Source organism: Cydia fagiglandana, chromosome 21, assembly GCF_963556715.1.
Source record: "Cydia fagiglandana chromosome 21, ilCydFagi1.1, whole genome shotgun sequence".
In the NCBI taxonomy this organism is placed as follows: domain Eukaryota; kingdom Metazoa; phylum Arthropoda; class Insecta; order Lepidoptera; family Tortricidae; genus Cydia; species Cydia fagiglandana.
This window is the reverse complement of record NC_085952.1, coordinates 11873892-11945980: the sequence shown is the minus strand read 5'-3', so window position 1 is coordinate 11945980 and position 72089 is coordinate 11873892. Positions and strand designations below refer to the sequence as shown.

The window sequence follows — 72089 nt, the reverse complement described above, 5'->3', positions numbered from 1 at the left end:
CACAATAGTTTACACTCTCGGATGGGGCTCGTAGAGTTACTGGAAGTGACATGACAGTTGACCGAACAAGTACTTTATAAAGTTGTTGTTGTTGTTGTTGTTGTTGTTGTTGTTGTTATTGTTGTTGTTGTTGTTGTTGTTGTTGTTTTTGTTGTTATTGTTGTTGTTGTTGTTGTTGTTGTTGTTGTTGTTGTTGTTGTTGTTGTCGTTGTTCTATAGAACATGACTTTTTTTATTTGTTAGGTATGATAGTTTTCTTTTTGTATACCGGACAATTCTATAAGATTTACAAAGTCTTATTATGTTTATAAGATATAATATTTAAGTAAAGAAAAAAAGGCAAAACGGAAAAAGGAGAAAGGCAAGTCCAAAAGCGGACCCTGGCAAAGTTAAAATTAAGGCCAGGATAATGCAAGAAGAAGATGTAAAATATTGAAGAAGACGAACATTTTGAGTAGGTACAAAAAAGTGTTTAATTTCCTTTTTCATTTCGTTAACAGTTTTCATATACCTACTTTGTAGCCGATGGTTTCGTAATACATAATTACCTATACTTTTAAATTGTTCCATTCTGCAAAGACAAAAGTGTCGACACATTTCCAAGTTACTTAAGTGTTTATAGTCTGGTACCTACACTGATTTAGCCCTTGGGCCCGATTCGGATTTTGAAATAGACATCTATTAGATATCTTTTAGACATCGCCAAGATACGATAACGATATGTTTAAGATCTAACCTGTCAAATTTGACATTTGCGCGATTCTGGAGATACTCTTGAACGATTTCCACAGGATATGACTTAGAGATCCAATTCACATCTAATAGATATATTACTCTATCTACCGTAAAAGTGACATTGGTTGCCTGAATTGCGCTGCAAAAGAGAACTAGTTGATATCTAAACTATAACGTATCTAGAATGGATCTAGTACGTGTCGTCTCTTGTGAATATCTTGAAGTTCGAATACGGCACTAGTCCGTTCTGTAATAATTCAAAAACAGTTACCAACTTTTAAATAATTCGTAACTGTTTAAATACTATAATATCTATAATACTCTTACAACAAATTTTGTTGTAAAAGTATTATAGTTTACGGGGACCGTAGTAATTTTAGTAGGCATGGAACTTTTCTTCGATATAGCGTTATATAAATTTACACAGAAATAACAAAGAGGATTGAGGTTAGGTACTTTATGCGGTATACTAATGAATCAGTTTCAAGAATTTCAAGTACCTACTAGTAATAGCAGTATTATGTACTTACTTCATACCTCTGCACTTCATTATAGTGCGACATAAAATAGTAGAAATTAAATAAAATGGAACTAAAACTTTCCATACTAAATTGTTGCCATGTTAGCATTTTACGTCAAAAACATTATCAATGACAGTTAGGCAGGAAGTGGCGTCCTCAATAATTTTCTACAATTTCTTGTCGGACTATAAGTAGGTAAAACACTGATTTAAACTTTCACGATTTTCAGTCTTCTCCGAGACCACGGGGACAACGCCGTCCTCGAAACGTCGGAGGTAAATCTTAAAACTTAAATACGCGATTAAGTCCCGTTGCGCAGTTTGATAATATAAGTAGGTACCTAATGAGCAAGTTCCATTCTATGGAACTTCCATTCTATGGAACTTGCTCACTATGTAAACAAACCGCCATATTGTAACTGCCAATAATGATGAATTTACTAGGGACTTTTGTTTAATTAGGTACCTAGTTTAGCAAGTTCCGTAGAATGACACTTTATGTACTTGCTTTAAAACCTCATCCTTTTTCTGCGAAGTTCTTTATGTTACTTCACAGCTATGAATGAATGTAACCCCTTGCCACATCCAGTGCGCTATTCAATGACGTATTGATAATTTTCGTCGCTGTTTTTACTTCTATTTGCAACCAGTGAGAGTGGAGTCATAGTACTTGCGACAGAAAGTTCCGAGCATTGTAGGGACGTCGGAACAGGTGTTATGATTAATATCGGGCGATAGAGGTCAGATACTAATGAGCTCTTACGTTTTTTTATTGTGGTTTTAATGATAATCCAATGCGGGACCGACATTCAATCAATCAATCAATCAATAATTTATTTCGTCATCATAGGTGTAAATACATTAGTACAGGTGATAGGGTGTTTTTTCAATGCAGCAGCTATGATGTACCTTACGGCTTACGATATTTAAAATATAACTAAGTAATACAATTATTTACAGTTAAAATATAAGTTACAAACTGGGAAAAAATAAGTTTAAAATTATAAATGCCATTTGTAATTGACATTTGTAAGTTTGTATTCGTAAGTTTGTCTATCTGACCTGACTGGAGTTTTCCTCTCATCTAATCGAAGGTTAGCTGGAAGAGATTCCTTATAGGGATAAGTTCGCCTTTGTACTTCCATTAGTGTAATTTATTTTTGTAAACCTGTGTTGTGTACAATAAAGTGATTACTACTACTACTACTACTACATTTGCGACCGCGTTTGTTACAGCTGAAATAGGGGGCTATGTCGGCAGCAATTTCGGAGACACTCCTGACTTCGGGTAAACTCGGCTAATCATTTGAATTCTGTCAACCCTACAGCCGAAAGGGATAGTCCCATACGTTAGAAAGGGATAGCATGGTTTGTCCTTGAATCGCTGTCAAACTTCGGTTTTGTAGGAAGTGTGCTTTCTGTACGATAGTACTATTGTATTGTAGTTAAACTCAACTCAATTAAAATCTAAATAATAATAGAAAACTTCTGTTTGTAAACTTTATTATTAATGAGTGGAATAAACAATTTTTTTTTATTATGTATTCTGTGCTTCTGGATGATTGTGCCACGTTGCGCCTTTTTGGAACTAAGCGTTGTTATGGGTTTGCCCTTACAAAAGAAGGCAAAGGCCTTTTGAAGAAAAATAGAAGTAACTGTATGAATCAATGCCTTAAATTACCTATTTAGTTTTTTTATTTTAATTTATTCAAAGATCTATGACAAGAAAAGAAAATTATTTACATAACATAAATATCCAGTTTTGGTTCTTATTTTCCCATTTGTGTCTGAAGTTACCGATTATAGTAAATGATATTTCAATCCCAAAAAAAGTTTTAACGTACCTACAGTGTGCAGCGAAATTGCATGAAAAACAAATTGTAAATGAATTCATGATAAAGTTACCATGCACTTTTAATGGCTCCTCTACACGATGGGCCAACGCCGGCCACTCCAAGGGACGCAGCCATGCGGTAGAATGAGATAGCAATATCACTTGCTCCCTCTAACGCATAAATGCGTCCCTTGGAGTGGCCGGCGTTGGCCCATCGTGTAGAGGAGCCCTATGGGTGATGGTATGGTACACAAAATAAAATGAGTTTGCACGGGACAGCCCATCGAGTGCCTCATTTCATTTATTTTGCTATCAATTAACTCTTTTTAGGGTTCCGTACCCAAAGGGTAAAACGGGACCCTATTACTAAGACTTCGCTGTCCGTCCGTCCGTCTGTCACCAGGCTGTATCTCACGAACCGTAATAGCTAGACAGTTGAAATTTTCACAGATTATGTATTTCTGTTGCCGCTATAACAACAAATACTAAAAACAGAATAAAATAAAGATTTAAATGGGGCTCCCATACAACAAACGTGATTTTTGACCAAAGTTAAGCAACGTCGGGCGGGGTCAGTACTTGGATGGGTGACCGTTTTTCTTTGCTTTTTTTTTTGCATTGTGGTGCGGAACCCTTCGTGCGCGAGTCCGACTCGCACTTGCCCGGTTTTTAATTCAAGACACCACTACACACTTTCATTGGCAACTCCTTATCTTAAAATAATAGTGTCAGCCGTATTAGTTGGTCTTGCTTGGTCTACCTCACTTGATATTATCGGACCAACAGTGTGTTGAGATATTTGAACAGGATAGCATGGTTTCACTTTTGTGTTCATCGGTGCAATATTATAAATTAAAAAAATATTGAGGTTCGGTCATGAAACTTAATTTCGTGCTATGTCACATTGCCACTATTGTGGGGACTCATACTAAGGCCCCCCCCACATCTAGCGTCTTTCGAGCGTCGGCGTCTACAACTCTATGGCCGCTGCTCGACGCAACGTCGACGCAACTGCGCAGCGACGTCATTTTCCATAGCGCTGACCAGACGCCGACGCTCGAAAGACGCTAGATGTGGGGGGGCCCTTATAGTATGAGGTCTATAGCGAATTCCATATTGATTGACACTGTGACAAACTAAGAAATTAAATTCTTTGACTGTACGATCAGACGATACAGTCATAAAGATCGACATGTTAAATTTGATCCACTTCCCGGTTTCCGATTAAGCTGAAATTTTGCATACATACGTAAGTCGGGTGACAATGCAATATTATGGTGTCATCGAGCTGATCTGATGATGGAGACCGGAGGTGGCCATAGGAACTCTGTGATAAAACAACGAAACCTAATTGTGTTTGGGGTTTTTAGAATTGTCTCGATGAGTATTAGTTGCCTGTGAAAAAAAAATACAGTCGGCGATAGAAGTTTGTACCAAAAATGAAATTTTTGCCAAAAACTTATTTTTATTGGCCTTTAAGAGTGTCCCACTGCTGGGCAAAAGCCTCCTCTCTGTCATTTGATACTATCCCATGCACACTCCCGCCATTTATCTTATTACAATAGGTATAGGTACCTATATGCCTAGGTCGTCCCACTATCTCCGTTTTGGTCTGTCTTTGCCCCAAGATCTAGATTACTAGTCTGTAGTTCATTTAGCTAACGCAGCTTAGGCAGTCGTGCCATTTACGTAAATAGCAATGAATATTCTGAATCTAAATCTAGTCCCTAACTAAGCAAAGCTTGTAGTATGAGTATTACCATACTTAAATAGATACATTCTTAAATATAATTATAGTACCTATCTATTGGATGCTCACACAACATCCGTAGCTCGTATAACATATTCTTGATTCCCACAAATATTAATGATATCCCTTGTGCATTAATAGTTAGTTATAGTGTTAATTTATATTCATTTTGACATTTAAATATTTTATAAATGTACCTATTTACTACCTTTATGATTTAAGTTAAGTTATTGCTTGTTTTAAATGTACCTATACTATAACACTTTAAACTCTCGCGTTTTGTACACATATTTAATTACACAAACGGGTCTACCGCGATATAATTGCATTGTTTTTACCTTTAATTCCGATGTTTCAACCTATACTACTTTTCAAGTAGGTACTTATTATAAAACAAAATTAAATTCTGATTCAGTATCCCCTAATGTCTCATAACATTAGAACACTTTTTTGCTGTATTACGAGTGTACAAAGTATTCGAAAAACATTAGGCACTATTTCTGTCCTCAGTCACGTTTATGTTTACGCAAAATAGGCTTCTTTTTGCACTCTCACGTAACCGCAAGCCCTTAAATACATCTAATTTTTAGGGTTCCGTACCCAAAGGGTAAAACGGGACCCTATTACTAAGACTTCGCTGTCCGTCCGTCCGTCTGTCCGTCTGTCTGTCACCAGGCTGTATCTCACGAGCCGTGATAGCTAGACAGTTGAAATTTTCACAGATGATGTATTTCTGTTGCCGCTATAACAACAAATACTGAAAACAGAATAAAATAAAGATTTAAATGGGGCTCCCATACAACAAACGTGATTTTTGACCAAAGTTAAGTAACGTCGGGAGGGGTCAGTACTTGGATGGGTGACCGTTTTTTATTCTGCTTTTTTTTGCATTATAGTACGGAACCCTTCGTGCGCGAGTCCGACTCGCACTTGCCCGGTTTTTTACGACCCTGCCACAAATGTCCATACAACGTGACCCAACGACGCTAGCAATCATCGTTCCCCAAATCTTAGTTACCATTGCTTGCCATTGCAAAAGCGCTCTTACTACGTTTTAATAAAGTCTATCTCCTGTATCCTTTTGAGATTAGTCGTTATATTGCCATTTCCTTGGCCATTTCCCAAGTGCTTGAGGACATGAGGTCAACACGACGTCCAGATTGTCATTTGTTACTGTCAGAATTACGCGCTCGGATAAACATGCTTACGTAAGTTACGTATCAAAGGACATGGTATTTTTTAGGGAATTAAGAGGAAAAGGGACGATAAATTCTTCGAATTTAAACTATTGTGAGACATACTAACATTGAATAATTTTACGGTTTAGACTCACTTGTTACTCGCACTGTTAGTGCTTGAGAAAGGAGACCTAGGCTCTGCGAAATATGTCGCGCCAGTGACTAAAAACAAGTATGTCTAAACCGTAAAATTATTCAAAATCAATTCTTCATGACAAACGTAGTCCTTATTTTTCTCCCTGGATATTGGCATTATGGAATAGTACATTATGATTTTATGATAAAAGAGCGAAAAGTAGGAAATTCGCAACGAGTGCCGATAAATCAAAACACGACCGAAAGGAGTTTTAAATCGAAACGAGCTGCGAATTACCTTTTCGCACGTATGTAATATTGTACAATGTTTCACAGTACAGAAGACATAATAATAATGTACATTATGTACCCACTATCCCAACACGACCTGTAACTTCTCGTTATTAATAAAATATTTGTATTTGTACATAATATGCCTCTTTACATTTTCGACATAGGTCATAACCTCGTGCCGCCCAATGTACTTTAGAATGTACATTCCGATTCAATGGAATGTCAACCTTAATTATATAAAAAATAGGTAGCATTTCATTTGTCTCGTAAAATTTTCGAACAAATGAAATTCAACCTAATTGAAAATAAAACAAGATTCTAAATTCCTTGGCTATAATTTTGTATGGTGGGCGGCAAGAGGATAGTGCTAGTTACCGCACTAGGGCGGTAAAGTAGCACCATATGAACTGTAAAATATTCAAAACAAAAAAAGGAAAAAAAATATTAAACACAAATAACACATTAAAAACACAAAAATATTAAAAACAAATAAAATATTAAAACAAATAAAATATTTAAAACAAATAAAATATTTAAAACAAATAAAATATTTAAATATTTTTACAATATTTTCTATGGATAGCACCACGTGATCACCGATCAGCGGTCATATTATGAAATTACAGTTGCCTCCAGAAACTCGCGAACTAAATTGACATGAGTTTGACAAATAAAATGATACCAGGAATAGCAAAGAAAAAATAGTCAGGGGTATATGTCGATAAATATTATCGATAAGTAAGATGCACTTACTACCCATGTGATAATTAATTATAAAGGGGTCACAAACGATTTCGACTTGTATGAATGTGACGAGAAAAGTAGTTGATTCGATTGTAAGATTGTGACGTTACCAATCAAATCAGGAGGTGCGGATGTGAAACTGACAAATTTCAATGTTAAGACGAAACAAGAGCTGATTTTAGGTAAATATACACATCTCGCTAACGGAAGCGGCTCCTATAACTAGTGCGATAAGGACAAGGCGAAAAATCCATCTTAAAAATCTCTAAAATCGAGGTTTAGTACTCGACTGTTTCCTCCTCCAAAACTTAACCAATCGTAACCAAATTTGGAAATCTAAATGATTATGAAATTATCTGTGCCGGACCGTTTTGCTTTTTTGGCTAATTGATATCCGTTTTGAATACTACGTCTCTCATTGCGGCATAGTCAAAGAGTCCATTTTTGAAAGGCTCTAGCGCCTTAAAAAACAACAATATCAAAAAAGCAAAACGGTCCGACAAATCATTGCTCTAGCATCAAAACCCACGGAGGAAACAGTCGAGTACGTTTGTATGGAGATATGACCACTCCTGTTGGCTCTTAATATGCAGGTTTGGGGGCAAGTTGTTTATATCAAGAGCTCGCGGTTGTCGCCATAAATCTAAAATTGGTGATTTAATTTTATACAATGTGACCGGTAGATGAGATTGATCGATAATTAAAGTTAGACCAAGAAAAGTCTGCAGCGATTTTGATAGCCCACGCAGTGCAACTGTTATTTAATACGTCATAATTTCATAGAATTTTGACGTTTAAAATAATACTTACACTGCGTGGGCTATTAAAATCGCTGCAGACTTTTTTGGTCTAACTGTATATAAATTCTGACCTAATCTTATTTTCCCTTCTGGGTCGGCCTTATTTGTATTTTGAGCCAAAATCACTGTTTCTATGTTATCATCCTACAACTTGTTACTCTATCTGTAAGTTTTCCTAACAAATAAAATAAAATAAATATAATAAAATATTTATTTAGTTACCTACAATATGTTTATCCAATATTTCTGTATTTATTACTATAAAATTGCACAATTTTCTAAATAACAAGTAACAGTTGTAAAATAATTTAAATTACTTAAAGATACATTTTAACTGACCGCGCAACAGTAGCCCCGCTACTCCCGCTAGCGGTGAATTCTCGCGATATTCTCTAATACAAACTTTTTTGAAAATATCGATACGAACAGCACTGGCCAAACTGTGGTATCATTTGTGCATATTGACCTGTCAATTTAGTTCGCGAGTTTCTGGAGGCAACATTAATGTCGGACGCGTCTGTCCGGGCACGGCCCGGTCTAGCGTGAGTCATCCTTTAATAATTAATCATCGAATAAGGTAAAAAATTAGAGTGAAACTTCAAAGGAGACAGCTCATAAAAAGAATCTTAATTAGATATTAACGAGCGTTGGTCTTTAGTCATAAAGTTTGTGACTGAAAGAATCTTAACTAATTAGTCAGCTGAATGTCGTCTTAAATGATAAATTCTGAGTAAATGTGTTTCCACTTAAAATCTTTCTTCTAATAAGACATTTTCTGTTACCTCTAAAGTAGACCAGGTGCTGTGCACAGACTTTGTTAATTGTGCAAGTGTTAGTATAAAAGTAAAATATCTGCGGTAATATCGTTTGTGACGTCTAAGACGGTGTGGATGGAGCTGGAAACTACCAATTTTAAAAAGTTTTGCTAACTTTAGGTTAGCTGCAAGAGATCCGTCATAGGAGGCATAAGTTCGCCTTTGTACCTACTTTCAATTACTTCATCATCATCATCATTTCAGCCTATTTACGTCCCACTGCTGAGCACAGGCCTCCTCTCATGCGCGAGAGGGCTTGGGCTATAGTCCCCACGCTAGCCCAATGCGGATTGGGGACTTCACATACACCTATGAATTTCTTCGCAGATGTATGCAGGTTTCCTCACGATGTTTTCCTTCACCGAAAAGCTAGTGGTAAATATCAAATGATATTTCGTACATAAGTTCCGAAAAAATCATTGGTACGAGCCAGGATTTGAACCCGCGACCTCCGGATTGAAAGTCAGACGTCATATCCAATTAATATATAGGTACTTAATAAATACCAATTACATAATTTTGTTTAGCTTGATTCCTAAAGATTTTTTAAAATTCTTAAGGCATGCTTTCAATTAAGGATCACTCACGCTAGACCGGGCCGGGGCCTGGCCGAAGCTTCCGGCGCTTCGTTTTCTATGGGAAGCACATGATGACCGATCAGTCGTCATAGAAAATGACATGTCGGACGCTTCGGCCCGGGCACGACCCAGCGTGAGTCCTCCTTTATATTTATTGGATTTCTCTCACCCAACCGAAGCGGAATATATGGCCAGATCGGTTGCTTAAAGTTTAATGCAGCAAGATTGAGAGATGTTCGCTAAGACCCTTGAAAAAATCAAGATTTATTTTATTTGCATCGCGGTCGAACTATGTATATCTATGGGTGTGGCCTGTAATACGAGCAAAAAATTTAACTGTAGGCTGTATTCCTCATACTGACTAACATTTGTTCAGCAACTTTAACTTTAAAAATAACTTGTGGTTTGATTTTTAATACACTTTAAAGTTTATTCTAAGACGCAATGTATTGCGAATTTTGTTATCATTAAGGCGTGACAAGCAACGTCTATCACAATGATATGGCGTGGCGATGGCGTCCATTGAACATAATATTTATTTTGTATGAAAAATAGAGAGTCTAAATACTTCATAATTTTTAAAAGTTGTTGAACAAAAGTGTCACCGTTTGAGGAGTACAATCTATGTTTTAATTATTTGCTCATGTTACAGGCCACACCCGGTATAGTTTTGTCTGATGTTAGGAGGTTTCGGTCATACATAATAAAGCGTTAAATTCGAGTGTTACTTACTTAAATTTAATTAATATTAATGCGTAGGTATGTCAAGAGAACTGAATTTTCATTTCTTGTGCGCACTGGGACCCCTATAAGACCGCTATAAGTTATAATTATTTAGACCCCCTGTAATCTTGTTTATTTAGGTTTACGCATTTAATTTAATTATATTTCATACTAGAAACGTTATTGCAGTACATGAATAGGTATTTTACGATTGCTTTCCCAAAATTATTATTTTACTATCTCCATAAATTTTGATCTTGGCTAGACGTTCCTAAGCTTGAGACCAAATGAGCTTAAGTAGGATTTCGTGATTACACGATTACAGCTCGTATTATAATGAATTTACGGTATGAAATTGCTTGAATGATTCCGAGTGTAGCTTATCCCGGAGGATTAATATTGTACAACATTAATTCATATGATCATTTTACTATCATTGGTGAAATATATGGACTAGCTCTCTAGAGCAATGTTGTGACGTAACGTAGCTTTTAGATCGTCCTCGATTCTTGTAGTGGTGTTTCTTGCTTACAAGAAACCCGATGTAGCCAAGCTAAAAATCGATTTTTATTATTACACACTTTTATTTAGCTTCACTGCATATAATACAGGGTGTCCCAAGACTATGGGACATCAAGGGAAAGTACCTTAAATTCATGGTCTTCCTTTTATTTCTGACACTATGTTATTTAGCAAAAAATAATCCTTATGATGAATCCTTTCGATCGGTATGATAAAACTACAGGATGATTTTATTTCTCGTGTAACGGATTCGATTCCCGTTTCAACCATGTAATTATTTAAAAATCTATGAATGCAGTTAAAATTGTTTTTTAAATTAAAATAATGTCTTCTTTCAGCAAAATATCCTATCTACGATATTTAAGGTACTTTCCCTTGATGTCCCATAGTCTTGAGACGTCCTGTACCTGTGTATACCTATGTACCTACCTATATCTCTTTGTATGGTGCTTCAAATCTTGTTACTTACATGTGAACTACTTTGGGGTGTCTCTTTGAGCTGAAATATTGCATACTTCCTTATTTCCAATGACAACGCAATAATATGCTAACATAGAGCTGATCTGATGATGCCGTCGGATGGTATCCAAAAGAACTCTTCCATGGGAAATCATAAACACATTGAGTTTAGGCTCATTTGAAAGGTCCCGAGTGTACTTGATAGACATGCAAGAGAAAGTACAGTCAACAATAAAAGTGTGTTTCTTAAAATATTTTGACGATCACTTGTTTCCCTTACAATTCTCATAAATTCGCCGTCGTAATTACACCTATGGGTGATCGGTGATCACGTGATGCTTTCTATAGATAACGAAGCCTTCTACGTACCGTTCTAAAGTGTATCTGAAAATAAAAATAAAACTTTAATTAACCTACTTATAAGTTCTCCAACTACTTACTTTAATGGGGACCACAGATTACCAGTTCGCCGGACGTTATCAGCCTGTCGGAACTGTCACCTTTCGACTAACTGACAGGCTGATAGAGTCGGACCAAGAAAAGTCTGCAGCGGATTTGATAGCCCACGCAGTGCAAATGTTATTAATACGTCATAATTTCATAGAAGATTGACATTTAGAATAACACTTTTACTGCGTGGGCTATCAAATCCGCTGCAGACTTTTCTTGGCCTGACTCTATCGTCCGGAGAACTGCCGGCCTAGCCAAGGTTACAAACGCTATCGCTTCGACAAGGAAAAGCATTATGTCTCTCTATCACTCTTCCATATTAGCGCGACAGTGACAGTTGCGTTTCGATCGCTACGGAGCGTAAGCGATTGGCATCTTGGCTACGCGGCCTGGTAATCTGTGGGCCCCTTTAATATCGATCATTCGTATAAAAATGATCAAGTATACCGTCACAACTTAACAGCGAAACGTAAACAGCAGAATACTTTCGATTTCTATTAAAAAAAGAACGGAATCGATACTCCGACTCGTTGTCGACTTTTTGCTGAAAAAAGTTAAGAAAATATTCGGGCTTTCTATACAGTCGTCAACATTTAAATGCGGTTGAAAAGTACTTAATACCCTGATTTTAAGGTTGAAAGTTAAACAAATTATATTTATAGTTCCAGCCGCTACATGTGCTGACTTTGTTACACTTTCACTACAATTACGTAGAGCTTGACAGACATATAGCGGTCTCTTTTTAACTTACGTAGGTTAATCATGTTTATGTTTTTTTTTTGCGAAATAAATAGTTCGTTTGTAGCTGCAGGCGTTCGGGTTGGTACTTACAGTAGATTTTATAACAAAACTGTACAACTGTGAATGCCACACCTTTAAAAGATATTTCATATGACAGAAAAAAGATAATAAGGTTTACTCGGGTAGTTCCGAATGTCGAAAACCCGACAGTTTACCCGGATAATTCTGAAAAGAGACTTTTATTATGATGGAATTAAGGGTGATTATTATCTGAATTTCGGAATTATCCGACATTCGGTATTACCCGAATACACCTTACATACTTTGATTGAAAAAAAACCCTACGATATTCTTTGTCTGTGTAATAAAGTTTAAATAGGTACGTTAGTAAAATGTGTGTATGTGTCATAGATCGAGTACATATTATAACTACGCATGAACATCATATACTTTAAGCTACTTAAGTAGTGCGTGGTAAACAGGTCCTTTAAGGAGATTAAGGACATTAAGTTTTCCTTTTAAGTATCTAATTAAGATCTTGTATTTAATGTAAAATGTAGTATCTATTAAGCATACTTTTAGATAGTAAATGACATAATAAAATCTACAAAATTAAAAGGCACCAGACTACTTACAAATCACATCTAGATAAAATTACCACCTTTTCAAATTGGTCAACGAAAATTCATATCGAGAAATAGACCGTCAAATATGTAGCACTCCTTATAATAAAGTCTAAGAATAAAACGTGCCTCGGAAATCAAGAAAAAGTCATTCTCGAATAGATGGCGCACACACCTTTAGTTTGGCCTATTCTCGGCTAGATGGCGTTGACGACACCGTTTGATATTTAACAATTTTAACACATATCAGTGAAAGAACATGGGTCAGTATGGAACAATAAAAATTAAAAATCATCTATCCGTTAACATATTATTTTGATTAATTTATACATTTTCAATTTTATTTTAAGTTTTATTCGTGTGTCGATAGATGACAGTAAATGTACCGTGACTACAAAATTTACTTTGGCAATAGCCCTCTATACTGTCTATTCTCTTTGTATGTAGTAATGTATCAATTCTGATCTCTCTAACAACGACAGATATCGACATTTTACAAGTCATTATTGTGTCTTCAGATTTTCTATTGCTTTCTAAAGGTGGCATTCGGATTCAGACTGTACCTGCATTATTGATGCAGTACCTATTGCAGCGTGACAATACCAAAGAGTATATATAGCGACCGTGCACGTTGGAGGGTCTGCCATCTTGTGGCCTGAATCGGAAATACAATTATGTGCACATGTACATTGCCAAAACAAGTGCTTTCACCTACCGTTCTCGTCGGTACGTTTCCTTGTGCATAGTTAGTAGGTTCTGCCATCTTGTGAGGTACATCGGAAGCATAAGCGACACATTTAAGTACTAGGTAGGTATAGTAAAATAAACTCATAATAAACACGTATAAAATTTATATCAAAGAAATTAATATATATATGGATAAATTATTTTATTATTTTTATATCATTTTGACCTATGTTCATTCATTTAAATCAAACATGTATTTTATACATTATAGCACACACAGTAATACTGGAATTTATTGATTATTTACTGGGACAGTCGTGCTTAAAAAGAGGAACTGCATATAAACACGCAGTGTGGAAGAAGTTGGTACGGCAAACGATTTCCTGGACCAAAGAATATAATATGTAGAAGCGATGTCGCTTATTTTCGTAGGCAATTTCGGTCCGTGTGGCATCATGGGGTAGGGACATATATACATAGTATATACAAGTAGTTTTAGACGCGTCACCGAGCGACCGGGTGTAAATAAATATATTAAATAAATATTTTTGGGACATCTTACACAGATCGACCTAGCATCAAACTAAGCATAGTTTGTACTAAGGGTACTAGGCGATGATATAAACATACTTATATAGATAAATTTTTGGGCTAGGTTGATCTATGTAAGATATCCCCAGATAATATAATATTATTATTTATATTGCCATTTCTGTTCGCTAAAAAGATACTTAATGTAAAAGGTTTTACTCTCTGAATATATTATGTTCTTTGTGAACAGCGACAGCGCGTGACGCATACGCTTAATTGCAACCCTGACTTTGCGCGAGCGCAGTTTCCGTTACCTTACGGAAACGGCCACCGCGAATCAAGAAACGCACACTGTTTGTGTAACGGGTTCCGTAGTTACCATTAAACAACGGGTTGCACTCCGGGAGTGCCGGCAGGAGTGAAAACTCAATGACGCATAATTATAATTGAGGTTAACGCAATCTAGCGTTATTTCGTCGCATTACTTGAAACCCCTAAGCACATCACTGTTAGTACTCGAGTTATATTAGTACCAGTTAAAATAAAACTCACTAGATGTCATTTAAATCAATAAAGAAAAACTCATTGTAACAGTTATTCAATCAGGTGACGTGTCCGTGTTACGGTCACTTGACACCCATTACGTACGAGTTTGACATTTATTCCCCATCACAAAAAGTGCACAGCGCCGCTAAAGAAGTTTTCACTTCTTTGTCTGCAAAGTCGGTTTACGGCTCGGAGTAATTAACAACGGAGACGCCATGTCTAAAATTTTCGGTACAAAATAGTCTGCCGTTTTTTGCGGGGGAGGGGCACATCAAATGTATAGGTACGTCATGTCAGATAAACGTCAGTCCATACATATGGTTGACATGTGGTTGACCATTGGTCGCCTATTTTCGACAGAGGGGAACGCCTGTTAATGGCGGCTCCATTGTTAATTACTCCGAGGTTTACGGACGATAATTTTGCGTGATAACGTCATAAGAGAACATTTACCGTTACATTACGTAACGTTACCATGGAGATTTGTCGACAACGTTACCATGGAGATATGTCCAACGTGACACTTTTTCGTGCATGCTGCCGGTGTTCATCGATTTATACTTATATGGCACCGTAAAATTGTAAACACTCGTTTGTTTATAATATCGCTAGTTAAATTATAAACTGACGGTAGGGAGATTATAATCTAACCTAACCTAACCTACGTTAGATTATAAACTCGCGGGTTCACAATCTTACGGTGTCATATATAAGACATTATCACGTCAAAAAAAAAGCGTTAATTGACCCAGATGTTAGTCAACTAGGAGTATCTAATACATTTTGCATGGATTTTGTTAAAATATGGCTTGAGTATTAATTAACCAAGATTTATATGAAATTTGGCAAATTATTGGTCAAGAATATAGAGTAGAAAAAAATATTAGGTTTTTACTAAGGTTAAGGTTTTTTGCCAAAGTTTTAACTAAGGATCTTTCTTGCTAAAACTACTTCCTAATATAAAATGACCAGTGTAAGCTTCAGTTAGCTAGCCCTAAGCAACCAAAGATCAGGCTGCAGTTGAAAAACTAATAAAGATAAAGTTAAGCTGATAATTTTCTAATAGATGAGGTTTGTCTACCTATTTATCATTATCATTTTTTTAATCGATTCCGATGAAGTCGAAAGATGGTTATAGCGACTTTTGTTCTTTTCGCGACGAAAACGATTTAACTCTATAGAATAGTGATCGCGAAAAATAGAAAGAAAAGTAGCCCGTCGATGGTTCTTGACGGATATCGAGCTATTAAAGGGATAACAAATGCCAATTGATGCTAAGAGTAAACTCAGCCTGTAATTTAAATAAGAACTATGAATCTAGTTTTACGGGAATAATCCTAAGGTACCTATATTTATGTCTTTTAAAAATCGTGTAAATTTGAATTCCTATTTAAACTAATTGTAAATAAGAAGAAATTGTACTTACCTTAACACACTTACGCTATTAATGGAAAATTACATGAATAAAGTTCATAAAAAAATACATTTGTTACGGTGATCAAAAAGCATGGGTTTTGTATAATGCAGAAACAATTGCAGTAAAGAAAATGAAAATATGACTCTTAAATTTGGTCAGGGTCCTTATTACACAGACAAGAGGTTACACTTTTATTTCTTAAATATACTATAGAGGATAATACCATATAAGTTATATGGTATTATCCTCTACGGTTGAAGATGTTACATCGCCATGACAGATCTTGCGTCCAGATAAAACTAAACCAGTAATATCTCTTAAATTAATGATGATGATAATTACCACACTACCCATTACCTACCCATTTAACCTTTTTACCAAAAACCTTTGGCTATAGTGAAAATAGGTACTTACAAGTATCTTTCAGCTCAAGTTAAAAAGGGTATATGGGGGTGTTCAGAAATAATGGTACCATTTACTTTTTTTTAAACCGTCAACTTTTGGGATATTTAGACTCAGAATCACGAGTACTATATTGAATGAGACAAAGAAAAAAAGTGTCCTCAGTTTTTCAGTTTTCAGTTTTGTAACGGTCCATACAAAATGTATGTGAAAATGCGTTACAAAACTGGCATTTGTTTTGGGACACACTTTCTTTCTTTTTAAATCGATAGTTCTCGTGATTCTGATAATCCAAAAGTTGCAGGATTTCGAAAAAAAGTAAATGGTACAATTTTAAGTGAAAATGCCCATTTATAAGCTCCACATAACACTTGCACTCTTCTTCATCCGAGCAGCGCGACAGTTATAAGACTTTCCACTAGGGCCGCATAGCATTTAAGAGAAAAGTGGACGTCCGTTTATCCATAAAGGAATATATTTTTACACAATTTGATGTATAAATATACACTAGAGCTTTTTCTCTTCGTTCGATTTTATTAGATTTCTTAAATCATTATTCAAAAATATGTTCACATATAAAATATTTTGTTTCATATTGGTGAGCAATAAAGAATATTTGTATTGTATTGTATTGTATGTTTGAATGCAGTTCTTTATTTAAGTATGTATTTATCTATATACGTATCGTATGTATATCGTCGCCTCATACCCATAGTACAAGCTTTGCTTAGTTTGGGGCTAGGTCGATTTGTGTAAGATTGTCCCCAAATATTTATTTATTTATTTATTATTTATTTTTATGTTTTTGTATTTTATTTGTTATTTATTAAAGATTGTTTTAGTTTTATTATGTGAAATTTCGACTTTATACCTGTTGATAACGTCGAAATTGCCCCTTTGCACCTTATAAAAGTAAATTTAGAAACCAATTCTCGCTTCCCTTATAATTTATAAGCAGTAAATAAATAAATAATGAATGTCAAATAGTATACATTAAATTGTGTAAAAATATTGTCCTTTATATCAAAATCCATTAGATTCCGTCTAAGCTAACTTAGTACCGATTTGAATAGATCCAAGTTAGAAAGTGTCATAACTCATAATAAAATGTCACATTTCCACTGAAATTTGACATTGCATATACCATGTAGAGTTATTTTGGTCTGACTCTTAAATTTGTATGAAGAAGGGTTCGACCACTTTCTTCTCAAGGAACCCTAATACTAGTAAAATCCGCGTAATACTTTCGACTCAGTGGACTGTATGGAGTTATTCATAAACGTTACTGGCCTGGGGGCTGATTTTTGAATTTCGACCACTCGATTTTGTGTATATCGTTAAATAATCGTCGTTTTCGTTAAAGTGCTCGAGTGGAGACCACGGACTAGCATGCTGCGCAGCGTAGGACGTCCACCCACAAGATGGACATACGACCTTGTTAAGGTCGCCGGAAGACGCTGGATGCGGGTCGATTCCAAGTCTTCCAACCGGCACGTATGGAGATCCAAGGGGGAGGCCTATCTTCTGCAGTGGACGTCTTATGGCTGAGATGATGATGATGTTAAATAATATCTCCACTACTAGGCATTTAAATTCTACTAATAGAATTTAAATCGAGTGGTCAATACCATTCCAAATTTCGATCGCTCGTATTTCAAAAATTTGCATTTCGCCGTTTTCCACCGATTTTCGAGTGACGAAATCGAGCGATCGAAATTCAAAAATCGGCCCCCTGAATTATAGTACGTATCTTTAGCTTCTTCCTCGCGCGTTATCCCGGCATTTTGCCACGGCTCACATAGGAGCCTGGGGTCCGCTTGACAACTAATCACATGATTTGACGTAGGCACTAGTTTTACGAAAGCGACTGCCATCTGACCTTCCAACCCAGAGGGGAAACTAGGTCTTATTGGAATTAGTCCGGTTTCCTCACGATGTTTTCCTTCACCGAAAAGCGACTAGTAAATATCCAATGATATTTCGTACATAAGTTCCGAAAAACTCATTGGCACGAGCCGGGGTTTTAACCCGCGACCTCCGGATTGCAAGTCGCACGCTCTTACCGCTAGACCACCAGCGCTTCTCTAGTCTGTATCTTTAGCTATTTAAATAAAAGTAAACAAAATCTACTCTCAAATGACTTCTTAAGCCATTTGAGGGTAGATGGAAACATTACATGATCAAATAATGTGGGGAAAAGTTCAGTGACTGATCCAAGTGGTTTTGTATTTGGTTGTTTAACTTATAAATGTTATTTATCTGAAATTTATTTGTATTTAAATTTAAAATGTTGACACGTATTTTTAAGTTTAATTTTTAATTTTAAGGCGCTCTTATAGTTGAGTTTTACGTTTCCGAGGGGGTGAAGCAGACGAGTGGTAGAACAGGCGGGCGGGCGCCCCGCGCACCCCGCCGCACCATTCCCGCGCAGCACGTCTACATCCTTATTCTGGCGCCATCGGTATTCTGAATATTCTGATTTGTCAGTTCCGGGATTTTTTCCGGCAAATAATATCGAATAAGGTTTATTAGCAAATTCGTAATTTAATGAGTATTTAATGAAATTATATACAATATGAGAGTATACCCCGACAAACTAAGAACCTAATCAAATTATACCCAATTACTATGAGACAGAAATTAGTACTTAAGTACTTACCTTAAAAATATAATAGAGTTAGACCAAGAAAATTCTGCAACGATTTTGATTGCACACGCAGTGCAAGTGTTATTTTGAACGACAAACCTTCATGAAATTATGATTAACACTTGCACTGCGTGTGTAATCAAAATCGTCGCAGACTTGGTCTAATTCTAGAAGTCAATTTCGGGCAAGTAGGATTTGAAAATAAGGAGGAATACTGTAGTTCGTTTTTTTTAGCATTAGAAAGTACTTGAAAGAAGGTAAGCGATCTAGACATGTCTTTTAATTGAATGGCGCTTTTTAAAAATCAGTAACTATTACTTATGAAAGCTTATTTTATATATTAGGACTTTTATTTTATATAAAATCAATCAACATTTGGCATGATGTGTCATATCCCCGTAGCTGCAGGTGTCCATAGGCTATGGTGAATGCGGGTCGTATGCTGGCTTGCCACCAGTGTGGTATATAAAAACAGCATTTTTTGGAATAAATTTCCATATAGCACGGTACGGACTTGGCGGAAATAAGGTAGAAGTACTAGTGCACAACGCTGCACTAGTATTCGACACGGGCACTTTATGTCAAAGTGACAAGAATTAAATTTGAATACAGAAAGATCGTCGCCGTTCAAATTTAACCTATATTACTTTGACATAAAGTATAGTGTGTAGCTTTCAAATAGAGCTCAACGGCTAATCCTATTGTCTATTGTTAAGTAAAACCGCACGTGCTACTTACGTGCAAAAAAGGGTCTTAATTATTTTATTTGGCACCTGAGCGCCGGCTAGGCCAACGCTCAAAAAACCAGTGTAGGTGCGCTCTCCGATAACGCGCCTTTGTGTCATCTCGATGACACATTTTAGACTGGTTCTGTAGCGTTCGACTCGCCGCACTCAGTAACCGGAGTATAGTAACAGCACCAGTCATGGGACATTTAAGAGGAAATTTGGAGTATTTATGATATTTCCCGTATACATGTAAATGGTCTACCGCTTAGCGTGTTTAAAGATAAAAGTCCTACCCGTCTTTCATGTTTTAGGCGTGTTGTATCAAAGATACAGCGATTAGTTTTCACATATTTAACAAATTAAAACTATGCTTTTTTTCTCCAGTCATGGACACCAAAGCTCCAGTAATGGGCCCCCTATAATGGACATTGCTCTATCAGTATAAAATATTGAAATGGGGAATAAGTTACGGCAAAAAAATCAATTTTTGGTATAAGCTTTTATCGCTGAATGTATTTTTCTTTCCACAGCCAATTATTATTGTATTAGATCCATCCAGACAATTCTAATATACCCAAACACAATTAGTTAGGGTTTATTGCGATAAAGTTCCCATGGCCACCTCCTGTCTCCATCATCAGATAAGGTCCATGTTATCATAATATTGCATCATCATCCGATTTGCATAATTAATTACGTACTTACACAAAATTTCAACTGAATCGGAAATCGAAAAGTGGCTTAAATTCAGCTACCAAGATTGGACCCACACTAACTAATAGGGCAAGTTAAATAAAAGTTTGGAAAAACGATATTAATTTATCCGAAGTCCGAGAATACCTCCTGATTGACATATTTCATAACTACATTTTACTTCTGTATTATTTAAACATGAAATTATGGCATGGCAAGCATCATTCTGTCAATTGTCCCATCATAGGAGGTACGCAGTTTTACAGCTCCTATAATGGGATTGGGCCAAATACCACTATTGTTTTACATCTGTCGACTCACAACATAGTGTGTTGTATACCTTATCTCATGGTAAATGCAACTAACAAAACACATTCTAGTTTTCATCAAGTATTAATTAATTGAAATTTAATAAATTAACTCACTTCTCTTAGCGAAGTTGTTAAGAATTCGTAGTGGTATTTTTTTTCAGTGACACTACAGCTTTTGGTTTGACGCCAATTTCTTAAAAAGCAACCAAATTTAATGAAACTTCAAACTGAAACAGCTCTAGGACTCTTATTTATGATAATATACAGCCAGTGTTTATAAACTACTTTTAGATACTTATTTTAGAGGAATTATGTTTTTTTGTCCCATTACTGGTTCCACGCCCATTATAGGGTATACTACTATACGTATTTTTTATGCAGGTGGTTGTGGCACGTGGCATGAGCGGTTTTACTTAACAATAGACAATAGGAGTCTGTGGCCATGAGTAAGCCCATTCATAATAAAAAAAAAAGGATTAGCCGTCGAGCTCTATTTGAAAGCTACACACTATACCCATGTCGAATACTAGTGCAGCGTCGAGCACTAGTACTTCTACCTTACCTAATATTAAACACAAAACCATTTTAGGCATTTTTCGACCACTTCCCTTAAAACGCATGTAGGTAACTCGGAAACTAAAAGCGGTGAAATGGTTAGGTACCACTCGGAAGCCGGTGTTGCTCGAAGGGTACCACCATACACTAAACACTCCCACATAGGTATTTGAATCCCGTACACATATGTTTAAAAATGATTCAATTTGAAATAGCCTTTAATAAAATTTGTTTACACAATTTATCAATCGTGACTGAATTCCGGATTGGTTAGACGGGTGTGTGCCTTTGCTTCCCAACTTGTTATAAATTGACAATATGACGGGCGAATGTCTGAAATGTCACAGTAATTAAGAATTATTTTGCTTTTCTTCGTAAGAATGTTGAAAAACATTGTGTGTATAACATATTTGCATATTTATACAGTGGTTACCCATTTTATGAAACGTCCACTAAACTAGCATAGGTCCGACGCTGGCAGTGGCCACGGGCGTACAGTCAGCAGCAGAAGTCGCTATACACTCCAGGTGCTCAAAGAGAGGTAAACGTTTAAACTGTCAAAAAGTTGTTGACTGTCATGGTAGTATTTACTTGTGAGCGCTCAACGTGTCACAAATATGTTAACAGTCGCTATTCATTAATTTCTACACTTACAACAAGTCATTGATACCTTAGCTGTCAAAAAACCAATGGTATCTAAGCGATCAACGTGTCAAATATATCTGAACAATATGGAAAAATAGACTTTAAAGCATACAAGTATGGTCGAATATTGAATAAAAGATAGCCATGCTAATTTCAGGTTTACATTTTGACAATCATCGAAAGCAGTACAGTCTTGTCATCACATACATCTATCTCACGTTTTGCCCTTCAACCATTTGACAGGAGCCTCTCGGTCAACTTATTGCAAATTATTTCTTTTAACAGAATCGTCAAGACGACACATACACATAGCAAAAGCTAACTGAAGCCGAATTTAGAGCCAATTGTCAAGGCACGTCGTGGTCTCAGTAACAGGCGTTTGCTTTTCAAAGCAGCGACCGCGGGTTCAAATCTCAGTCGTACGCACCTAGAGATTATACAGCTTTTTGTTTTTTTTTTTGGGTTTCATTTCTATTATTAATTTGTGTCTTCTGGTTTTATGTTAATTTCGCATTAGTTTATACATATAATTTTTGAAGATAATGTCACATGTAGCGTAGGTATGTACGATTTTCTATCAGGACGTTGTAGGTTTGAACCCGCAGGGGGCGTTACTTAGATTACTCCTGTGCGGAATGCCATTTGATATTTACTACTCAAAAATCACGTTTGTTGTATGGGAGCCCCACTTAAATCTTTATTTTATTCTGTTTTAGTATTTCTTGTTACTTATTATAGCGGCAACAGAAATACATAATTTGTGAGAATTTCAACTGTCTAGCTATCACGGTTCCTGAGATACAGCCTGGTGACAGACGGACGGACGGACGGATGGATGGACAGACGGACGGACAGCAGAGTCTTAGTAATAGGGTCCCGTTTTACCCTTTGGGTACGGAACCCTAAAAATGCTGGTCTCTTCGAAAACTGACTAAATTAAATTAAAGGATATGAAAACAATGCATTTTATTAATTTCAGACATCATGTTTCATAGTAACATTTATTGCTTAAGACCTACACAATCGATATCTAAATAGAAATAGTCTTAGTTTTATTTTTCAAAACGTTCGGGGTTCGATTCCCGAGCTGAGTACACATTTTTTTAATGTATGAATGCAGTTTTTCGTGTTACTAAAATCGATGACATGATTCCTAAGAAGAGATCGGTGTATATCTTATAGTATCAGATTTTCCCATACTGGCCGATCTAAATGGGCCACCCTGTATAGTATATTTTAGTACAATAAGTGGGCTAAATAAATATATTAACATAGGTATATAATATGATCAACGGTTTGGAAGAACAGCCGCATATGACAGTTAAAATAAAAAAAACCGATCATTCTAGTAGTACTAACCTACTTATTTATTGAATAAGTTAGACACTTAACGATAAAATACTTCTTTAAGAAAGGAGGTGTCAATTCGTAGTGCTACAGTATTTATTTTAAAGTTAAACAGATAAAATGTTGATGCTTAGTTACCATTGAAACAACAACTGCTTAGCAACTGGTGGCACCCTGGCTGCTGACGTACGTGATTGGCAGTGCGTGTAGGTATTAATGACAGCAGCTTGAATTTGATTGCTTAGTTACCACTGACTTTTTAACCGTTATTGTCATTGTGATTAAATAAGGGTGTATGTGTTAAAGAAAAACTCAGAAGTTAAGGTATTTGTGACGAACTGAAAGCCTACGTGAAAATGACATCTTAGATGTCCTTATTTTTGTGACGATTGAAGTGTATATGTTTTCTTGGACACCTTGCCCGCTCAGGTATATCTGCTGCTGACTGTACTGGCGCGGGGAATAGGCGCAAGGTATTGCCGCGTAGGGTGTAATTTAGTAGGCAAAAGTTGAATTCATAAAATTATGAATGAAAAGATTAACGTATCGATAAAAGGACCAGCAAAAACGAAGATTTACTTAAAAGCTATCGAATGAGGTAAGTTTCATATCCATTTTCGTCGTAGTACTTCTAAAATATGGATCAAAAGACAGCTTTAAGCATGTTTTCAACTTAAGATTCTATCGAGAAAATAATGAGCCGTTGTGTTTCTGACAAGCAATAACGTACCTAGTTCAAGGACTAAAGTTATACATACTAGAAAATAATGCATGAAATCCTTGTAAAAGTCTGTAAATATGGTTACAAAAAAGCGCATTTTACTACACACCGCGCCTTAAGTGATATTGTTATTTTATGTTTTTATGTATGGGTATTTTTGCTTGAAATAAATATTTTGATAGATTTATCGATTGAATGTCTCAAGCAATGACACGGCGTATGCGATTATTTAGCTCTCCTAGGGGCCCGATTCGGATTATGAAATAGACATCTATTAGATATCACCAAGATACGATAACGATATGTTTAAGATCTAACCTGACAAATTTGACATTTGCGCGATTCTGGAGATACTCTTGAACGATTTCCACAGGATATGATCTGACCGAGCTCGGTGCCGTCAATTGGACAGAGAATAATCTACTTTATCACTTAATAATTATAATTTTACTCACTTTTAACACTACGACTATTTAGCTACGCTACACCTATCAAAGCGAGTAGATGTGGTTATTTCATCTAATACATGCTGGAATGACGTTGACTTCTTCTTCTTCCTCGCGTTATCCCGGCATTTTGCCACGGCTCACATAGGAGCCTGGGGTCCGCTTGACAACTAATCCCATGATTTGACGTAGCACTAGTTTTTACGAAAGCGACTGCCATCTGACCTTCCAACCCAGAGGGGAAACTAGGTCTTATTGGGATTAGTCCGGTTTCCTCACGATGTTTTCCTTCACCGAAAAGCGACTGGCAAATATCAAATGATATTTCGTACATAAGTCCGAAAAACTCATTGGTACGAGCCGGGGTTTGAACCCGCGACCTCCGGATTGAAAGTCGCACGCTCTTACCGCTAGGCCACCAGCGCTTCAACTATTATATTATTAGCTATTAGCTACATTACATAACCTCTATTTGCTTTTTCAATTGAATGAGATGAAACTATTTAGGAAATTATTCTCAAGGAAACAATGATCAAAATATTTATTTAATTGGAATAGAATAATCATAATAAGGAGAAGCGCTGGTGGCTTAGCGGTAAGAGCGTACGACTTTCAATCCGGAGGTCGCGGGTTCAAACCCCGGCTCGTACCAATGAGTTTTTCGGAACTTATGTACGAAATATCATTTGATATTTGCCAGTCGCTTTTCGGTGAAGGAAAACATCGTGAGGAAACCGGACTAATCCCAATAAGGCCTAGTTTCCCCTCTGGGTTGGAAGGTCAGAATAAAGATGGCAGTCGCTTTCGTAAAAACTAGTGCCTACGTCAAATGATGGGATTAGTTGTCAAGCGGACCCCAGGCTCCCATGAGCCGTGGCAAAATGCCGGGATAACGCCAGGAAGAAGAAGAAGGATAATCATAATAATACAACTAATAAATTACAACTAAGTACGACTTAAAATTAAAAATTAAAACTATAAATTTAAAAAACAAGCCGATCCCTGCCGTTCCCGGTGCAAAGGTGCCCATGATGCTCGCAGCATTTTCTCGCTGGATCACCACGGACAGCCTTTTCACAAGGAACGACTCGGAGCGGGGGCCCTCCCCTTTCTGAGTCGACGTCCTAAATCGCGAGTGAAGCGTTTCGTGTCGGCTGACCAGCAATTTAATGTTAACGTTTCTGTTAATAACATATTAACATACGTGTAATAAGTTATTATTTAATATTATACCTACAGCAGGAATTCATCGTAACGTTATTGTCATAACATAAGTTGAGTCGGACCAAGCTAAATCTGCACGGCATTTGCAATGGCAATGACAAAGTGTGGCAATATCTTCTTTAATGTCAAATTCATATGAAAATATGACGTTTGTAATGACACAATGACCCCTTAGGGGTTCCTAGCATGTTTATTAGGGCTCCGCAGTAGGTCAGTTACCTTACTGTCAAAATACCTACTCGTTAGGAAATCTTGTAGTAAACTTGACGAGACCTAATTTTAATGAAACTTATAACAAAAGCAAATTTTAAAATAATGACCCGCCCGGCTTCGCACGGGTAAAAAAATATACCTACACAAACCTTCCTCAAAAATCTCTCTATCGATAGTTGAAAACCGCTTGAAAATTCGATCAGTAGTTTTTGAGTTTATCGCGAACATACAAACACACCGACAGACGCGACGCGGCGGGGGACTTTGTTTTATAAGGTGTAGGGACGAGGGTTATTATTATTTTCCTAAATTATTTTTGACCGCGGTTAAAAAGTTTAAAAAACCATACCTTAACCTGTGACGGCTACATGTCCTCTCACTCGGTCATCATCATCATCATCATATCAGCATTTTATCGCCCACTTCTGAGCATAGGCCTCTCTTCGAGTACGCCACTTATCCCGGTCCCGAGCCAATCTTATCCAGAAGTGACCCGCAATCTTCCAAATGTCCTCCACCCAACGTGCCAACGGACGCCAGGCACTCCTTTCGTTTGTAAGCGGCCACCATTCCGTCAACATTTTGGCCCACCTGCCATCACTCTGCCTGGCAACAACTTGGTGCAACATAGATACCTACTAACTTTACTCTTTGCAACATACTTAAAGGATAATGTAACAGTATGTATAAATAATCAATACACTTTATCGCCGCGAAGTTTCCCGTAGTTCGAAATAAATAAGTTCAGAGAGGAATAACTTCTGCGAGAGCAAAAGTTTATGAAATGTTTATTTCTTACTTTATTTATTCACTTTAGGAAACTGTTTAGAAAACTTCTATGTATTATGTATGTCTTCTATGTAACTTGTATGTGAGTTTTTATTGCCAATGCCAATTATGTCAATAAATAAGTAAATAATTATCCATATTTTACGGAATAATTTCTTTCTACTAGACACCGGTGTGAAATCCTCCACACAATAAACAACATCATGTGGTTATGTCGTTAATATGTCATTTCAATAAAGACAATCAATGAAAACTATAGCGAACATGATCAGTTAAACCATTCTTGAATAATCGCAAGAAGTCTTAACTTCATAGTAAAAAGACGTACAAAAGGCAGTGAAGTTACTCCATTTGCTTATTATGTAGGTACCTACATGATACTGACTAGGTAATAATATAATACCAGGGAATCCTACACGGAGCAATCGGAGCATAGACCAACATGGTCTTGGGCCTTTTCTTATAATATAATAATTTCTTACAAAATAGCATCATAACAAATAATTGATGCTTGCACTAGGTAAACTCAGACATGTGCGTTTTCTCAGAGATAAGACCTAGCTAGATCGATTTTTCGACCCCTAAAACCCCTATATAGCAAATTTTATCGAAATCGTTAGAGCCGTTTCCAAGATCCTCGAAATATTAAAAAACCGGGCAAGTGCGAGTCGGACTCGCGCACGAAGGGTTCCATACCATAAAGAAAAAAAAACGGAAAAAATGCAAAAAGAAAACGGTCACCCAAGTACTGACCACTCCCGACATTGCTTAACTTTGGTCAAAAATCACGTTTGTTGTATGGGAGCCCCATTTAAATCTTTATTTTATTCTTTTTTTAGTATTTGTTGTTATAGCGGCAACAGAAGTACATCATCTGTGAAAATTTCAACTGTCTAGCTATCACGGTTCGTGAGATACAGCCTGGTGACAGACAGACGGACAGACGGATGGACGGACGGACGGACGGACGGACGGACGGACGGACGGACAGCGAAGTCTTAGTAATAAGGTCCCGTTTTACCCTTTGGGTACGGAACCCTAAAAAATAAATAATAATAATCAATTTTTCGTTTAAAGGTATTATAATCTTAATGTTATTTTTGTTATCTTATTGTACGTTTGGTAAAAACAAAACTACACTTGCCCCGAAATTGTGATTCTAGTCCCACTCCCACGCAGTCCGGAACTAGATGTTGGCTCTTTGCCGCTCGAGAGCTCACAGACAAGACATCCTCCAGACTTAGCATAGTCGCGCTACCCCCTCTGCCACGCATACGGTAAGTCGAAAGTGTCTTTGTTTGACGTCCGTGTCTTTGAACGGACCAATCACGGCACGGGACTTCGCTCACCTCGTCCCGCGCACCCCCGCATTTTTGGCATCATCGGTTGCATGAAATAATTGCTCTAAACTCGGTCTGGAGGATTCCTAGTCTATGACTACAGTAAACAAAGCTACTACATTTTATTGCCTTATTCCGTCATATCAGCGGAAGCGAGATCTTAACTTATCTTCGTGACTCACTTTTTAGCCACAGAATACGAGTAGGTAAGTAAGTAATAATAATACTTTCGTACAGAAAGGATACTTTCTATAAAACCAAAGTTTGACAGCAGTTCAGGGACGAATCATGCTTTTTTATGTGGAAAAGTCGTCCGTTTTTACTGAACGGTCTCGGCAGAATTTGCAAGATGCTACCGAAGATATGCTGTTATCCGATACAGAGCAAATACAGCAAGTTCCGATGGAACATGTTAGATAGTTTGTCTCAGGAACATTGTCGAACTACCTTCCGTTGCGCTCACGCACATTTGTCACGGTATTTTGCATGTGTAGCATCAGTAGAAAAGTTGCAAACAACATTTTCACGGGCTGTTGATTCATAAACAAATGGGATAAACGTTATGGTAATCAGGGCCATAACCGCGAAAATCGAAGTTCGCAAATTGCGGGGATTTTTCTCTGTCACTCTAATTACGCCTTCATTAGAGTAAAAGAGAAAGATCCCCGCAATTTGCGAATTTCGGTTTTCGCGGTAGCCGCTCAGCATCGTTTTATTTCAGTCTGGTATCACATTTGGGTCTATTTGCAAATGCAAAACATTAAGCGTCATGTTTATTTTGTTCTGTTTCAGTCTCGATTAATTTACATTCGTTGCATGTTGATGTGTATAACAACTAATATTTACTAACTAAATAATCGACAGAAAATGTAATAAGTAATATTCCTCTAAGGTAATAAATGAGATAAAGTGTACTAGTAGGTAGTACAAAAAGATAGTAATGTGATTTAAAAACGATAAAAGTAAAATAGTCCATATTTGCTAACAGTACATTCGAAAGTAAAATATCATTCCTGCAGGCCTAATAACGAATCCGTGCACTTATAACAATTTTTTCGCATAAATTTCGCTTCGATCGTCGAGATTGCACCTTACGCACGCGCACCACGGAAAATAATTGATCGCAAACTCGCCCAGTGGAAAGAAAAGTGGTCTAATGTAAATCAACTAGAATACCAACACACGTGAAGGCACCGGCAAAAAAAAAATGCACACACGGACTTGCAGAGGCAAGCACCGTGACCGTGGATAAAAATCATCAGCAGTGCATTCGAAGACCCATTGACGAACTAACCACCGATGAAGGTGGAGCGGATCAAGGAGTGACCCACAAATGGATTGGTGACTTTAGTGCTGAAGTGTAGTGACATTGGTTCAAAATGACTGCCATATTGTTGATCGCTTGTATGGTGGTGGCGCAAGCGAGGGCCGGTATAGTTGAGTTGAACTGCAGTGATAATGCAACGTGTATTGAGCATATGGCGAGGGAGTTTGTGAGGAGCATGAGACAGCAGAGAGCGGTGAAGGTGTTCGACGTGCTGACGATCGAGCCGGTGGCAGTGAAGGGGTTACGGCAAGCGAGGTCGAGGCAGGGATTCCTGTCGAGGTTCCTGGAGAGTCACGCGTTCAGCTTCGACTGGAACGACTGGTCGTTTCGGTTGACCAAGCCTGAGGAGAGGAGCGGTGTCGTGGACTTGGAAGTTTACGAGAGCAGAACTGCTAAAGGTAAGTGTTGGGATTTTGATAGAAAATTATAACAAATTCAATGACAATTCATACAATTTATTGCACAACCATATTTGAGGTCTACAGTAAAAAGTGATAATACAAAACTAACTGTTAGTACTAATACAGTAAACTAAAAAAACAATGCAAAGAACAGTAGGTACCTAACTAAAATAAAGAAACAGAAAGAAACAATTAATCATCCATAGTTGCAAACTTTAGGGCGCAAAGATGAAATAATTAATCCGAATCAGTTTCTAATGACTTTCCCAAGTCACAGCGCGTAAATTTAAATCTTAATTAATTCGAGGTTTCTAGATCGTTTTCAAATTCGGATATAATTAATGCGAAGAAAAGGTAACTTCATTTAACAATACAAAGTTTTGAATTAATAGGTAAGTATAATGTCAAAGTTGAACAAATAAAATAATAATTAGCAAACGAAAATACCGTGAACATAAATATTAATCCAGCTTTGATTGAAAAATCATGCTTCGTTACCCATATCGTCACACATGCCTAGTCATTAAGTAAAGAAAGTAATAAAACATCATCACAGCTTGTAGCAATTTAAGCCTTAACGCATAGTAATAAGATTGTATTTCGTATGAAAATATTGGTGACTTAACCTTTATATAAATGATATTTGTAAAACCGGGTATACATTAGCAGATCGTTTTAATCGATTACGTGCTTAGATTTAAATGAGGAGTTGGATTGGAGGTTTCATTGTTCAGGTTAAAATACAATGTTGTTCACGATTCTTTAAAAATCTAGGCAATATGACCAGAAAATTAGTATATTTTTAAATGCAGTAAATCATGCCAGGCATAGTAATAGGAATTTTTGTGTTCACCCTTATCTTTTTGGATTTATTTTTAATTACTCTTTAATAATAATTAAATATTATAGGACAATTTCACACAGATCGACCCAGTCCCACAGTAAGCTCAAACTCTAAACCAATTTTAAATTTTTATCAAGAATAATCTGGGGGCCAATTTTTTAATTCGAGCGCTGGATTTCGTTACTCGAAAGTCTGTGGAAAATGCCAAATTGATAATGTTGAAAACGTTTTCAATTCTATCAGTAGAATTTAAATGGCTTGTAGTGGAGATATATTGCAGGGAAAAATCACGAGATCGAGCGCTCAAAATTCAAAAATCGACCCTCAGAGGCGCTTTTAGTTTAATTTCATATCAAAATTGCTACACTATTTTGACGATTTTTTTTTCATAAAAACGATCTAGAACTCATTATGAGAACAAGGAACGAAGCAACGTGAACGTTTCTCCATACAAACGTAGTCCCCATTTTTCTCTTTGGATATTGAAAACTGGACGAACGGAGACGGACTAGACGAACGGAGAATCCGACGAATGGTGCAGAGTTGGATAGGGGTTTCGGTTTGTATGCAGAGACGTAAGCTGGACTTGAGAATTACAGTGAGATAGGAGACAGTGATGATTTACGGCTCCGAAACGTGGTCTTTCACTATCGGCCTCATCTCAAAACTCAAAGTCGCTCAACGAGCTATGGAGAGGGCTATGCTCGGAGTTTCTCTATATGATCGAATCAGAAATGAGGAGATCCGTAGACGAACTAAAGTCACCGACATAGCCCACCGGATTAGCAAGCTGAAGTGGCAATGGGCAGGCCACATTGCACGCAAAGAAGATGGCCGATGGGGTCGAAAAGTGCTCGAGTGGAGACCACGGACTAGCAAGCGCAGCGTAGGACGTCCACCCACAAGATGGACAGACGACCTTGTTAAGGTCGCCGGAAGACGCTGGATGCGGGTCGCTTCCAACCGGCACGTATGGAGGTCCAAGGGGCGTCCCCCATACTGGAAGAGAGGCCTATGTTCAGCAGTGGACGTCTATAAAAGGCTGAGATGATGATGATGATGATGATGATGAGGAGACAGTGTACTCCGATAAACTGGGCCTGAGATATAGTATAGATTGAAACGCGTGTATGTAAATAAAGCCAAGCCATGTAATTCTCCATTCTCAACACACCTACGGGGTATCAATAATACAATTTTTGTTAATGTTAATCCTTTACCTCCGTATTCTCACGGAAACCCACGAACGTGTTATGCTATTTCAGCTAGTTTCAGTGCAAAAAGTACAGTTTTAAAGTAAGGTTTACTGAAATGAAAAGGATTGGTCATTACATAATTTTGTATTTTAATGTTTTATCTAAAATCTGTCTTTGAAATATTTCTCCCCCATTTACTTCATTACGCCAAATGCCTTTAAATCTTTGAGATTTTTAGAGTTCAAATAGGTTTATCAAGTAAGTAATTAATTAACTAAATAATAAACATAGGTAACCTGTTCTTTTTATTTTATGAAAGATAAGATTACACTACCTAATCAACCATAATCGACGAATTATAAAACCTACTCATGTAGACAAAACGAATTATAAACGGTAATCATGTAAAAAACGCCTTTTAACATGGTTACTTTTTACTTTTAACAATTGAATCAACATCAACCAATTCTGTGTTAATTTCCGTGCAGCGAATATTTCCTAACTTTTTCACCTATCATTAGATTCCCTGTCGGCCGTGTACACGCTGCCTTACCGATTCCATACCGATGACATGCCAACGTGTAATTAGCTCAGTTTGCTGTGAAATTAGTCTCCGGCTTTCCTCTTGAGGAATTTCCGTTATTACGGATTTTCTTTTTCTGTTGTGATCAATTTCACGTGTCCTTTCCTTAATGTTTATTATGTTAAATATATCACAAGTTCTCACTGATTTGGTATTTTATTAGAAAATATAATTAGAGATTTATTTATTTAATGACAGATACAACTGATAGGATTCTGAGCTGCAGAATTAATAGCATCATAGGGGTAGGTATGACAAGAAATTCGTTATCAAGGATTTTAATATACATAGGTTTACTAGCTTTAGTAAAAAAAAAAACAAATCCTATAGTAAGTGCAGTATTACTACTTATAGAAGACGTTTTTACTGTTTTATTGAATTGAAATCGCAAATAAATAATATACGAAAAAGTTTAGTATTTGAAAGTGATTATCTGATTGAGCATTGTAATGTTATTCTATGTCTTTAATTGTAATAAATTAATTACACAAGTATTTGTGAAATATTACTAAATTATCAAATCTTTTGAGTTGCGCGTAATTAAATTGTTAGAATTGCCAATATTATACTGTAACATTTTTTGTAAAACATTATCCAGTTATACCTAACATTATAATTTCATCAATCAATTTAATGTGAAAGGCTATTATTACTAACAACTACATCATTAATTTGTTGTTATTCAATTATTATAATAATTATACGTAATAACTTATTAATGTATCATAACGATGTCATAATAATTTCGATGTATTTTTTTCACCTAACCTAAACATGTCTGCCGCATGCACCCGGAAAAGTGAGGCCAAAATAAGTAGTTACTGAGTGGGACCCACGGAACACCATAGACGGTGCAGGCCGGGGTTCCAGCAGACCGAAAAATAGATGGCGGAACGACTTGGACGCATTCTACCCCAAATGGTGGGAAAATGCCGATGCTATCATGCTATGTTCGAGTGGGGAAAATGTGGGAGACCTGTGCCCAGCAGTGGGACACCAAAGTAGGCTAATAAACAAAAACCAAACACAAATATTACCTATGTACTAGAACTAAGCTCTAATTCATAGTAGAGTAGTAAATTCAATTGATAAAACAAAAGATACAATTGTACGAGCGCTCAACCATAGACTTAGTAATTCTATTGAAAGAACTTTATCTAAAAGTCTTGTCTTCCTAGACTTTAGAGTTCACAATGGCTGGTTATTTGTGCCAGTTAGTTGCCTATGTTAATGTGACTATAATGATATAATCAAACATCAATTGAGCGGTTGAGCGGATTACGACAATATCAAGTGCAGTAAGGCGAAGGCTAGACGTACAATAAATACTGTGATTTACTGATATTTTTTTTTAATTATGAATGGGCTTACTCATGGCCACAGACTAGCCGAGGCGTAGACGTGGCCTACGATGGAGCGAGCTCGCCCAGAAGGTGCCTGTTCACTCTATCAAACACACTGTTCACTGTATCAAATATCGTGATATTCGTGATACTATTGATCATCTAGTCTAGTATATTGAGCGATCGCAATATCACGGAAATGTAGATTTAGATGAGCCAGCGATCCAGGTTCAAGTTTCACCCACAAAAGTGATTTTTTCCACTTTTAAATTGTTTTAAGCTCAATAACATGTATATTTATTGGTACTAGTTGTGATTTCTTTTCATCCCGCCCAGAATGAATAGCTATTGAACGAGCCAAATTTTACCAAATGAAAGAAAAAAAAGTCGATTACAAAATGAAAATCGGCCCACAAAGGAGTTTTAGTCAAAACGGCATATAACAGTTTTTAATTATTCATTTTTAATCAATCAGTCTTTAACCATCCGTGGAATATGGGTTGAATAAATTATCGATAAGTAATTAATTATGAATGAGTACGAAGATAATAACTAATTTCCCGTTGGAAGCACGAATTAATGTTCACTTCATTTCGCTCCACTGCCCGGTATAAGTAAGTCGGCTGCCGGAACTGCCGCTTTGTATGGACTCTTTTATATTGGATCAGAAAGAATGTTTTTGATGTTACAAGCTTTTTATTATTTACTAAAACGGGACTTGAGATAAAACAGGAGCTGAGTTTTAAATATTTTAGGTAAATATACCCGTCTCGCAAACGGAAGTGGCTCCTAAAACTAGTGCGATAAGGACAAGGCGAAAAATCCTGCGTAAAAATCACAAAAATCGAGGTTTCGTACTCAACTGTTTCCTCCTCCAAAACTTTACCAATCGCAACCAAATTTGGAAATCTAAATGATTATGAAATTATCTGTGTCGAACCGTTTTGCTATTTGGCTAATTGATATCAGTTTTGAATACTACGCCTCTCATTGCGGCATAGTCAATGAGGCCATTTTGGCCATTTTTGAAGGGCTCTAGCGCCTTAAAAAAACAAAAATATCCACAAAAGCAAAACGGTCCGATACAGATATTGACAATATTAATCTGTGTTGAAAAAGTCATTGCTCTAGCATCAAACTCCACGGAGGAAACCGTCGAGTACGTTTGTATGGAGAAATGACCACTCCTGTTGGCTCTTAACTATTAACGGAGAAGATGAGGAGTAGGCTAGCGTGGTATGGGCATGTAATGAGGAGGGATGTATGTCATATAGGCAAAAGAATGTTAGGGATGATTGTTCATGTACGGAGAGCGGATGGTAGACCCAAAAAACGATGGATGGATTGTGTGAGAGAGGATATGAGAATGAAAGCAGTGAGTGCTGAGGTGACGAAAGATAGAGGAGAATGGAAGAGAAAAACGTGTTGTGCCGACCCCACATAACGTGGGATAAGGGCAGGGAAGGCCTCTATATTAAATTGTAAGTACTTAGGTAAACTAATGTCATACTTCAACAAAAAAAAAATTCCAACCTTAATTTGTAAAAATTTATGCAAGGAATAAAAGGCATTTTTATTTTATAAGGGCAGGGAAAAGAAAAAGATGTGGTCTGTCAGATAAGCTAAGTGACCTTGACATTTAAAATTCGCATATAATAATCGTATAATATAACTATTACGATAAAAGTGCGGAAAGTAGGAAATTCGCAACGAGTAGTGGCAAATTTAAATCGACACGAATTGCGAATTACCTACTCGCACGTGCATTTTACAACGTTTTACAGTAGGTACATATCGCTCTTTATATTTTCGACGTAGGCGCGGAAAGTGCTCATTCCCGCACTAGTGCGGGAAAGTAGCACCATATATAATGTATAATACTATTAAAGGTATTCTTTGTTGCTTACATCAACAACTTCCCTAAGAAACCTCATTAGGGACGTGACGTAGCTACGTAATTAAGGGTTTTTTGCACGGGACGTTATTTGATCGTTATTTCCTTCTTATACTTGGGGCCCGATTCGGATTTTGAAATAGACATCTATTAGATATCTTTTAGACATCACCAAGATGCAATAACGAATATGTCTACGATCTAACCTGTCAAATTTGACATTGCGCGATTCTGGAGATACTCTTGAACGATTTCCACAGGATATGACTTAGAGATCCAATTCACATCTAATAGATATCTTACTCTATCTAACGTAAAAGTGATATTGGTTGCCCGAATTGCGCTGCAAAAGAGAACTAGTTGATATCTAAACTATGACGTATCTAGAATGGATCTCGTACGTGTCGTCTCTTGTGAATATCTTGAAGTTCGAATACGGCAGTTGTTTTCGTTGTATTGGAAAGATATTGTTTGCTTGTTGATGTTTACCGTATATTATTACGCTCGTATTTTTTTCCTTTATGTTAGCATTTTCCATCGGCTGCTTTTATCATGATTTTTATCCTGATATTGAAATTAGAGTAATTGGGCTAAGTATCTGAATTGAAGAAAAACAAACATTAAATTTATTTTTTCTTAGTAACCATTACACAAGGCACGTTTATATAATTTATCTTTAAACCTAAAGAAAGCAACATAAAACCGTTATTAAAATGATTCTCTAATATTCGGTTACTAGGTAAGTTTCAGTAACATTTTGGGTAGCTGAGTCAACGGAGTAAGTACCTAGTAAATAGCGTTTCGTACTAAAATTGTAGAATGCCTATTAGGCATTGAGTCTGCCATTTGTACATTTTCCTTTTCATTTGTACATCTTTGCTCGTTCAGGGGACCCGCATTCGGGCCGGCGCTGCGGCTGACCAGACCCAAGTACTCAAGCGCCGCAAATACTCAACGTTGCTCAACGGCTATGAGTTTTCGGCGCTCGCGGTTGAGACTTCGGGTCCCTGGTCAGCCGACATGAACATATTCATAAGAGCACTCTGTCGGCGCGGCTGGTTGACACCACAGGAGGCTCTAAGTAAGCTGGCGCGTAAGTACCTCTCTCAACGTATTACAGAGAGGTAACGCCACCAATTTCTGGGGTCCATGCCGCAGTCCAACTTGTTAGAAGGGGTATTCTCTTTGCGTAAGTACAGTCGACGTCCAAGATATGTTTACATTTTTCGCCTTATTAACAACGCGTAAGGTCCAAAAGTGTAAACATATATTTGACGTCGACTGTACCTCTCTCAACGTATTTCCCTTGCAATACAGAGAGGTGACGCTACCAATTTCTGGGGTCCATGCCGCAATCCGACTTGTTAGAATCTAGGGGTATCCTCTTTGTAATTGGTTTGGTTTTTGTGGTAAGTATATTTTATAGTTTGTATTTTTATTTAATTTCCAGTTTTAACTTTAGTTTTAATATTGTAATGATACTTATTCCTTAGTTTAAGATTCACATTGTATACGCAAACTATGTTTGAAAGAGACATGTTTTAAAATGCATACGTACATGTAATGCTAAAAGCTTTAGCAATAATGTAAATGCATACACGTACATTTTTAAAGCGGAAAATACAATGAAAATACTTATGAAAAATGCTGCAGGGTAGAATCCGGTTATTATCCTTCTTTATTTACAAGCAAAAATCTTCATTATTTACAAGCATAGCTAGCTAGCAAGACATAATAAGAACGCCGTGGTAAGGCTACCTGAGATTAAAACAAAACAGAAATACTTGTTTTATTGACCTTAGAGAAAAGCATCCTATATAAATAAGGTCATAAATTATTCTAACGTCAATGCCTGGGCATCAAAAAGCAACAAATTCCAAGAACATTTCCTTTTCATCTTTGATCTTATTTTAATAGCTGACTATTTTTCCTTTGACAAGCAATTTGGCTTCTGTTTAGAAGAAAAATATGGGATGTCCGCGTAAGAAATTGCCGTAATATTTTACTTGCCCTCAGAGAACCTTTATATTATTGTGTAGACACTTAAAATGGCGTAAAAATAAAAAATGCCTTCCTCGAAACGTCGGAGGTAAATCTTAAAACTTAAATACCCGATTGAGTCCCGTTGTGCAATTTAATAACGTGTAAAAATCGTAAAATTTTAAATTAGTGTATGCATATAGTTTGTTAATAAATATTTGCTATTATAAAAAGCAGTAATAGTACAGATATACTCGTAGTGCGTAATTGTCTATAGCGGAAGCAGTAATAAAGTTGACCCAAAATTTTTTATTAAGCTATGAGCTTCATCACATCTGATATGTATGGCAGCGATACATAACTGATTCCAGTATTATGATCGTTTTTGCTTGGAAACGTTCATATTTGTCATGCTTCTTCAGTCAACCTCAGTACTTATTGCACCGAGACTGACTGAAATTGATTGAAAATGCACTACATCTGAATCAGAGACAAATCTATTCATAAATCCCACAACTTGTTTTCAAGGGTGAACCTCTTACACAAGGGTTACCCTGCATCTTATCTTATCTTATTGTTATCAAAAGTATTCTTTCAGAGTTCTGAGGAAAAACGTGAAAAGTCACTAAATCGCCAAATTTTTCGTCGCAAATTTCACGCGGCGCGGCGTATCTTTTCTTCCCTCTTTATTCGGTTAAATTATGTTCTAATGTATGGGCAAGAAAAATAAATTATAACCAGCATTCTATGAATGTAGTATGATACCTTTGGGTATGGTGCTTTACGCACACTAGCGTCCCTCCCCCTTCCCCTGACGCAACCCCCCCTTTTAGCATGAAATATGTCCCGGTTTACGGTTTTTTTATTTTTGAGAAAAGTATTAGAGTTAGGAACAAAGTGTCAATGAAAGAAATATATTAACTCACATTATAAACGGGTCTAACGCGAATTATATTCAATTACCTTTATTTACCGACGTTTCGACACAGGACTATTCGGACTATTGACAATAATTAACATTATGTGTGGTGGGTGGTTTGAAAATGTGATGTCTACCCCAAACTTTTCCATACACTTTTCGTCGGGTAGATGCACAAATCTCTGTTTTGACATTTTGCTGGGACAATCAGTCAGCCGCGACCACGACCAGTGAAACCTGTGTCGAAACGTCGGTAAATAAAGGTAATTGAATATAATTCGCGTTAGACCCGTTTATAATGTGAGTTAATATGTATTCAAAACGCGAAAGTTTAAAATATTATAATGAAAGAAATGTTCCCTATTAAATTCTTACGGCCTCTTAAAATAAAGTTTGTGTTAAAGTTTGGCTGTCTCATTTTAATCACAGACAAAAAGAATCAAACTATCGTTGTCTTACACTAGTACTTACTAGCACCCAAAAGAAAAGGATGAGTGATGAGTATAGTTTTCTGTCCTAACTGACTGACAAATTGGTTTGACCAAGTACTTTCTATTGCGTGTCCCCGGCTGTCAGTGAAGAGCCGAATACTTCAGCACATCCTGTCTTATCTAGTTTACAGTAATTAGTGGGCTGCTTGAACTGTTTATGCGCTCTTACTGCGGCGCGACACGCGAGCGGTTAGTAGGACAGAAAATATCCGGGAGTCGCGCAAGTAGGTATCTTTCGGCCCAATTCGTACTTTAAGATACGTCAGTTAATAGATCTCGAAACGATATGGAGTAGATGTGTCAGTGTCAAAAGTGACGTTTTTGTTTGATAAAATGTCACATTTTGACACTGACATATCTAATCCATATCGTTTCTAGATCTATTAATTGACATATCTTAATGTTCGAATAGTGCAGTTTGTTTCGTTTACCTTTTTTTTAACTCGACGACCGGTTTGGCCTAGTGGGTCCTGGGTTTGAATCCCGGTAAGGGCATTTGTGTGATGAACACAAATATTTGTTCCTGATGGCTTCCTGAGTCATGGGTGTTTTCTATGTATATGTATGTATTTATGTATATAAGTATGTATGTCGTTGCCTAGCACCCATATTACAAGCTTTGCTTATTTTGGGGCTAGGTTGATCTGTGTAAGATGTCCCCCCCATATTTATTTATTTATTTACTTTGAATCCGGAGGTCGCGGGTTCAAATCCTGGGTGACACCAATTAGTTTTTCGGAACTTATGTACGAAATATCATTGGATATTTACCACTAGCTTTTCGGTGAAGGAAAACATCGTGAGGAAACCTGCATACATCTGCGAAGAATTTCAAAGGTGTATGTGAAGTCCCCAATCCGCATTGGGCTAACGTGGGGACTATAGCCCAAACTCTCTCGTGCTTGAGAGGAGGCCTGTGCCCAGCAGTGGGACGTATATAGGCTAAATTATTATTATTTATGATACTTAGTAATTTTATTAATGACAAATTCATATCCGCAACCCAGGCTTCGTCAGGAGGGTACAAACATAAATCAGCATTAGGCACCGTCATTGCACACAAACAATAAATCTGTCCGCAACAGGCCTCGTCTTTACCCCTCAATGTCGGTTATTCTAATACAGCTATTGGAAACCGGCCAAGTGCGAGTCGGACTCGCGCACGAAGGGTTCCGTACCATTTACGCAAAAAACGGCAAAAAAATCATGTTTGTTGTATGGGAGCCCCACTTCAATATTTATTTTATTATGTTTTTAGAATTTGTTCTTATAGCGACAGCAGAAATACAGCATCGGAAAATTTCAACTGCCTAGCTATCACAGTTCATGATTTACAGCCTGGTGACAGACGGACAGACGGACAACGGAGTCTTAGTAATAGGGACCCGCTTTTACCCTTCGGGTGGAACCCTAATAAAAACGACCACCCTGAATCGTATCCGGTCCAAAAGTTCTTCTGAAATCATCATCATTATTGAAATCCCCAAACATTGTACCTATAAAATCTTCTTAATTATATTTTAAACTGGTCTAACTAAATTAATATTAATATTTAACAAGCAGAAAAGTCTGCGAATGATGCTATGAAGCTTAGAATAAATTAAGAAACCGTTTAAGAAGTGTCTTGACACTCTTACGGTAGATGTCGCTAGGGTCCTCTTGAACCATAATACGGTGGAAAGATTATGGATGAGGTCTTGGTGACTCAGATGGCAGTGCGATGGAGTATCGATCCAGAGGCCGTGAGTTCAACTCTCACCCAAGACAGTAATTTTTCCACATTTAAATTTGGCCTAAATTACTTCACAATAATAGCAAACATCCAGACAAATTAAATTGTCAATGTTACGAGACTAATTCAATAAATCCGAATATAGACTCTAAATCAATCAATACAAGATCAATACCGTCAAAAGAATGTCAAAATCTCTGACATTTATTTTTCAAAGTCCCTAGTAAAGGCATTCTCATTTAACAATTTGATACAGTTTTTTTTCATCTTAGGCTAGGTCGTTTATAACATGAATATAAAAGTAAAATATAAAAACACTTACAAAACAATACAAAAAAACATATAAACACATTATAAAAACTGGGCAAGTGCGAGTCGGACTCGTGCACGAAGGGTTCCGTACCATAATGTAAAAAAAAAAAAACAAAAAAAAGCAAAAAAAAAACGGTCACCCATCCAAGTACTGACCACTCCCGACGTTGCTTAACTTTGGTCAAAAATCACGTTTGTTGTATGGGAGCCCCATTTAAATCTTTATTCTATTCTGTTTTTAGTATTTGTTGTTATAGCGGCAACAGAAATACATCATCTGTGTTTCAAATTTCAACTGTCTAGCTATCACGGTTCGTGAGATACAGCCTGGTGACAGACGGACGGACGGACAGTCTTAGTAATAGGGTCCCGTTTTACCCTTTGGGTACGGAACCCTAAAAACACCTAGGGTGCCGCCAGTTGCTGCCTAGCTAGTGTAGCTGGGTAGGGGCTTGGCTTTCGCTGAGATACTTATGATAACTTTTTACGGTAAAAGCTAGCGAGTCCTGGCAACCAATTTTACATGACATACTGCCGTATTCGAACTTCAAGATATTCACAAGAGACGACACGTACTAGATCCATTCTAGATACGTTATAGTTTAGATATCAACTAGTTTTCTTTTGCAGCGCAATTCGGGCAACAAATGTCACTTTTACGTTAGATAGAGTAAGATATCTATTATATATGAATTAGATCTCTAAGTCATATCCTGTGGAAATCGTTCAAGAGTGTCTCCAGAATCGTGCAAGTGTCAAATTTGCAGAGATGTGAAAAATACTTTATAAAAAGTATTTAAATACAAAATACAAATACTTCCTTGATAATACTATTTCAAATGCAAAATACAAAATAGTTTTTGAATTTGTATTTAAATACAAAATACGAAATAGGTATTTTCAAAATACTTTTTTAAAATACAAATACTTTGCGATAAAAGGTACTCTGAGTAGTGAATACCTAGTCTGATTTAAAAAGTATTACTCGGAATTTCCGAGTTGAAAAGACTCTCTTTATTCTTTGAAATCAATCCTCTATCTAAAGTGCAAATTTCTTATTGTTTGCTCATATTAACCGGTAGGATGTAGGTATGGATGATGGTTTTTAACGGCCAACTTTTAGAGCATTAATTTGTAATGTTTTACAGCTATTATAATGCCTCTCGTTAGTGTGATGAAAACGTCTCGTTTGTGTTTCACCAGGGCAAAAAGTTTGTTCTCCTCTCGTGCCTTGAAACCCTCGCAACACTCAAGATTCCACTTTTTTAACCACTTGCTACGCTTGTGGTCATGTGCGACGTTACTAAACAGCAGATTCAACAGTTCCATGTTAAAAAAATGAGAGAGTTGCCAGGATTGTCACATCAGAAGAGATTGTAACTCCTACCTACATTACCTACCTACTATAAAGTATTTTGTATTTTGAAAATAGAAAATAGGTCCCAAAAACTATTTCAAATAAAATACAAAATAGTTTTCTTCAAAAGGTATTTAAATACAAAATACAAAATAGGTATTTTGCATTTTGTATTTGCATTTTAAATACCTACAAGTATTTCAAATAAGTCACATCTCTGCAAATTTGACAGGTTAGACCTTAAACATATCGTTATTGTATCTTGGTGATGTCTAAAATATGTCTAATAGATGTCTATTTCATAATCCGAATCGGGCCCATATTTTTGTTTGGATTTTATTATATCAATATCAAAACCTTCATAGATTTTAAAATTAGAATACCGATTTCGGAGGGTACCTAATAATTTTCCTCCGCATTTTCCCTTTGTACAATCAAGGGGCTTAAAATATATTGATATAATTTCCCATCTCGTATCGCCGTCGGTGGGTTTTAGAATGTCCTTTTTTAGAACGCTAAAAATATCATAAAAAGTTTATAAAGATATAAAACTGGGGAAAATATATAATATTTTATGAATGTATTCAAAGTCGTGTCCTTTTTTTTTACATTCGTTAGGGTATAATGTGGAATAAACTCTTTTTCACCACACCAGCTCGGAAAGGCTTACTTTGCGCTTCAAAAACTGATAGCAAAGTTGCATTTTATTCACATGTGAGGCAAAGTAATCAAATGCAAATTTTGAGTTGTTATCTTATGTTACCTGATGGTTGAATTGACTTTTAAATGATGATTTGGGATGATAAATATTTAATAACATTCATTTGGATTTGATTTGCTTTGATTGCGTTTTATATTTTCCATTTAATATTTGCTTCGGATTGGTGTGGTGAAAAATTTTGTGTTTCACTCGGGGGCACATTTTGTTTAACCCTCGTGCTTTGAAACCCTCGCAACGCTCAAGATTCCATTTCTCGAACCACTCGCTACGCTCGTGGTTCAATTATGGAATCTTTCGCCTGCTCGGGTATCAATATTAGCACGAGCGGTTAAACAACAACTTTGCCCCCTTGTAAAACAAATAACTATTTAACCTACATATTAAAAAAAAGTATTATTTTATTTATGTATTTCAATTCGAAATAGAAAGGTTTGATAAATTTTACCTACTTCCCACCTTCGAATGAAGCTGAAAATTTGCATATCGATATAAATATATGTAAGTCGAGTGACAATGCAATAGTATGATACCAAGGAGCTGATCTGATGATGTAGACAAGAGGTGGCCATAGGATCTCTGTGAAAAAACATTTTATTGGATTTCACAGTGAAATAGTAATAACTGTAATGCTGTGTAATTATTGGAACAAATAAATAAATAAGACAACGAAACTTAATTGTATTTTGGGTTTTTATAATAGTTTCGATGAGTAATTAGTTGCCAGTGGAAAAAAAGTTGAACCAAAAATGAAACTTGCTGAAAATTTGTTCTGAAGAGTTTGACCCAGTTACCTATTTTGTTTTTCCTCAAAGTAGACAAAAGGGTAATCTCATGAAAAATGTGGACTGTTTATTTGGTTCAATGTGTCGCCAGGATATATTGTACAATAAAATAATAACGCGAATGTGGGATTTCGTCATATTGCCCTCACAGTATGTATCAAGCACCAGTAGCTTATTAAATAAGTGCGTTTACAGTTTGTAGTGCAAAATTATTTTCCATCGTATTTTCACGGTAACGTACGAACGTGTCTTGCTATTTCAGTCTCGGCACAAAAAGTACTGAGGTTGACTGAAGTAGCATGACAAATACGAACGTTTCCGAGAACGTGGAACGCTATTTTAAAGAAATTCATTCTTATAAACTAAAATATAGACAAGACAAGTCGCCACACCCAGCCAGAAACATGCCTGCTCCGGACTAGCTAGCATACCAAGGGACGGAATTTTGTGGGGAGTGACGAGCTCTGGAATGGGGAGGGATAGTTATAATCAGCCGGCTGTGCAGCCTAAGGCACCCCCCTGATGCCCGCCGTGCACGAGCCCAACCGCGCGAGCTCGTGCCAGACCCCTAGGAACCACAAAGCCGCAGATTGGCCAACATGACCTCAAAGCCATGATGGCCAACATGAAGAAGAAAGAAGAAGAAGGAAGAGGAAATCCGACAACTTAAACGTCGGAAGAATAGACCGGGCTGTCGCTACAGCCCGCGATAGAAGCCGCCAAAAAGGGCCTTGCCCTGACACGGCCCCCCCACGCCCTCCCAAGGGAGAGTGTGAGATGATCCCGCTGCTGTGCCTAAAGCCAATATTGGAAGGTAGGAGGGGTAGGTTATGTCGTCGAAGGAGAGCGTTGGTGACATGCTGCTCGTCGTTTACGTTTCGGTCTTCGTGTCTTGTATCAAGTGAGGTCGATGTTATATTGAGATTCTGTTTGCTCGTCGATTCGGAGTGCTGGTCATATACTAAGAAAATGTGACCAAGGTATCCAGTCCTATAAAATTTGACCTATGCCACCGTGACCCAGGTGATCGAATGGCTGAGGCACCTGTCGAGACAGCAGAGGACGCTGGTTCGATTCCAGCCTTGCGCTCTGAAAGCCTTGGTCACTTTTTCTAAGTAAATATATGAGTTTCGTTTTATAATTTATATAGTAGTGTTTGTACTCGAAATAAGAACATTTTTTTTCTGGAAATAAATTAATTTGTTTTAATGTTTCTTATAGTATACATTCATCCTTACTTTACTGTGTAACCCAACGTTTGCTACGTTATATGTTCCGCAATATCGCTGGCCCAATATTACAGGGTCCTATGTTTCACTTGTATCGAACTGAAATTTGAACATTGTCATAATGACATTAAGTCGAATTTCAACTATCTTGAAAATGTGACATAGAACTTTGTAATATTGGGCCAGCGATATATGCGTACAATTTGTCAGAACATTCATAAGCTTCGACCCACATGATGCTTCGTAAGCTTATTAAATTAAATGAATAATAATACAATTTTAGTAACTACTTGCAATGGCCCTAAATGTAGTCTGTAAGCGAGTTTTAGAGTGCTGACTTGGGAGCGGTCCGAGTATATTTTGTGAAATTATAAGCTTATTATAACTATTATAAGCTGTTCACGATGGTCAATCCAAGCACGATGATGCCTGGTTTTCCTCATTAAAAGAAAAACGCATGAGGCGCCACGAGCAGGCCTCCAACCTGGGTGAGCATATACCTGCCGTGTGTGTGGCCGTGTGATCCTCTCTCGTATAGGGCTATACAGCCACGAACGCAAGTGTCGTAACCAGGATGCTGCTTAAAACATCTGACACAGATGATAAAGGCCTATTATTATTATTAGTTGTTATTTAACTTGCAATGTTTGTATGTGTTTGAGTCAAATTTTGCAAGCTAAATTAGAGCCACATCCCATTATTAGGTATAATGAAATATTATCTGATTGTGTTTGGGTTTAATTTGAAATTTCACGATGAGTAGGTAATTACATAGTAAAGTTGTTGAGTATTAGTTGAATAAAACAATAAGCAACTGCAACAACTGTGCAGGAAACTGTGTGTTTCCATGTATGTACATTTATTCTAGGTTGTGCTAGAAACAGGATTTGTATTGAATTGTATCATAAAAAATTACGTGTATTTCGCTCGTACTTGCTTGTCCGTACGCGCATTAGCACGGCGACACTTGACACCTAAATAACATGATTCATCATCATTTCCTCGTATTTTTATGTCAGCAATGTATTGGCCTGTTACTCAATATTGCCGACAATACACCGTGTTTTTTATTGAATTCCGTTAACTTCGGGGTATGATTAAGAACGTTTAAGAAAACTAAATGGCATAGTTAATTTTCAAAAAAAAAATTTTTTTTTGCTTTTTTTAAAACAAAAAAATAATTTTAAAAAGTAATTAAATGTAGCATATAGCGTTGTTGTAACACGGGCATTACATTTAACTCAACGAAACAATTGAAATCTGTGACATATCAATGTCATTTCGAACATCGATCGACCGAGATTGTACTTAAGTTTAGTAGCAAATGTATGAACTCATTCTAAACACTAATCAATATGTAAACCGGCCCTAAGGCAAGTGTACACGCTTGTAGAGGCCTTATAGGAAAAAAATAAATTATTGATTATATCCGAAATGGAGTTAATTAGAATATCGGTGTCTTTGAGAAAGTTACTTGATTTAAGCTCAGGAATGCACCCTTGAAATTAACGGAAAACAAAAAAAACACGGTGTATACCTACCATGTCTCAATGTTGCCTGATTGTCGGTTAATCATCTAAAAGGTCTTTAAAAGGTCTCCTGTTCTACTCGTATTCTAATTTGAATCTTTGTTTTGACAAATCAAAATTGCATTTATCTTGGCAAATTTTGACATCTGGGCGGCTACAGGCTAAAACAATACATAAGTACTCGTTTAATTTTCATAAATGTTAAACCTTTTGTGTTTAAAAACTTCTTCATTATAATCTTCTCGTAGTTAGAAATATATTTATTAATTCAAGTGTGGACTGAATGAAGATGTAGTGATAAACATCGAGAAAGGTATGTTGAGATGGTTTGGACATGTGCAAAGAATGAGTGAAAGAAGGCTAACAAAGAGAGTGTATAAGGGAGAAGTCGAAGTGGGAGTTAGAAGGGGTAGACCTCGGCGGATTTTCTCTGACCAGATCGGGGAAATCCTAAAGAAAGGCCAGGTGAAGAGCACTCTAAACCAGCGAGCATGTATGAGGAATGTTATGAAAGTGAAGGAAGCGAAAGAGGTATATCACAGGATCGTAGCAAGTGGAAATCCGTGGTCTCTAACCTACCCATTCGGGAAATATGCGTAATTATAATTATGTATGTGTGTAATTTAATTTCCAAAAGATCATATCGTCAGTCATTACCTTGACTTGCTAATTAGCTTATATAAATGGTAATGAAATACAAAATACGCCCTAAAATAAGAATTCATATTGAATTTCAAAGAATAGTTAACTAATATTATGATAATCTAACAAAGCACAAAATTATTCATGTAAATTTTGATAAAATTTAATCAATTGGAATATTATAATAATTGTGACGTTATCTATGAAAAGGGACCATATTGTCGATGACGCTTACGCCATTATTAACGATGCTCCGATATAAATACAATGCCGCGCGACGCTGTGCGGCGTAAGCGCCATCGGCAATAAAGTCCTTTTTCATAGATAATGCCCCAATTATGTATTCATTATTAACGTAGACTTTAAATTAGTTTTCGTTATAATTTCAGATGTTTCGGAGCAAGTGCCGAAGAAATCCAACAGCAAGGTGGAGGAAGAAGAGGATAAAACGCCAAAACGAACCGGCCTAAGTAAGTAAATAATAATAAATAAATATTATAGGACATTTTTACACAGATTGACTAAGCCCCACGGTAAGCTCAAGAAGGCTTGTGTTGTGGGTACCTACTCTGACAACGATATATGTAATATATAAATACTTAAATACATAGATAACAAACATGACTCAGGAACAAAGATCTGTATCATCATACAAATAAATGCCCTTACCAGGATTCGAAGCCGGGACCATCGGCTTCGCAGGCAGAGTTACTACCCGCTAGGCCAGACCGGTCGTCAAAAGTACAATTTGAATTAAAACTTATAAATAAATAAACAACGGGTTGCACTCCGGGAGTGCCGGCAGAAGTGAAAACTCAACGACATTGTAACTAAAAATATTAATAACAGCGCCATTTAGTGCAAAATGTCTGCAGCACTATGTATAATTGAGGATAACGCCATCTAGCGTTATTTCTTCGCATTACTTGAAACCCCTAAGCACATGACTGTGAGTACTACAGTTACCTATATCAATACCAGTTTGAGTGAAACTCACTAGATGGCATTTAAATAAAAAAAAACACAATGACATTGTCCGTCACACGTTACGTCACACAAGCGCCCTGCGCCGCTTAAACGAAACAGCAGGCTCAGGCATACATTTGCGCCGCGCGGTAGAAAGAGAGGGTTACGCCTTACACTGTCTCGAGATTAACATTTTTTTCCCCACCTCAAAAAGTGCACAGCGCCGCTAAAGAAGTTTGCACTTCAAAAACATCCGGACAAGTGCGAGTCGGACTTGCCCACCGTTATTTTTATACCATTTAATAATTATGCAAAGTAACGATATGCATCTTACATTTAGCCCAAGTCAGCGTTATGACAGTTTACATTATGCGCATTAACATTATGCGTCCTCAATTATGCGATTTAAAAGTTATGAGTAATATAAGTTATGCCAATTTGAATTAGTTAGCACTTATGTATTACATATGTTATGCGAATTGATATAGACTTCTTAGAAAATAGCTCGCCATGTGTTGCGTTTTGCGTTGCATATGATTTGTATGGTTCCAAGGATAAATACCTACATCAGGGTTCAGATTATTTTAAGAATCATAACGCATTGCACGTATGAAACGTATTGCGTATGTGGGCTCAATTGGTCCTTGCCTTAATAAATGAGTATAACAAAGTATGGAGGGTTTTACATAAAATGGTGATTACAAATTAAAATGATGACAACCCAATTATAACGATGGGGTGATCATCTAAATTGTCCCATCATTTTAATTGGGTTGAAGTTCAGGCCACAGGTCGGCGCGGGAACTTTGATTTAATTAATTGGGTGTTGAATTCTGGGATCAGTTTACATGAAGGTTTACTCCACAAATAACCGCAGAACAGGCCAATTCGAACGTACCCTGAGCGCCGTTCGAACAATGCTTATAAGATGTCACAGCGGTAAGATACCGATATGTCAATGTCAAAACTGACGCTTTTGGTTGAAGAAATAATGTCACTTAACACTGACAATTGGCGTATTATGGCTTTATCCATCTTTATACACGTGATAAAATAACAGTCACTTTTTAACACTTTGGGATAGAAAGTGACGGACACTGTTTTATCACGCTGTCACGTAGACAAGAATGACCATCATTCCGTACAGATCGGTATCGTACCTACCGGTTCTCTTATAAGTAGACATAGAGATTTTTCTAGCACGAACGAGGCAATACAGTGCTAGTATAGTGATTTCCTTTCAATATTTTAGTTTATTCTTGTTCATTTATTTCCGAATGTGCCCTTGTATCTTCTTCTTCTACCTAGCGTTATCCCGGTCCAGGGTCCGCTTGTATATGAAACTTATAAGATAGGTACCGATAAACTAAACATGTGCTAGAAAAATATCTATATCTGTACGAATTTGTACGAAAAACGCATTGTACGAATCGGGCCCTAACTGCAAATTGGCCTCTCGGCATTTGTAGTAGCGATAACCGCGGCCTGACCCATAATGAATATTGTAGAATGTAGATAGATAAAGACCCCAGAAGGGTTTTATCGCATCGTTAATGATAAGGTTCCTGTGATAAGGAACCCACGTAGCGGCGTAGTTCCGAACAACTGACAGGCCGATACCGACCGGCGGATTGTTAATCAGTGGGCCTCTTAGACTGCTCACACGACGCCGCTCCTCCGTTAATAAATGTCAGCTGACAGATCATATGAAACACAAATCCAGATCAAATGCATGACCAAGTCAGTTATTAGAATCAGAATTAGCCTGTCGGTGTCTGTGTAACGCCTGTTTATATTTTCTTTGAATTTTCCAATTAGAGCACATTGCTTTTAAATTTGCGCAGGCATTTCATAATATTGGAAATTGAAATCTTGTTTATTTAAGGGATCATTATAATACTTTTCATAAATTTAAACAACAAATTGTTTTCTTTATAATGTTTTAATAATAAGGAACATCGTTAAAATATCAAACTGTAATGAAAAGACGACTTGTGGGCCAAGTTAACCACAGAGTGGGAGCACCACGAGTCTAACCGGGGATAACTTGGACTCCTTCTTGAGAGGCTGGCCAGCTGATATAGCACCAAACAGAGTCGAGAGACTCATGTCTGCAATAATGAAATAGTAGATTGTACAACAAGGGCATAAAGTGACCCATTTTTACCCGAGGCAATTTTTTAGTCTGAGCGAAGCGAAGACCAAACTAGTAGACGAGGGTAAAAATGGACATTTATGCCCTTGTTGTACCCTCTGCTTTTCACTTCGATTTCGAGGAAAATAAAACACATTTTTCACGAAATTGTCGTAAAGCGAAAGAACATAAAACCAATTCCCGCCAACTAGCTTTTTAATTTTTTTAGGGTTCCGTACCCAAAAGGTAAAACGGGACCCTATTACTAAGACTTCGCTGTCCGTCCGTCCGTCCGTCCGTCCGTCCGTCTGTCTGTCACCAGGCTGTATCTCACGAACTGTGATAGCTAGACAGTTGAAATTTTCACAGATGATGTATTTCTGTTGCCGCTATAACAACAAATACTAAAAACAGAATAAAATAAAGATATAAATGGGGCTCCCATACAACAAACGTGATTTTTGACCAAAGTTAAGCAACGTCGGGCGTGTTCAGTACTTGGATGGGTGACCGTTTTTTTTTTGCATTTTTTCCGTTTTTTTTTTCATTATGGTACGGAACCCTTCGTGCGCGAGTCCGACTGCACTTGCCCGGTTTTTTTTTATTTTCAACATGTGATCAGAGTTTCAAACGCTTGGTTTTCTGCCAAGTCAAACATGTCGGAGCATTTTTGAACGATAATCGACTCCTATTTTATGTGATTTACTAAGTTTAATGACAGAAAATACGGATTTCTAATAAATTGTAGCAAAAATAATATAATTCGTTTTGTCATCTACACAATTTTATTGCTCAGTAAAATTGTGCATTATGTTTTAACTGTTTGGCTGTTGAGACCGATTACCTTAGCCTTAGAAGAAAAATTTACTTTTATGCTCTAGAGCATAAAATGCAATTTTATGTCGTCTACGCACGACATAAAGGTGCACTTTTTGAGCACGAGAAGTGAAAAGAGATTTTTTCCGCGTCATTCTCGTGCTGCTACGGGTGCTGTTTGTAGAGACTGGTCTGTTTAAGCTAATACGAGCTAAGTAGTAATAGTAGTATAGTAGTAAAACACTTTATTGTACAAAAATCATAACAAAACAAGAAAAATAACATCCGTCATTAGTACAAAGGCGAACTTATCCCTTTAAGGGATCTCTCTTCCAGTTAATCTTTGAGCAATTGAGGGAGAATTGGAGACGGCAGACATCCGTATTGTATCAACGGCGCAAAAAAAAAAGAAAACAAAAAAAATATAAACGTAAAGCTTCTAGTTTACTTAAAATATAATATTCTTAATGCACCCTCCGTTATATTTAGTAACTTTATTTTTGAGTATAATTACAGTGAGATGCCTCATTCGATCTCGTATGTTCCTTTTCTCTTAATGAATGTCTACACAATGTTTAAATTTGAAGTTTGTATTATCAAGATCACTGCCGAGTTACCTTGGTCTAACTTTACCATACATAAATATATTATTATATTATGCCACTGACTGTACTGTACCGCCCTATAAATATTTTTCACTTAGGCTGGTATTACGGCTCAATGTAATTTCCTAAAACTTTTTACGTTTGATATTTTCATCATTTTTTATGGCAGCCAAGTTAGGCAATGTCTGGTTTTTTACAGTTTCAGGAAATAAAGTTGTCGTATACAGTGCAGTAAATAAATATTTATCATAAATGAAATTCCTTTTATATTACACATTTCAGTATGACTGTTGATTGCATGGATACAGTTTTAATAAAATATAAAGGCTAATAAAAAAAATTGTTACGCATTTTTGTGGATATGACGTCCGACTTTCAATCCGGAGGTCGCGGGTTCAAATCCTGGCTCGTGCCAATGAGTTTTTCGGAACTTATGTGCGAAATATGATTTGAGATTTACCACTAGCTTTTCGGTGAAGGAAAACATCGTGAGGAAACCTGCATACAGTCATCTGCGAAGAAATTCAAAGGTGTATGTGAAGTCCCCAATTCGCATTGGGCTAGCGTGAGTACTATAGCCTAAGCCCTCTCGCGCATGAGAGGAGGCCTGTGCCCAGCAGTGGGACGTATATAGGCTGTTTTTTTTTTTTTGTTGAATGTAATTTTTCCATTTTGTATGTTTTGTGCTGCTAAAGTTAGTTCCCATATAAATAACACAACATATAAGGAATTCGTCAATTTAATTGATTATATAAATAGATAAAATCTTAAAAATTAATAATCTTTGACAGGGCCATCAACAATTAGAGTTAAGTAAGGTAACTTGGGACACATGGGGAAACCTTACACAATTTTTTTTACTCATTTAGTTGCAAATGGAACCTAAGACTGGTAAATTTCAATTAAATTCGGCCAGAGCGGTCGTCAAAAATTGCAAAAATTAAACTGCTTTCAGCCACGTTCACATGTATAAGATGGGGGAATATTATAATTTTCCCCCCAGTCCCATTTATCCTAATTGACGTTATATTTTACTGGTAATTAACCCTTTGTGTCACAATTTTTTATTAATTATACTATTTTTAGTAATAAAAGCGTGCAGTAGTGTATGGCTTACAGTGGCGGCGCGTCAAACATATCCATAGGCAAGCCGGGGCTAATTTGGCTAATTTTGACATATTTCCTTTGCAACTCTGGTCAAACGTCCAAAAACAGGCAAGCCGGTGGGAATCGGCTTTTATGGACGCGCCGCCACTGATGGCTTATGATGGTTAAAATAAGGGAAAATAATTTTTAGTCAATTTTGAAGGGGATGTACCTATATGTAAATAGGTGGTTGGTATAGATGACCACCAGGACGAAAAGAGTTAATGGAAACATAACGCCTTCCTCGGCATTGCTATCAAGTTACCTAACTCACTTCCTGATCGCAAAACCACATTTTATTTTCTGTAAATAGAATGCAAACTGAAAATTAAATTCATAATGGAATTGGCCTCCAGCAACTTTAGATTATCTGATTTATTAACTCGGAATAAGACTGGCTATTCATATTTATGTTATTGAGACTGTACGTATTGAAATATCTGCCACCACGTGGCTTAAGTCAGAAACATAAACTTGACCACGGGCCCAATTCGGATTTTGAAATAGACATCTATTAGATATATTTTAGACATCACCAAGATACGATAACGATATGTTTAAGATCTAACCTCTCATATTTGACATTTGCGCGATTCTGGAGATACTCTTGAACGATTTCCACAGGATATGACTTAGAGATCTAATAGATATCTTACTCTATCGAACGTAAAAGTGACATTGGTTGCCCGTATTGCGCTGCAAAAGAGAACTTACATAGTTGATATCTAAACTATAACGTATCTAGAATGGATCTAGTACGTGTCGTCTCTTGTGAATACCTTAAAGTTCGAATACGGTAGCATTACTTGACATTCGGCGCGATTTGGGAAATGAATAAATAAGAGATTCACTAGATATGAAATAGTAAAGATATATGTGACGTCCCACGGCACGGGTAAGATGCCTTATGGCGGTTGGCGCTTACGCATTATTAACGCCGCTCCAATATTATTATTGTGGCCATACCAGCCGCCATGTGGGTAGGTACCTTTTGCCGTGGAACGTCACATATCTTTACTATTTCATATCTAGTGAATCTTTAACTCATTTCCCGAGTCGCGCCGATTGACACTTCACTTTAAAGCACGGTTCTGCCATCTTGTGGTGTAAATTGAAAACTTAAGCTTGAAATTACATTTCGTTCCAATAACCAAAGGGCTTTTTGTGCTGTCCCTAAAAAAATAATGCACACTCCTTATAAAAATGATTAATGTAAATACATTATATTAAATGGAACTTGAAATGCTAGTGTAGTGACACGAAAATAGAAATGATTTATTTCCGTACCTTCCTCATACAATACAAAAAAAAAATACCGGGAAATGTATTTGCATTACCTCTTTTACCTACGCACTCCAAAAATAAATTGTCTCCTTACTTGTTATGGGCGCGTGATGCCCCGTTGACAGAAAGATAACGGCGAAATATTACGTTATTCTATTTTCTTTTTATATTAAATTTTCTTGTGTGATATTTGTTGTTATAGCTGTAGTACTTGTAGTATAATATAAAGGCTAATAAAAGGGTAAGGTTTTTTTTTCAAACACAAAATGAATGCGAACAAAAAATACTAGTGGCTCTGTGAGCTGTAGACCTCGCGAGCAGAGCTTAAAACTGAGTAAATAAAATAAAATAAAAAACAACAATTGATATGAAATTTAAGTGTAAAAAAATACAAAAAGTTATATCCCAGCATATAATTACTGGGGATCGAACCCAGACCTTCCGTGCAAACAAAAAAAGCGAACGTTTGCAAAATACACCATGATAGTTCTTACATGAGGTGACGAAATTTAGCTACTCATTCTCAAGTAAAAACTAAATATCTAATACCTCCAAAACCACCAAAATAAAATTTCTGATTTTTGGCCATTTAATCTGTAAAAATGTCTTAAAAAGAATACATTCTTATGATACTGATACGACTATTTGTTTAAGCGCGAGCTATCACAACTCTTCCATTATGAAAAATTTCCAAAAACCGGCTCGACAAATTTTTTTTATTGAATCATAGAATTCTGTTACAAAATTTCACGATAATCGGTTAGGAATTGCGACCTGTAGAGGAGAACATCCGGACATACAAAACTAAATATTAGTAAATATCTTAATACCTCCAAAACCAGCGAAATAAATTTTCTGAATTTTTGACATTTAGTCTATAAACATGTCTCAAAAAGAATACTTTCTTATGATACCGATTCGACTATTTGTATAAGTGCGAGCTATCACAACTTTTCCATTTTGAAAAATTTTCAAAAAATGGCTCGACAAAAATAAAATTATCGGTTCATAGAATTCGGTTACAAAATTTCACGAGAATCGGTTAAGAATTGCGATCTGTAGAGGAGAACATCCGGACATACAAAAGCAAAACGCCCGAGTCAAAACGTAGACCTTCGCTTCGCTTCGGTCAATTAAAAACCATTTGCTGTTGTAAAAATAGATAAGCACCGTTGTAAACAGTTTGGGCCCGATTCGGATTTTAAAATAGACATCTATTAGATATCTTTTAGTCATCACCAAGATATAATAACGATATGTTTAAGATCTAACCTGTCAAATTTGACATACATATTTGCGCGAATCTGGAGATACTCTTGAACGTTTTCCACAGGATATGACTTAGAGATCCAATTCACATCTATAGATATCTTACTCTATCTAACGTATAAGTGACATTGGTTGCCCGAATTGCGCTGCAAAAGAGAACTAGTTGATATCTAAACTATAACGTATCTAGAATGGATCTAGTACGTGTCGTCTCTTGTGAATATCTTGTTTCAGTTTACAAATTATGTAAAGTACTGTTACTACTTACAAAATACGAAGCAAAATAAAATAATTGGCTTGTTTCATAGAAGGAACTTTTTTTTTTTTATTATGCATGGGTTTACTCATGGCCACAGACTAGCCGAGGCGTAGACGTGGCCTACGATGGAGCGAGCTCGCCCAGGGACTAGGAACTAATAGTTATTAGGAGTAAGTTGAAGATAACGTCACGGGCGTAATCTATAATAAAATTCATCATCATCATTAACTTAAGAGTTATTATCTTGTCGGTGGAGTATCTTCCAGCTTTCCCTATCTTGCGCCAGCTCTTTGTCTTTTTGATACGACACGAATATAAATAATTATTAGAAATCCAATTAATCTTCTAGTTGTTTACCAGAAACTTTGAGATCGAAAACAAATAATTCTGTTTATATCGTTTTATAATACAGTTGGAGAGCAAAATTTATGGCGTGTCAAATTTTACCGCTGTAATTTTATCAAATATTTTTATGGAACTAAAATTTACATCATTTAGCTTTTATTTCACTTGTGAGTTTTTATTTTCCTCTCTGGATATTGACATTATGAAAAAAAATATACTCAAACATTCTGGAAAATATTTTGTTTTTTTTTAGATTAGAACGTAAGACGGACTCTATAAGTACCTACCTTTCGGATCGAATAATGTTCGATCGAATAATGTTAATTTTAAAAATTTTTTTTATTTTTTTATTTTATTTTAGTACATGGAAAACCAACAGCGCTATATATATCCAGAAATTACAATAGAATCACAGAGCCAATTATAGGTTCTCACTTATAGAAATATAATAAATTATAGAAAGTTTTTGCCCAACTTAGTTACACATACAAGTTCACAAAGCACAAGAACAGAGATATCTATGTTTACAAAAATAAATAAAGAGATGAAAACCTTTTACGGATAGTACACATTTAATAATGTACCGAGCCCTGACCTGCGCCAGAATTATTGTCACCCATGAAGTATCTAATTAATTTATTTTTTATTACTGGTATGCTATCACTATATATGTCAATATCACAATTTGTAAGAACTTTATTTAAACTCATACCTGCCCTGCATATGAAGCTGTTTTTCCTATACCTAGTAGCAGCAGCTTGGTTATTACTAATGGGACGAAAATGCCTAAGCCTCCTTGACGGAACATTAAAATAGATCTTATTAAGCAAATTTGGACAATCTACATTACCTTTTATAATATTTACTAAGTAAACTATATCTGCAATTTCACGGCGCTTAACAAGTGGGATCAAATGATGTTTCTTACACAGCTTGCGGTAGTTGGTAGAACTATAATTAACTCGCATTTTGTAACAGAGAAATTTGACGAATTTTAACTGCAATCTCTCAACCCTATCAACATAAATTTGATATTGAGGATTCCATATCTGAGATGCGTATTCTAGTTTGCTTCTCACGTAAGCGCAATACAAGATTTTGAGAGTTTTGGGACGGGTAAAACAGACTGAACTACGCATTATAAAACCAAGTGACCTGGAAGCTTTACCTACTATACTATCAATGTGCTCACTAAAAATAAGTTTGGAGTCATGAATAATACCTAAATCTCTCATGATTGCTACTCGCTGAAGAATGTTATTTTTAAGTGAATATGGGGTATATATATTATTTGATTTACGAGAGAAGGTTACCGTAGAACATTTAGAGGGGTTTAAATCTAATTTGTTTGTGATACAATAGGTATCGAGTCTTCTTAGATCAGATTGTAGTGCATATGCATCAGCCGGTGAGGTAATTTTAGCAAAAATTTTCATGTCGTCCGCAAAGCTGAGTAACTTAGAGAACTGGAAGCAGGTACTTATGTCATTCACAAAAATGTTAAATAGAAGTGGGCCCAATATAGACCCTTGGGGGACTCCACTTGGTATAGATACCCAGCTCGACATGTAATTATTAATCACCACTGACTGACACCGATTTTTTATGTACGACTTAAACCATCTTAGAAGATCCCCTCTAATACCAATCAAATAAAGCTTAGATATTAAGATATCGTGATCAATACGATCGAAAGCTTTACTGTAATCTGTATAGATAACATCCACCTGATGACCATTGTCCATCGACTCAGAGATAAAGTCATTGAGTAAAGCCAGGTTAGACACTGTGGACCTACGTTGAATGAAGCCATGTTGAGTATCATCGATAGAATTTTTTAATGCTGATGAAATCTGCATGTGGACTATTCTTTCTAAAACCTTGGCCAAAATACACAATTTAGAAATCGGTCTGTAATTAGACACATCCGTTTTTGAACCTTTTTTTAAAACTGGAGTTATAAAAGCTGATTTCCAAATCGCAGGAACGGTACATTCCACGAATGACCGACGGAACTAGTGAAATGGGTTTGGTTAACGCTTTGGCACAGTTTATGTAAAACAAGGCTGGCACCTGATCGGGGCCAGCTGATTTATTAGGATCGAGGCTTAGCAAGAGTTTGGTAACCAAGTCACTGTCAACAGAGATGCTGGCTATATCAATAGCCGAGTCGGTATAGTTAAGAGTGTTGTTACAACCGCGTGGATCGCTTGCGGCAGGGATTCCAGGGTCTAGGAAACTTGTTTTAAAATAATCAGAAAACGCATTACAAATATCATTCCCTGAATTCACAGTAACACCACTGTAACACATAGTACTAGGTATCCCAAAGGACTTTGAACGAGATTTTATAAAGGACCAAAATAATTTTGGATTTTTACTTATATTATTCTCAATCGTTTCAATATAATTTAAGAAACAACGTTTTTCCATACGCCTGACTCTTTCCCTCTGATACTCGAAGGAGAGCAAATCACACCTATTACCATACAACTTAAACCTACGATGATACTTGTGTTTTTCTTTGATGGCTTTCTTTAGCGAGGATGAGTACCAAACTGGGTATGAGCATTTGGAAATAAACTTGTGAGGGACATACTTATCTCTTAATTCCTCAAATTTAGAATAAAAATAATCAATACACTGATCAAAAGTACGGCCAAAGAACTCAACATCCCAGTCTATCTGTAAAAGTTCGAAATTAATTAAGTCATAATTGGCTTTGTTATAAAAGTATTTCATGACCGGTGCGGATTTTAGAGATGTACAAGAGACAAATGTTACATTAATGTTTAATGCCTTGTGATACGGGTCTATGGGTACAAGCGGGTTTAGGCACTCACACACAGTCACTACGTCATTGCACAACACAAGATCCAATATCTTACCGTATACGTTAGACACTCCATTATACTGGTACAAGTCAAGATAACTTAGCTCATCGATCAAATTACACTCATCCATGGAAGTATAGTTAGATGGTAATAAATGTCGGTTACTTGACGTCCACACAATGTTACTTAGATTAAAATCACCGATAATTAAGAATTTATCGTCAGGATTATTAATTATTACTTCTCCTAGTTTATCAAGAAAATTAGAGAGTTGACAAGAAAAAGAGTAACCCTGCCCTTGCTTGCATAAGTAAACAACACATAAATGTAGCTTAACCGTTCCATTATTAACCAACAAAGTGAGCCATAAGTCTTCCGCCGAAGAATGGTAGGTAGGCTGCGGATTGACGGCCAATTCTTTCCGCGTAGCAATAATAACACCGCCACCTCGACTCTGGCCCGTAAGCGCCAGGTCGCGGTCACGCCGCCAAACTACATACCTGCTATCAAAAAGTTCCGAATCCATGGAGTAGCTTTGTTGTGTAAGGTGTGGCCTGTAATATGAGCAAAAAATTAAACTGTAGGCTGTACTCCTCATACTGACCAACAATTTTATTGTTTAGCGACTTTTAAAAATAACTTGTAGTTTGATTTTTAGTACACTTTAAAGTTTATTCTAAGACGCAATGTATTGCGAATTTTGTTATGTTTAAGGCGTGACAAGCAATCTCAATCACAATGATATGGCGTGGCGGTGGCGTCTATTGAAGATAATATTTATTTTATATGAAAAATACTTCATAATTTTTAAAAGTTGTTGAACAAAAGTGTCACCGTTTGAGGAGTACAATCTATGTTTTAATGATTTGCTCATGTTACAGGCCACACCCGGTATTATTGCAGGTAACTATATAACATAACCGACTGATCATTATTTTCTCAACAGCATTCGCACCATATCCACCCGTAACCGGACATAATAACATGCCTAGTTTTCTCAATATTCATACTTCATTTAACCGCTCTTACCCTACTTTCTTTAACGGGAACAGAGCCGTTCGACCGTCACTAATAACTAGAAATATTTCCAGTGGAAATATTTATTAATGAGATAAAATTGTACAACGCATTTCATGTGGTGAGAATTCGCGTGTTTTTGACTTTCTGTTCGATAAATGACGGTGAGAATGTTAATAGTGTCAATTATTTACAGATTAAATTATTGATATACCGCGTGTGGCCTATAATATGAGCAAAAAATTTAACCGTAGGCTGTATTCCTCATACTGACCAACATTCGTTCAGCGACTTTTAAAAATAACTTGTTGTTTGATTTTTAATACACTTTAAATTTTATTCTAAGACGCAATGTATTGCGAATTTTGTTATGTTTAAGGCGTGACAAGCAACGTCAATCACAATGATAATGGCGTGGCGATGGCGTCCATTGAAGATAATATTTATTTTGTATGAAAAATAGGGAATCTAAATACTTCATAATTTTTAAAAGTTGTTGAACAAAAGTGTCACCGAATAGAATAGAATAGAATAGAATAGAATAAAACTTTATTTTATATAATTTAGGTTACAGAATTATGGCCCGCCAAGTGCAAGCAGTATTATTTTACATATATGTCTTAGGTATCAAAAAGATCTAATGTAAAGTAAATGGGGCTCAGTTCAGACATGAACTGGCTCACGCGAAAGCTATGTATACATTTAAATGACAGGGATACGAGGTGGAGCCATTCGCTTGGAGAGTGGTTGAGTGTTAATTATTTGCTCGTGTTAAAGGCGACACCCGGTATGTACTTTTTAATTTGTAAGACGAAAACATAATAACTTTGTATGCTAACTTTTTGTATTATTAAATGAGTAAGCGCTGCTAATTTATTTTTTCATTTAGCTATACTGCAAAACGTAATTCAAGACCAAAAAAAGTAAGACAATGTTGCCACTGCAATAATTTTTTTGTAAAATTATAAAATCCTATTGATAAATTGATAAATAATCACTCTAAGATAATTTATTCATGAGTAATTTTACTCCTACTATTTAAAAAAAGTGCTTTTAATTACTTATTTGTACATAAATACAAGACGCGCTAGTAAAAAAGTGGCAACATTTCTTACTTTTTTTGGTCTTGAATTACGTTTTGCAGTTTAGTTTCCGAACTGTAGGTACAGTCACTTGCAATAATATGTTTCTCTTCGAAGGGCGCAAAAATATATATCGATATATAATATCTATCTATCTAATATATACCTATCATCGATCTTATTTGTAGCGCAATAAGGGCGAATCACATATTTTTGCGGCCTTTGTTGTGTAACATTTTATTGCAGATGACTGCACTAATAACACATTAAACTCTCGCGTTTGTTCACATAATTAATGTCATTAACGGATTAAATTGAATCGCATTAGAACCGTTTATTACATACTGTCGGTAATAAGATTAACTAGCAAATTGCTTAGGTATGTCAAAGTTTGTGAGCAGGTTCAACGGTTATACCGGGTGTGGCCTGTAACACGAGCAAATAATTAAAACATAGATTGTACTCCTCAAACGGTGACACTTTTGTCCAACAGCTTTTAAAAATTATTAAGTATTAAAACTCCCTATTTATCATATAAAATAAATATTATCTTCAATGGACGTCATCGCTACGCCATATCACTGTGATTGACGTTGCTTGTCACGCCTTAAACATAACAAAATTCGCAATACATTGCGTCTTAGAATAAACTTTAAAATGTATTAAAAATCAAACAACAAGTTATTTTTAAAAGTTGCTGGACAAATGTTAGTTAGTATGAGGAGTACAGCCTACAGTTTAATTTTTTGCTCATATTACAGGCCACACCCGGTATGTATAATGTTTTTGCAGATTCTGTTTAAAAAAACGCGGAGTATATATTTGTTCAGTTTTAAGCTATGTTCGCGCGAGATTTACAGCTTACAGAGCCACTAGTATGAATATTTCCATCTTCTTCGCGTTATCCGAGCATTTTGCCCCGGCTCATGGGAGCCCGGGGTCCGTTTGGCAACTAATCCCAAGAATTGGTGTAGGCACTACTTTTTACGAAAGCGACTGCTACCTGAACTTCTAACCTAGACCTTTTTTCGTCTGGTTTCCACTCCATGTTTTTCCTTCACTGAAAAGCGACATGATATTTCGTACATAAGTTCCGAAAAACTCATTGGTACGAGCCGGGGTTTGAACCAGCGACCTCCGTATTGACTCCGCTGCCAATGCTTCTTATTATAATATATTATTTATATAAATGCAAGTGTCCTGACTGACTGACTGACTGATTCATCAACGCAGAGCCGAAACTACAAAAGATAGAAAGTTGAAATTTGCACACTAGATTACATTTATGAAGTGTACAAGAGATAAGAAGCGATATTGAGAAATTCAACCCCTAAGGGGGTTAAAAGGGGATGAAAGTTTGTATGGGGTTCAAGTTTTATTTTAAGCTAGGAATTTAAAACTTCGTAATAAGATATATTAGGTATTAAAATACAAGAAAACTAATTTCAGCGTTTTTATTCATTCATCTTCTAACGTGGTGCAAAAGGAGTTGAAAGTTTGTATGAATATTGATATTCAAATATTTTTTCAAGCTTTCAAGTTAGGAACTTCCAACTTGGTAAAAGGGCATTAACATTATATTAAATGTTTGTATTATAAAGTTTGCATCGATGAAAATTATAGGTACTCAAGATGTAAAATGTTCAAGATAAGAGTCCACGCGGACGAAGTCGCGGGCAACAGCTAGTTTATTTACGTATATGTTTTACATGTATGTTACAGAAAGACGACAAAAGAAGAAGGTACTCCAAGCAGTCATCCCGCTAATGTTCGGCATGAAGTCAGCCGGCGCGGTCATATTCTCTATGGCCCTGGTCACTGCACTCACACTGAAGGCCTACGTGGCTAGCAAGCTGGCCCTGATGGTGACTGTTGGCATGGCGATCAAGAAGCTGTATGAGACTTACGGTCAAGGGTGAGTTGGTTTTATTAAATGAACAATGGAATTCTGCCATTGACAAAGATATCTAGGGACTGGCTTTACGGGCAATAATAATGAGGCATGACAGGGGCCAGTACAGCGGTGTGAAACCGCTATAACGCGATTGGTTGATGAGTACGCATCACGCGCGGGATTGGTTGACGAGTTCGCATTACGCGCGCTATTGGTCGCAACTAGTTGCGTTAGACTGCACGATTGGCTGGAATTCGTGAGTAACACCGCTGAACTAGTACCATTTTTAGTGCCCCATTAGCCCGTCCCTAGATATTATACGTCAATGACTTTTGCGGAATTTCCACTTCCATATTTATGTGTAGGAATCGTAATTTCACATTTCTAAAATTAAATTTTCCTTTTTTTTATTTCCACGAATCTGTAAAAATCCCGATGCCACTATTGAAAACATCTTCTATTTTTTAAGGATAGCAACTACAAGCGTAATAATTTTTGACTTCAAATAAAAGACGAATAAACAAAATAATATCCACATAATAATAAATAAAAACGAATATTTAAATAAATAAACATTATTGTAGATGCCATGTTTTATCAGAGGGCTTACCGGGAACCACGTCCACTTGTAAATTCGTACGTAAGTGTGACAGGAACGCAACACGATGAACGTGGGCCCTAGGCCCTCTGAGCTCCCACTGCCGTTCGCACCAGTCGCTAGCAGTAGGTATAAATGAGTTCTTATTTAACATTAGATTCATTTCTAACTTTTTTACGTAAAATACTCTGTTTATTTGCTAAATATACGATATGGATCAGATAAGTCAGTGTCGGACGCCGTTTTCGTTCAAAGACGTTTCACAGTAACATATCCGATGCATGTCCTACCTTTAGCAAATTTTTGACGTATCTTAAAGTTCGAATCAGGCCGTAAGTCCCGTTTTCGTAAATATATAATCATGTTAAAAATCGTGAAGGCTTAAAATCAGTAGCTACTTTCAGCTACATTTTAGGTGGCTAAAAGGTACCTAATAGCGATGTCATGTATAAAACGTAGCTCAGCGTAGGTAACATAAATAATCACAAGACACATGAGTCTGTCAGAATGATGGAGCTAAATTCTTATTACGTGGAAACATTATTCGTACGAGATGTGCTCAGGTGGAGTTCAGTATATCGTAATAATATTAAAATTTATATTACATTAGCCTGAAATAAGTAACTATGTTAATGTTGTACCAGAAATGCTGCAAAAGCATAAGAAAATATGTTTCCGAGTATGAAAGTTGAACTAGATGGCGTTGTATGGCGCAAAGTATTTTGTAAGTGGGTACACAATTGTCAAACTTCAAGTTTTGACAACAAAAAATAGACAAAACATTGTGTGGCCATACGACGTACATGTACAGTCGCCATCAGATATATCGGAGCGCCTAAGGCGCTCACAAATATCTGAGCACGCCTCTATTGTCAGGGCATTAGAGTGCGTGTTCAGATATTATGAACACCTTGGTCGCTCCGTTATATCTGATGGCGACTGTACATGTAATTTGACTTTCTATGTCACAACGATTCTCGATTATATACCTAACTCTTCTAATACTAGAGTCAGACCAAGAAAAGTCTGCAGCCGATTTGATAGCCCACGCATTGCACGTGTTATTTTAAACGTCAAACTTCTATAAAATTATGACGTGTAAATAACACTTACACTACGTTGGCTATCAAATCCGCTGCAGACTTTTCTTGGTCCGACTTTAATAACTCTTTCTTACTAAATACGTAACTTCATATAAAAATAATAAAGATAAAAGATAAAAAAAGATAAAAAAATTGTTTATTCAAGTAGGCATATTACAATGCGCTTATGAACGTCAAATAAACCTTTACCGGCTCTAACCGTACACCTCTGCCCCGAGAAGATTTAAATCCCCCCTCAATTGGAGGAGGGAATATAGATAAAACATAGACAAATATATTTTCAGGCGCAAATACTAATAATAAAATAGAACCAAATAAAAATTTATAGAAATGAGCATAATGAGCTCTCTTTGGAGTAATTCGTTTACAATAATCTTGTAATTAAAATTACATCTGATACCAGTTTTTCATTAAATACAAAATAATATATAAATATATAACAGCAATTAAATTCTTATAACTTGAGAATTAAAACGTAGGTAGTCTATTTAATTTCTGTTCCTAAGTAGTTAATCCTTCATAACCCAACTTTGCGGCTCTGAATACATTTAACTACTTGTTTATCCCAAAAGTTAGGTAATTTCAAACGAATGTGCCTAAGAATATATTTTCTGAGTAAATTTTAGTAGAGATATAGTCTATTTGGCGTCTGGGCTAGAATAAAGCTAGATTTTACTTAGGGTTATCTTTAAACAGAATCTGCAAAACATAGGTTAAATATCTGAATGAAATCATATTTATATTACAAATAAAATAAGAATAGAAATTTACAAATTTATAACTATATACTTAATATCTGAAATAAAATTCTGTAAATTGTTTTAAATATCGGCTGTACTCTATCCGTGTTAAGGTAGGAAATAAAAGGTACAAAATAAAAGGAATATTTTCATGTTTTGCTAACTAAAAATAATTGGTCAATGCAAACAAATAAAATACTTACTGAATTTCAACACCTTTCCATTGGCTATAAAACATTTTGTCATAAATATTCAAATTTGCTTAAGGATTGGGCCCCATATCTTAATAGCTTATTAAACAGCTCTCACATTGATTTAATTTACAGTTTTCATTATTGTTATATTGCTATTCAAATGCTACTAAAATTTGTTTAAAATGTTTTAATAATTATTATGAAAGCAGTGTCGGCAAATCTGCGTACTGAAATTATTCTCATTCATTTAAAACAATGAAAACAGTTAAAAATCTTGAAGGTATTTAGAGGCTTCATTCTGTTACTCTTGAATAATAAACTATTAGTATTCAACATAACTTTGCAATAAATAACGTTGGGTTAAGTGTCGTCCTATGGAACTTGCTAATTATGTAAACAAACCGCCATATTGAAATTGTCTCTGACTGAATTTGCTAGTGACTTTGTTTACATAGTTAGCAAGTTCCGTAGAATGACACTTTAGATAATATTAGTTGCTATCCTTAAACAATAAAATTTTGAGAAATTTTCACTATCTAAGACATTACTGGCAAATAATATATTCACTTTTAATAATGATATATAAAATGATGAAATTCAAAATGATATTAACCATAGAAATAGATTTGGATTTTCTTTCGAGCATATGTGAACTCACTCATTTTTATGAGAGAAAACAATCAAAATAGCATGTTGAAGTTCATAAATATTCATAATATTACAAAAAAGTGGTATAAGTGTTTGGTCAGTAATGTAATTTATTGCAGAAGCTGAACAAAATGTCTTAAGAATGTCAGGGAAAAGTAAAAGTAGTGTTTGGTTCACCATTTTATGTAAAATGCTCAATTAAAACATTTATTAATTTCTAAATTACTTTTTACATTATTGACATTCTAGAGATTTTTTTTCTTAATTTAATTGAATTTATATTTAGATTGGGCTTTACAACGATTTATCTAAGGAATAAGAAAATAGAATTCGAGAAACAAATAAGATAAAAAATTAAGTTTTATTTAACACAGATGAATAAATTGTAAGTACATTAGACGAATCGTTGTGAGCCTTGACTCTTGTAGTAGAACTGACTGACTTTTACGCACGACTGCCTCTGATTTCAATTATAAAACTGTTCTTACATTCTGTTTTATCAGTTTTCCATATTGTAAAGCAAACGAAATACTAGACTGACATACACGCACTGACGCTACACATACATATTTACCAAGCGACTTCAACCGATTTCACTTGACGATAACGTGACAAACAGTTTGCTGGAATTAAAAAGAAAACTACTTTCGACTGTATCCATAATCTGAATTACGTTCAAATTCCTGTGTGCCTAGCGTGACCATTGTCGTTCGAGAAAAGAAGAAAGTGAACTTATAATTCTTGAATCCATAATAACGTTTTTGTAACAGAAAATAGTAATTTATTCCATATCGGTGTTAGACTTGCAAAATCGGGTAATATCGATGTTACGCGTTCTGCGTTCAATTTTTATTTTACGACGGACAAGATTGACTATTGAGTTGACGACGGGACTTAACATCGAGTTTGGAAAACATTGACGTGACTAGACTTCTGGCATTACTAGTTAAGTATCAGTTAATTTCATGCTCTTTTTCTCAAAAGAGCTTACGATTACATTAGTGAAATTGCGGAAGTAGTACCTAAGTAAACGAAATTTAATTCTTTCACATTCCAGCGTCGGTTTACAAAACCATCCATACCTTTACTCGCAATACCCAATCGATTTCCCGAGCGCTTCATCGCAGCACACATACTCCGTCCCAGGGATGAATGCCCAATTCGGTCCGGAGATGTACAATCCAGCTTTAGCACCTCATTCTCATGAGCTGCTTCAGCAGAATGATGCAAGTGCACAGCAGTCTCAGCAACAGCCCACCTTACTCGTCAACTCCACCAGGGCGTCAGAAAGATGGGATGGTAAGTCTAAACTGCTTCAATTCATCGAACCAATCGTCGATGGCTTCAAGAATCTCATTGATCCCATTGCTAACGTTTTCTACGATGCCATGCCAGCGACTTTCCGAGGTCTCACATCCGACGTTTCCACGACGAAGAGCATCGAAGATGTAAAAGAAAAGGTTAAAAAACCTAGAGAAATACTGGTGCCGCAACCAAGGAACATCGCACAACGAAAGATGACCTATAGAAAATCAATGAGTCAAAGGCCTAAGAAATATAACGAATTGAAACTTGACTTAGACAAGATGAAACATAATAAGGATTTCCACGATTATGTTAAAACTAAAAAGTATAAATATAACTACCCTAACACATATTACTATCCTAGAGTAAAATATTTTGTGAACCCTCACTCATTTTATAGCAAAACCAACAACACTAGATTGATCCCTTATAAGAAAAATACTTTGAATATTAACATTGTCAATAATGATGTATTGTCTACTTTCAATGAATCTAGTGAATGGAAGCCAATTGTTGTCGCTAATTTAGATACTATTATTCCCAATGACATTAATCCGATTACTGATATAACTCCACTAGTTCCTCTAAAAAGAAAAAGGACTCGCGTAAAACGAGAAGTCCCTGATATATACACAAACTTATTTCGTAATTCAAGCATCGCTGTTGAAGGTAGGCAATATAACACAGCCAGGGGTTTTTTTGACTATATAAGCAGTTTATTTTCTATAGATTCGGTATCACAACTTTTTAGAACGGAAACAAAGGGTCCACCGTATTACACGATAGCGTATGATGCTCTTATGCTAACTCTTGAAGTAGTAGACGGCATAATGGGCGTATCAGATGACCTCAGCAAATTTTACGTACCACCAAAGAAAAGACAAAAGAAGAAGCAAAAGAGAAAGAACGTAGAAACACAAGATAATCAGAGACGATACACAAGAAACATTTTCACTAAGCATTAGGATAGCATTCCATTTCTGACCGCAGTTGCACTACTAGTACCTACGCGCCGGTGTTATTGTCAATTTCGATAGTAAAATGAATAGTAGTGCTGCTGTCGTTGGAAATGGACTGTCACCTTTAAACTCTACTGCATTCATTATATGTTATTTATAAATGGTGGTGGTTTTACGCATTTAATGTTGCATTTATTTTTTTATAATAGATACACGGGTAAGAAAGGTTTGTAAATATCAATGAAAATGTATATACTTATGCCACCTTGATCACTACAAGATGACAGTTTACATGTATTTTCTAACATGAAGATTATTTATTTTTTGTCATTGTTACTGTGATCTATATCATGTCTGATATTGTTTGTTAAAATTTGTTCAGATTTGTTAACAAAATAGACATGTAAACTTACATAATCCCCAAAATTACAGGCTTCAAATTTAACTCGCTAGGTAAGCTCCCCTTGACTGTTCAATTTAGCTAGAAGCCTAAAAGGCTTAACAATCACGGAGCGTTACATTATATTTGTAAAACCCAGCAGGATTGTTTTTTGATATTAACGTGTTTATTTATATTTTCATATAAAAACGCGCCTGCTGACTTCAAAGTGTTAACTGTTCGTAAATTCTCTAATCGCATCAGCTTTCTAGCCAAAATGCCAGGTGCTGTGTTCGCCATTACTTCCAACTTGTGTCGCATAAATCAAATTTGGGACCGACCTACATTTTTTGTGAATAGGGTTTCCATGACTAAATTTTATTGTACCAGGAAGTTACTTATCCACTCACATGTTTTTGGCAACTGTAGTTGCCAGCTGTCACCCTTATTTTATAATAATAATCGAGGTCACTGAAAAATATCAACCATGTGAAAATTTATGGCGTTTTCATGATTATTTCGGATTTGCAATAATATAAATTCATCAAATTTTATTTAATAAATACCTGAAAATTGTATTAAAATTTGCAAACGTGTCTATTTTACTGACAGATCTGGTTAGATTTTAAATGAAAAATATACAACCACGGCCATAAAAGTCTCTAAATATTACTATTTAAACGTAGATTAATTTAGCAATCTTCTGTTATACGAGTAATATCAAGTGAATGGAAACATGACGTAATAAAATTTTCCAACAAGTCATAAAACTCATAAAAAAGTCACGAGTCTATCTGAAAAAGTGATAAGTGGCCAAGTAAATCTTTTGTTTTCACTTGATATTACGCTCTAATAGTAAACTTTTTAAAGGCCGTGGCTGTATCAACATTTGAATTGATATTTGTAAAAAAACTATATGCTTTCAAATTGTGCAGGGTTCCGGAGACGTCCAATGTCCTATGGAACATCGCGCGCTACATCAAGAGCTTATTCGGGTTCCCGGACTTAGCTGTCAGCGAACCATCAATGCCCATGCCTATGTATGTCATGCCCACGCCGATGGAGATGTATGGGCAAATGGGCCAGCCCATGGTCATGCCTGAGATGCAACAGATACATCAAATGCAGATGGCAATGGTATGATTGGACATCTGGACGTTAGACAGCGGCTAAGCGATCAAGTGACGATTGATTTTGTTAATGAGCTAAATGTCAGATCACCACGTCAGCTTGATCCGTTGCCTTTTTGTGATAAACGTGGTGATCTGACATTTAGCAATTCTCTCAGCGCAATGTTTTAAATTCATTGTTCTTTTTCTTGATTTGAATTTCAAGCATTGCGCTTTCTGCCCGGACGTTTTTTCTGAAAGACTGATTTTTTCTAAGTGCGAGCCCGTCGACTTAATATTCGAATTGTTTTAGGTAATTTATTTTAATTGTAAGAGTTGTTATAAGGCTTATTTATGCGGCACGTTAAAATAAATAAGAGAAACTTATTTGTTGTTTTATTTATCTAAGCTTTGTTTTGTTGTAAAGACAAAGATTCGTATTTTATTCAGCGCTTTGTTATTTGAACAGACTAAGATGAAAATTTTCCATTTAGGTACTATAATTAGGTCTAGTAAATTGGTCGCTCTGGGGGTGGCATTTATATCCAGCAATGGATGCCTTTTGGCTGATATGATGATGATGAAGAATTAATTAGTCAGTGTTACAAGTGAGGCGTAATATCCACGTGTAGTGATAGTACTTAATAAAAATAGTCAGTATAATTTAGACCAGCTAGATTTATGGTTAAATTAATTCGTAGATAAAATTATTGTTTTACTTACAGTCGCCATCAGATATATCGGAGCGGCCAAGGTGCTCACAAATATCTGAGCACGCCTCTATTGTCAGGGCGTAGTGCTTGTTCAGATATTGTGAACACCTTGGCCGCTCCGATATATCTGATGGCGACTATACCATATTACTCATATAGGTACATGTTTGACTAATTTGGTAACACAATAGAATTAATCAAAATGGAGTGAAATTAAATCTTTAACTATGTATATTTTTGCACTACGGGCAGCTCAACATTCGCCAAAAAAACTTCGCTGAACGTAAGTACTCCCGAAAATTAAATCCGTTTTTAAAACTGATTTTTTTTGTCACTAATGCAGGGCTTTGACATGATGAAGCTATTTTTTAAATGTTCATTAGTTAAATTAATGTACACTGAGATAAGTTATATTTAACTAGCGTCATTAAAATCTCTTCAGCGAATAATTTTCCATCTTTCTGTTCTAAAGCATGTGCTTTGTTAAACTCAACAATCACGTTTAATAGTACATTACTACAGAGGCCGGGACAAAAGGGGTTGCCGGCCGAAGACATATAGACGGCCGAGCGAAGCGAGGCCGGATAGGTCTGAGCGCGGGCAACCCCATTTCCCGCCGAGGTATGTATAGTGCTTTTCTCAAACATGCAATGAAATAAATAAAGTAAAAAATCCACGAAACCCAAGTTTTATTTATAGAAAAAACTAAAAGTAAACTACACCCAAAATATAACCAACACGTACCTATATCATTATCACGCGTATGTTTTACACGAGTCGTGTATTTTTACTACCCTTATATTTTCATGTATCTTTGATTTTTTCGCCTTGTATCCGTCTGACTGTCGTTTTCGTCACATAAGTTTACATAGTCTTTCATGTTGATATCATGTTTCACATACATCGTTGCTTTATGCATGGAGTAAATAAGTATAATTTCCACAGTGTTGACGAATTTGTAGTTACATTCATTTAAAATATGCCACAAAACTGTTTCTAATAAACTGTGAGCCATTTTTCTTAGTTTCTCAAATAATAAAGTTGCCATAAGCAACCATATACATACTTCGTCTTTGACTTGGCGGCAGAGGCAGCAAGTTATTTAAAATCAATTCTGCTTACGCTGCCAATTCCAACACCTACGATTACAATTAATATTAATTTCATTATTTCGTCGGATCTCATATTAAAGTCATAAAATCAACAACGCACCATAAATCCAATAAAACAGAATGAACATTTTTCAACTTTATCTCCATAACAAT

The 72089-nt window shown here is 36.3% G+C and overlaps 1 protein-coding gene across 1 annotated transcript; it reads left to right on the top strand.

Annotated features, from left to right (window-relative positions):
• Positions 1-29050: 29050 nt before the first annotated feature.
• Positions 29051-70498, top strand: LOC134675212 (uncharacterized). Its single transcript, XM_063533423.1, has 5 exons — positions 29051-29868; positions 47815-47895; positions 62905-63097; positions 67417-67658; positions 69938-70498. Exons 1-5 carry the CDS (start codon positions 29523-29525, stop codon positions 70009-70011), a joined length of 936 nt encoding a protein of 311 aa, XP_063389493.1. The 5' UTR covers positions 29051-29522; the 3' UTR covers positions 70012-70498.
• The last annotated feature ends 1591 nt before the right edge of the window (positions 70499-72089 follow it).

What these genes read in the sequence shown, in the direction of transcription:
- LOC134675212 (XM_063533423.1), top strand. Translation starts at nt 29,523, where the DNA reads ATGACTGCCATATTGTTGATCGCTTGTATGGTGGTGGCGCAAGCGAGG. An exon ending in GCCAAAACGAACCGGCCTAA is followed by an intron (nt 47,896 to 62,904) that starts GTAAGTAAATAA and finishes TGTATGTTACAG; the next exon opens with AAAGACGACAAAAGAAGAAG. An exon ending in TATGAGACTTACGGTCAAGG is followed by an intron (nt 63,098 to 67,416) that starts GTGAGTTGGTTT and finishes TTCACATTCCAG; the next exon opens with CGTCGGTTTACAAAACCATC.